Source organism: Petaurus breviceps, unplaced genomic scaffold, assembly GCF_028583685.1.
Source record: "Petaurus breviceps papuanus isolate PSGF00001 unplaced genomic scaffold, PetGlider_PUasm1.0 38, whole genome shotgun sequence".
Classification (NCBI taxonomy): Eukaryota; Metazoa; Chordata; class Mammalia; order Diprotodontia; family Petauridae; genus Petaurus; species Petaurus breviceps.
In genome coordinates, this window is record NW_027186304.1 from 51,076,567 (window position 1) to 51,148,655 (window position 72,089).

Here is a 72,089-nt window from a genome sequence, read left to right on the forward strand (position 1 = left end):
AACTTTACTTTTCTTAGGTTGAGAAGACTTGATTTGAATTCATTCGGCAGGACCTGGTATGTTGGTATTTTGGGGTCTTCAGAGCAAACCTAACCCTTTTTATGGGTAACCTCTTCATTTTCACAGAAGTATAGAAATAATTAATGATAATAATACAATGTAGAATACAAAATTTTTGAAAGGTACAAAGTACTACGGAATTCCAGAGGTCACTGAGATTAATTCTAATTGGGAAACATGTAAAGGTTTCATGGAAGAGAAGGAATTTCAATTGGGCCTTAAAGACCATGATAGGCAGAACCAGAACAAGGAAGCATCAATTAATGGAAGTGTTTTATTGGTAAAGGGAACAGTATGAATGAAAGACATTGAGGCAGAAGAATGAAGAAGTTATTGTAGCAATATCCAAGTTTACACTAAAAAGGGGTTTGCAATACATGGCAATTACTTCCTTGAATTAAAGCTGAACATGTCAGACAGTACTTAACTATTTCTGAGGCATGATTTTTAAAAATTTCTCCAAAAAAAAAAGATAATTGCTATGCATGTTAACATAGTAGAGAATTCTATTTATAATCTCTGGTCTACAGTGAGTAGAGAAAAAATGCATTACCAACTGGGATTCTAAAATAGGAAGCAAAACATAGGTTACTTAATGATTTAAGTTACTATATCTTTGTTCTTAACGTATCCTTGATCACCTACAGAAAATGTCAATCACACTAAACTGCACATAGCTATTTGGCAATAAAACTAATAGCTGCTGTAATCTATTCTATTACATTAGCCAAAAAGATTACTGGTACATCCTTTGAGTTTCATTATATTTTAAATAACAAGTTTCACTCTGTAGCTAAAAAACAAATCACAAATTCTAAAGTAATTAATTTGAAGCAAATACTAGATTTAGTTCATTTTTCCATTATCAACATAATAAACATTTAAACAAATGCTTTTATTTTTTTCTACTATTAGTTACTTCAAATTCACTTTTCCCTACTTGTTAGACTGCTTTAGGAAGGTTTTCTTCTACTTCTCAAACTTCTAAAAAAAAATTTTAAATCACTACTGTGCTATAAAATTTCCTTGAATGAAAGATTAAAATGGATAGTTTTTTTCAATGTTTCCATTTAATTCAATTTTTTTTTTTAAGCAATCGGGGTTAAGTAACTTGCTCAAGGTTACAAGGCCAGTTATTTCTGGGTGTGGTGCTGAGTGTCTGAGCCCAGGATTCGATCTTCAGGTCTTCTCAACACTGGAGCCGGTGCTCTTACTCGCTGTGCTACCTGGCCACGCCATTTAATTCAATTTTAAAAGTATTTGTTAAACCCCTGCTTCAGTCTAGGAACACCGAAGCAAAAACAAAATAACCCCTTCTTCCATGAAGTTTACAAATTGGGGGTGAGGAGGGAAAGGGGGGCAGGAATGGAGGCACAGAGGGGAAACATATCCAAATGACTACCTACAAAATATCTTCCAAGTAAAGGCAAAGAATTTCAGGTGGCAAGAGCTCTAGCAATTATAGGAAGGGCTCAAGAAAGGCCTTGTGTTGATGAGCCCTGAAGTGAGCCTGGGAATAGAGATGGCGGTAAAAGTGGAGCCAAGATAGACAAGCACTCCAGGTATGGCAGTGGGGATGGTGGAAAACTGTGCAAAGGCAAAAGGTGAAACTTTGCATACCGAGAACAGCAATTAGGGACAACTTGGCTGGAATACAGATTGTGTGAGGAAGAGTAACACAAAATCAGCCATTACCTTACAGGAAGGGAAACGCAGAGCTAAATGTTGAAGGACTATTCTAGGGGGCGATGTGGAGGCAATGACATGAGTATTCTCTCCAGGGCTGCAGATGGCAACCTACCCAGGCCTTCTTGTCCTTCATAAATCCTGCTGAAATATACCTATAAATCTTCACAGAGGTGTTTATTTCTCATACTAATTGTCTTCTAGGTGAATAAATGAATCAGCGAGTGATGGAAAGAAGGAAGAAATGAAGAATGAAGGAATACTATATTAGGCACTTACTTTGTACCAGGCTGTGATCAGCACAAGAGATACAAATATAAGCAATCAAAACAGTTTCTATCCTTAAGGAGTTTGCATTCTAACGTATGAAAGGGATGCCTGATCGCCATCAAGATAAAGTGAACATTGACCTTTCAGGGGCCAAGGTCTCTAGGATGGAGTCCAAGTTCACACAGGAAGGCATGATTTGGAAGAGCCAGAAAGTCTCAATATCACGTGCAGCATTCAGAGTATCCATTTCCTCTTCCTCTTCTTGTTGTTGTTTGTCCTTTGTTCTCAAAGAGGAGCAATGACATCACCAGTGTGATGTCTTGATTTGTGCATGGCTCAGATTTAGGTAGGACAGAGCTGCACAAAGACATCAGTCTCACTCTCTTCTCCACAGTCATCAAAGTCCAGTTGTGAGGCAAGAATGGTGATGGCTCAGAATTCAGTAGGTCACCTTGGCTGGTGAGGAGGTAAGTTGGCATCAGTCTTACAACACAACTACCAGTTCAACTCTTTTTTCCAGTCATATAAGCTATATAAGAAAATATTTTTGTACTATTGCATGTGAACAATTTAATTTTGATAAAATGTCCAATCTCTTTCCAGCCATGATACATATACCTCCACTGACTTTTCAATGGTCTTCAATTTTTTGTCCTTAGAAAAATTATTAGGGCATCTAGGTGGCACAGTGAATAATGCCTGGAGTCAAGAAGACTCATCTTTCTGAGTTCAAATCTGGCCCTCAGATATTTACTAGCTATGAGACCTTGGACAAGTCACTTAACCCCGTTTGCCTCAGTTCCTCAGCTGTAAAAATGAGCTAGAAAAGGAAATGGCAAACCACTGCAGTATCTTTGCCAAGAAAACCCCAAATAAGGTTACAAAGAGTCAGACAAGACTGCAAGATTACTCAACAACAAAAAATTGTTATTCTACCAATAGTAGTCATATAATATCACTGGAAGAATATTAGAGGTAAAAATGAATACAATAATGTAAAAGAAAACATGCAAAGACTTTATAACTTTGATCAATGCAACCATGACTTCAGAGAAGGAGTGATGGTGACTACAATCTACACAAAGGACAAGGGCATGTTTTTTGAAAATAAGAGAAGTCCAAAATAGATTATTGCAAATGATATTGAACAGCAGACCATTATAGTCACAAAATTGAATGATAAGTATAGATACCACCATACTTACTATGTGTTAACAATAGAATAATGTAAAATTTGGTTGAGCAGAAATCTAGTCTTTGAGGCTCTCCTCCAAAAAGGTGTCTTAATGCATTTGTTCAGTTAAGAAGAAATTCTTAATTTAGATGCAATAGAGATAACATTGTTCAATTAGCTCATCATCATCATCATCAAAGTAGATATAAGACAGGTATGTATTACATTGGGCAAGAATCTCACAGTTGGATGGCTAATGGCTAAAATAATGTTTGTAGAAAATCTAAATACCGTATAATTCTATGTTCTCTGTACCTGCTTTTCCACTATGGCTGCCATCACTACTGAAGATGGAATCACACATGACTAAGGGTCATTTAAAAAATTTTTCTTTTGTTTCATGGGTTGCCATAACAAATTAATTCATCAATTTCAGGTCAATCTTGTAATCATGATCCTCCCAGTTATGCCATAACTTAATCTGAAGCCTTTCCAGTATGGTGAGCTAGAGCTAGAGTCATGCTGGCATAGCTTTTAAGAACCTAAGAAAACCTCTGTGCCAGGATGAGAACACAAGTAGAACATTATGAAAAAAAATTAATACTATGATATCTTATACTAATCATCTTGTAAATTATAAATCAATAACGTTTTACTTTGATAATTCTGTGATTTTACTGACAAGGGTACCCCTTTCACTAACACTGATTATAATCCCTAGTTTCTTCAGTAGATAGTCCTCCCATGTGGCGTGATAAAAAAAAAAATGGCAGATGGCCAATCTCGCAACTTGTAGCAAGTAAGTTCTTAAAGGCAAAGACTTTTTATTTGTCTTTGTGGCCCTAGCAACTACAGAGTACCTTATACATAATAAACAATAAATGTTTGTTGAAAATATCTGAATCAAATTGAAATTTGGTGCTAGTGAGGAGCCTTTCTGAACTTAGCAAGGCTGGACCTAACATGACAAACAGTTGGTAACTAGACCCACCCTAAAAGCTTTCTTTTCAGAACCTTTCAGAAGTTCTGCCACACCACCTATGTCTTCAAGAAGCCATAGGCATCTCCATATCATATTTAGGCATTCAGGCAGGGTTTTAGTGTAATAGTTATCTCTGAAAATAACTGTGATGGTTTTAAGGTCAAGAAAGTAAAGCCTTAGAAAATACGTTCAAACATAGAAGAAGTTAATGATTTCAATTTTTATTTTAATGGCCAGAAAACTTGAAAACATAAGTTAAACATTAAAGATTAAACTTACTCTTTGGAGTCAGGCTACTAGACGTAGATGAGGTTTTGTCAGACATTATCACTTGCAGCTTTTTGAAACCTAATTAAAAAGAAAAAGGGGAAAGAAAGAATTGAATATCATGTTCCTAAGTACCTTACATTAATTTGAAGAGCGGTCAGTTTTAAAGTCAGTACTTTTATTGATATGGGTTTTTAAAACAACAGAAAATTTAAACTACAGAAGTATCAAATAGGAAAAAAATAGTTATTTTTTACTTTGTGGGTCCAGTGCCTTCCAATGATTGCTTCCTTTACTTCTAGAAATAGTTGATTAGTCAAAGGTAGAGGAAAAGAAGGATAATAACAGCAAACTTGTAAACCCTGATAACAGCTGCTCACATTAGGTGACTTACTTGGGGACCAGTAAACTAGAGGATACTACAAAATTAAAGCTTAGTCTTGAGCAAGAAGAAGGTCTTTGGAGTTCATATGGTATGAACATCACAGATATCAATTCAAGGCAAGGGTTTCAGAAGAAAAAATAAGACTTGGGAAACAACTGATTTCTGAGAATGAAATTCACATTTCTTTGCCACATGTGAAAATATCAGAAAGTCAGACTTGGCACCCGGCATGATGACAAAAACTAACAAGAGCTAATAACAATGTGTTTGCCTATAGAGCCGCAAATCTAATCAAAAGGAGAATACTTACTAATATTCATCAACCTAGATTCACAATGTGCGAAAATGTGCAGCACTGGAAATAACCAGACGTCCACTAAAAACAAAAATTCAAGAAAGGACAAGCAGTAACACCCACAGTCCCATTTGTCTATACAGAAAACCAGAAAGCATTAATAACAAACAAGGTAAAACAGAGATCCTATTAAAAAAAAAAAAAAGCAAATTTGGCATCAGGAATTACTAGCACTTGGTGGGATAGAACCTGGCACTGAAATATGGTTCTAGCAAATACACCTTATCATCTTTCAATGGGGATGAAACAAACAAAAGAAAATTCTATTCCAGATTTCTTCAAAAGGAAGAACTAACTGGTAGATGGATGGGGTTGCAAACTCAGTGAGCCAAATGTGGCCCATGGCAATCAAAAGAGTTCCAGTAGTTCCAGTGGGAGCTAAGGAAATGATAGTGCTGTAGCATTCCCCTCTTGTAACGCAAAATCTATAGAATTCTGATCGATTCTGTACAGAGAAGAGGGTGGCCAGGGTGGTAAAGGATGTGAAATAATGCAACATGAGAATTTTATTAAAGGCAATGGGAACATTTAGCTTGGAGAAGTCAAGTCAGGTCAGTACAGTAAACATTTATTAGGTACTGCAATTGCTCAGAACTGTGGATATAAAGAAAGTTTAAAAATAGTCTCTGGGGCGGCTGGGTGGCACAGTGAATAGAGCACTGGCCCTGGAGTCAAGACTATCTGAGTTCAGATCCTGCCTCAGACACTGAACACTTACTAACCATGTGACCTTGGGCAAGTCACTTAACCTCAATTGCCCTGCCTTCCCCCTCCAAAAAGCAAAAAACAAAACAAAACAAAAAAACAAATAAAAATAGTCTCTGCCCTCAAGGAGCTTATATTCTAATAGAGAGAAAAAGCATAAATAACTAGGTATACATATACCTCTTTTTATTGCCACATCCTTTATTCAATCTTTGTTGCGAATTTCTGACTATTTCCAGTGCTACTCATCTTCCTACATTGTGAATCTAGGTTGATAAATATTTGTAAATCTTTTCCTCTATCTTTATTTTCAGTTTGAAACCCTTTCATGTCTCTAGGAGGAAGGTAATCTCAGACATTCACCAAAAACATTACCTCAGCTCATCATTTCCCATCTAGCTGGATTTCATGATCTCCAGAACCTCATCATTTTGCAAGATAAAATCAGCTCTGAAATTCTCCCTCCTTTGATCATCTCCCTCCCTGAATGCAAGATTTCTTCCTATCCCCTTGCTAACTAACCTTCCCCTCCCCTTTCTTTTTAGCTGTAAATGTCGTCTTTGTATGTGTTGCTTTTTTTATTAGATTGTGACCTCCTTGAGGACAGGTGCTGTCTTGTATCTCAAATGCTCAGTACATTGCCTGACACACAGTAGGTACTTAATAAATGTTTATTGGCTCTCACTCTGAAGAAGGCAGTAGCAGCTTGTCAGATCGTTTTTTTTTTTCTTTCTTTTCTTTTTGTGGAGGGGGGAGGTCAGGGCAATTGGGGTTAAGTGTCTTGCCCAAGGTCACATGGCTAGAAAGTGTTAAGTGTTTGAGGCTGGATTTAAACTCAGATCCTCCTGATTCCAGGGCTGGTGCTCTATTCACTGTGCCACCAAGCCATCCCCAGCTTGGCAGATCTTGAAGGAGGTCTTTGAAGAAGGCCAGAGAAGCTAAGAGGTAGAGGTGAGGGGGCAGAGCATTTCAGGAATGGCAGCGCAGCCCACGCAAAGGTACAAAGATATGATGTGAAATGGCATGTTCCCAAAACTGTAGGTAGGCCAGGGTAGCTGGATCATAGTGTGTTTGTATAGAAATAAAGTATAATAAGAATGAAAAATTAGGAAAAGGACAGATTATAAAGATCTTTAAATGCCAAACAGGAATTTATATTTGAACCAGAAGGTAATAGGGAGCTATGGGATCTCACTGAGCAAAAAAGTAACATGGTCAGATCTATCCTAAAACAGCAACAATAAAAAAACTTTGTCCATTGGGTGGACAGTGGATTAGAACAGAAGAGGCTCTAGGCAAGGAGACTAGTTAGAGGGACCACATACGAGACAAATATTCAGACAAGAGGGGCAACCAGGTAGCACAGCAAGTAAGAGCACCGGCCCCAGTGTCTGGATGGCCTGGGGATCGAATCCCAGGCTCAGACACTTAGCACCCACCCAGAAACACCTGGCCATGTAACCCTGAGCAAGTTACTTAACCCCAATTGCTTTAAAAAAAAATATTCAGACAAGAAATAATGAGGGACTAAACCAGAGGTGGAGAACCTGCAGCCTTGAGGCCACACATGGCCCTCTAGGTCCTCAAGTGTGGTACTTTGACTGACTCCAAACTTCACAAAATAAATCTCTCCTTAATATAAGGACTTGTTCTGAAAAACTTGAATTCAGTCAAAAGGCTACATCAAAGGATCACATATCCACCCCTGGCCTAAACTAATGCGGTTACTGTGTCAGTAGAGAGAAGGGGACAAGAGAGATCCTATAAGCATAAAGAAGATTTGGCAACAGATTGTATATGAGGACTGAGAATGAGGAGTCAAGGATGGCACCAAGGTTGTGAGCCTCGGTCACTGGGATGATGATGGTACCCTCAATAGCAGTAGGAAAGTTCAGAAAAAGAGGGGAGGGGGAAATTTTACTTTTGGCATGTCAGAGTTGGAATTTTCTATAGGACATTCATTTCAAGATGTCCAAAAAGCAGCTGGAATTTCATGTCTGGAGTTCAGGAGCAAGATTATGGCTGATTCTATGTACAGAGCAGGAGTAAAGATTAGGAAATGATCTGCATAGAATTGATAATGGGACCCATGGGAGTTGATTAGATTGCTAAATGAGACAGTATATAACAAAAAGGAAGAGGGCACTCAGGATGGGGCCTTGAGGACACTCAAGTGGGCATGGCATGGATGAAGAGTCAGCAAAGGAGAGTGAGGAATGGTTAAACAGCTAGAAGAAGAATTGTCAGGGAAAGGAGTATTATGATTAGATTGCCTAGAAAGGAGATGATTAAAAAATAACTGTCAAGAACATAATAGCTATTTTAAGTATCTGAAGAATTGTTGTGTGGATGAAGAATTAATCATGTTCTTCGGGGCTCCAAAGGCTGAAAACAGACATAAGAATTGGAAGCTATAAAAAGGTGAACTTAAGGAAGACAAGCTATAGAAAATTAAAATTTTACCATACTGCAAGGTAGTGCATGCCCTCTCAGCAGACTCCAAAAATGATTACAATGCTTAAACTATAAAGAAATTAACCTACCAAGATGGTTTATCACACTTATACAAACATAACTACAAAATAACATTTATATAAATGATAAAATACTTAAATAACTGGAGAAAAAAGTCCATGTATCTTGCTGGAACACACCAATATAAGAAAAATGATGATGCATGATGCTGTAGCCAAAGTTTGGATGGCCCCTTTCCATGTATTTTTGTAAGGGATTCTTGGTGGTCTCTGAGATCCTTTTAACACCAAGATTCTATAAATATAATTCAGATTATTCTGGGACAGCTAGGTGGCAGAATGGAGAGAATACTAGCCCTGGTGTCAAAAAACTGGAGTTCAAATCGTCTCAGACACATATTAGCGGTATGACCCTGGGCAAGTTACTTAATTTCTGTTTGCCTGTTTCTTCATTTATAAAATGAGGATAATAATAATAATACCTACTTCCCATGGTTGTTGTGAAGACAGAATGAGATAATATTTGTAAAGTGCCCAGCGCGGTGCCTATATCGCTATATAAATGTCAATTATACTTTTTTTTGCTGAAGATGGGTCTATATATTGACCTTTATTTTTAAAAGAAGAGAGAGAAATTCTAGCAATATGGCTGAATAGAATGGTCCTGTCTATAGAAAAATAAAGATATGTGACAAATAAATTAAAACAATAACAAAAAATCCTTGTAAGAAAAATCACACACAAATCCCAGTAACAATAGAGAAGGGGAGAGATCCCTTAAAAAAAATGAATAGCATGGGATAAAAGACTCTAGAAAGAAATTTTCACAGAAAAAAAAAGAGTACTGTGAGAATTATTGCAACTAAATCCCCAGCAATGAGAGTGAAATAACTGTAAGAAATCTCATAGTGGTGGAAAAGCTTAATAAAAAAAATAAAACAAAAAGATACAGAGCAAAAAATAGAGCTCTTTCAAAAGATTTCAAAAAGAGAATCAGAAATTCCAAATGAAAAACAAAGAATTTTAATAAAGTGTCAGAATTTAATAAAATGCTAGGTTTTTTAAAGAGAATGCCAAAGACAGCATGTAAAAAAAAATGTAGCAATAAAACAAAGAATTACAAGAGCGAAATAAAAAAACAAACCCCAACAACATTACAACACCTGGGACCTATAAAGTAAACACAATTTTCCTTGAAGACAAAACACAAGACAATCTGAGAATTATTGGTCTCTCAGAAAAGCACAATGAAATAAAAAGCTTAAATATCATACTTCAGGAAACTTTACAAGAAAAATGCCAGGTAATATTGAAAACAAAGAGTAAACTCACCATCGATAGAATCCCAGGACACAGGCAGAAGAGAATTTAAGTTCAACTAAACCAGAAAGGAACAAGCCATAAAGGAACTCCTAAAGAAAACTACTTCTGGATCAGATTGACAAGTGATTTCTAAAAATCAATTTTTCCCAATGCTATGTAAATTATCATTATTATTAACAGCTTCCAGTTATATAATGAGGTTTGCAAAGTATTTCACAAATATTATCTCATCTTATTCTCACAACCTTGGAAGGTAGGTGCTATTATTATCTTCATTTTACAGATGAGGAAAGTGAGGCAAAAGGTGGTTAATTCATTGGTCCAGGGTCACACAGCCAGGGAATATCTAAGGCAGGATTTGAATTCAGGCCCTCCTGACTCCAAGTACCGCACTCTACCCATTTCCCATTATAGCTGCTTTAACCTCAAAAATGATTACAATCCTTAAACTATGAAGAAATTAACCTACCAAGATGGTTTATCACACTTATATAAACATAACTACAAAATAACATTTATATAAATGATAAAATACTTAAATAACTGGAGAAAAAAGTTCATGTATCTTGCTGGAACACACCAATATAAGAAAAATGATGATGCATGATGCCGTAGCCAACATATTTAGTATTAAAACAATCCAATTTCTAAATGAGGATACTTTTTAGAATTAGACAGCATAACAACATATGCACATATTGTTAATGTGCTATCTAATTCTATAGACAGTCATCTATGTTGTCTATCCTATCTATATACCGTGAGAGTAGAAGGTGAAGATTATCAAGGGAAATAATTTTCAAAGTAGGAATTAAAGGAGTCTAGCTAGTATCACCAGATGTCAAATTATATTATAAAAGCAATATCACCAGTTAAAAAAAAAAAGCAGTCTTTCAATGAAATGAACTACATAACCAAGACAAGAAGAAACAGCATCCTAATGTTTTTTTTTCTTTTTTCACAAACTAAAAATTTAAAACTACATGGGGAAATCTAACTTTACTTAATAGGAAATATAACTGGTACCTTTTAACATATATTATTTAATACATTTTAAATGGAAAAATGATCTAAACAGAAAAGTTCACAACTTAAAAAGGCAGAGAAACCAAATGCAGGAGAGAGGAGCTTATGAAATGCAAAATATACAATTTTGATTGTATATATTTTAAAATCTTATAGTTGCTAAAACTGTGATTTCATTGGCAAAACAAACACACACCTGTCTATGAGGTATGGCAGTGCCTAGAAAATTGAGACTTTCTATGACTTGCCTGGGTCACTGAGTCAGTAGATGGCAGAAGTAGGTCTTGCTGGCTTCTAAGCCAGCTATCTATCCACTAATAGACAATTTTGATTACATAAATTTTAAAAGCTTTATACCCAAATAAAATCAATCCAACTAGAATAAAAGGACAATATATTATCTATGTGTGTATATGCATATGTGTGTGCATACAGATATAATCATTGAATTCAGTATATATTCACATATATACTGAAAATCCCTGCATCAAACTCTATTAAAGTGTGATCAATATCTTCAATGACTACTGACATACAAGCATTGAAAAAAAATAGCAAAATTGAAAAAAAAAGAAAATTTACCCTGTATATATCCTTAAGAGAATTTGTTGAGGAAATTTCTGGGGTAGAATATCCCTAGAAGGGTTATTTTCCTCAAATTAAGAATTCCAGAAGTGGGTATGCTAGGTTATACAATTCACTACATTGTGAGAAGTGTTTCTCCTAAAGTAAGGTATAATCTGTGAACCTGGAAGTCCTTAGATGAAAACTGAAAAAGTATGAATGAGGAACACAGGAATGCCTAAGGAGAGAAGCAAAGATCGTTAGTTAAAGTTTCTGGGTTAGATACAATGGATTATTATTTATCATTTTATTAATATTATTTGAATCTAGCTTTATGTGATTAAAACATTGTCTAACCCAAAAGAGCTTACTGCAGAGGTCAGGCCAACATCAGAGACACTCCAGGGAAGATAGATAGTTTTAAAGAATGCTTAAACTTCACTCAGTACTTGTTTTGTGTTCACTTAAAGCTTTTGTTTTGGCTTCCCCAAAAGAGATTGACTTATCTGCTTGGAGAAAAAAAATTTTTTTTTAAATATATATGTATATACACACACATTATATATATACACATGTACACATACATATCACACACATGTATATACACTTACTTACATATGCTTTTGTGTGTATATCTCAAAGTACCCTTCTCTTAGAGACTACCTACTGCCCACATGAAGTCAATAAGGCAAATGTCCTTATGCCCTTGTCTAAATTCTATATAGCATAACCTCATAGAGACTTCTGAAGGGAGCCACTCCTTCTTTCTAGATCTCTTTACCCAATGTCCTAATAAATTTCTCTCTAAAATCATTTCACATTTTGGAGGTTTATTCTTGTGAAGAAAAATATAGTACAAAAAATGCCAGAATACTGGACCCAAAAGATCTCATCATCCCAACAACCTGAAGGTGGGGAAAATGTACAGTGACTTATTTGGTGGTTGGGGGACAGAAATGATACTAGTTGGAGATAGATAAGAGGAATACCACAACAGATAACCTATCATTGAAATGATCCATGTGTGATTGATTATTTATATATTTACTAAATCTGGTAACAAGTGATAAACAGATACTCCCATAAATGCTCACCTCAATAAGGGAAAGCAAAACTTTCAGGAATACTTGGCCTCATTAGATATATAACTCATACCCTCTATATTCTATTTCACATCTCATTAAATCTGTCAAAAACTACAGCACATGTGCCCAGCACTTTTAATTGCTTTCTCGGTTCCTTAACATACTCTAGACAGAAATAATGACGTTACTCTGGAAACTACTATAGATACCACAAATTTCTGTTAGGAAAATTTCAAAACAGAAAATCATAATCAAAAATAACAAAATTCCCAAACTGATCCTGTGGGGGGTGGGAAGTGGGGAGGAGACATGGATCTTATGTAAACCTCTCGTCAATGAAATTAATTTGGTTTCTCACTTCCCTAAATTTTAATATAAAAGATCTCAAAGCACTTTATGCATGTCATTTAATTAGTGCTTATAGGAATGAAGAATTGTCCTCATACTCAGTTCAATGTTGTACTCAATGTATTCTGATCCTTTTTATTAGTTCATTGACAGCATCTTTTGATACAACACATAAATTATATAATAAATGAACTATTACATTTTAACACACAAACACAAAACACAAACAAAGGGACAGAAAGAGACATTTGGTTTCCATGACACCAGAATCCCTCAAGTCATTTTGCCTAATAAGTAGATTCATATATACATATTTAACCCATGTTCATTGAGATCATTTAACTATATCCTAGGAAATCTTGACAACTGCCAAAAAAAAATCACAATGAAACGAGTAGATATCACTATGTAAATTCTAAAGTATGATATTCACTTAATGGATTCATTCTTGTCTTCTCCCCACTGTCCTGCCCACCCACTCCCTTTGGTCCTTAAGAGAAAAGGCTGGAGATATAAAGAAGTTCACATTAATAACTAGGTACATGTCACTCTGACTCTACATTGTTCCATTATTTGAATCAATGACCAATCTAATTATTACAGCACCCCTTATAGGAGAGCACATCTAATATAGTATAATCTAGTGCCTTCATCTCACTTCACATTAAACCAAAGGTTGGCATTTACTTGTCCTTTTTCAAAGTAATATTCCCATATATATACATGGAAGCTTGGGAATGGGAATGGGAATTTGAAGATCTTCCCTGCTCCTTAATAGATTGAATGTAGTCACATGAAGCTCATCATGGGAGAAGCTTGCTGAAGGGTAGAGCAGAACCATAGGAAACTGGGAGTCACAGCTAGAGAAAGTATTACCTATTTCCTGCCCCCGCCCAAAAAAAAAAGCTAATGAGGTTCCTTGTTCCCATCAGTTGAATGTACTATCACCTCTGGACCTGACGAGAGGATTCCGCCTAAATACTACTATGCCAACAACACCTGCAGTCCACCATGTTTAGGAGGTCATGTTTGGGAAGCTTACCCTCTCTAATAGTCACATTTCTAAAGAGAATAAAAATTATAATAAAGAAATTCTATAACATAAAATACTTAAAGGATAAAATTCCTTCAGAAATACAACACTTTTTTTATATTTTTTATGTCATAGACCCGTTTTGAAGTCTGGTGAGGCCTATGAATCCTTTCTCAGAATAATGTTTTTAAATGCATAAAATATAAGATTACAAAGGAAAGCGATTATATTGAAATACACTTACCGAATTTTTAAAAAAGAGACCCCAGATTAAGAACCCTTGATCTAAAGCATCAAATAAGTTTTTAAAGTTGAATTAGGATGAATGACAAAAACAAAACCAGAATGTAACTGAATTGAAAAAGCAACTAATAGAAGTGTGGGGAGGGGAGGGCAGAGAGGAGGGGATGGGTTTCAATACAAAGCAAGCAATATAAACACCACATTAATTAGCATCACAGAAGATTCAGGGGAAAAAGAGAGAGAGAGACATTGTTTCAGAGTAACTAATTAACAAAAATTTTCCAGAACATACAGAATCAGACAACAGTATTCCAATATAAAGAACACAAAGGCTATCAGCACAGAGAAACAAAACTATAATTCACCAAGGCAAAAATTCTCCAAACATCAAGAAAGAAAAAAGAAAATTTCATTTAAAAATATCAGAATAATATCACACTTCTCCAAAAACAATGAAGAGGAAATGTCAACACAGAATAAAAATATACAGATACAAAAACTTTATCATTTAATATTTTATTTTTCCCAATCACATGTAAAAACAATTTTAACATTCTTTTTTTTTGTATTTTGAGTTCCAAATTCTCTCTTGCCCTCCCCTCCCCCACAATGAGAAGACAAGCAATTTGACATAGGTTTTACATGTATATAATCATACAAAACACATTTCTATGTAAATCATTCTGTGAAAGAAAAAACAGTCAAAAATAAACCAACAAGAAAAATAAAGAAAATGAAGAAAAGGTATATTTGATCTGCTCACAGGCTCTACCAGCTCTCTCTCTGAGATGGACAGCACCTTTCATTATGTCTTACAGAATTGTCTTGGATCACTGTATTGCTGAGAACAGCTAAGTTACTCATAGTAGATCATCATATGACACTGCTGTTACTATGTCCAATGTTCTCCTGGTTCTGCTCAATTCACTCTGCATCAGTTCATATAAGTCTTTCTATGTTTTTCTGAGAGCATCCTACTCATCACATATTTAAGCATACTAGTAGCCGATCACAATAATATACAACAACTTATGTACAACGACTTGTTCAGCCATTTCCTGACTGATGGACATCACAATTTCCAATTCTTTTCCACCACTAAAATATATACAAATATTTTTGTATTCCTACGTCTTTTCTTTTTTGTTTTTATCTCTTTGGAATACACCTTATTGCTTGGTCAATGGGTATGCATGGTTTTATAGGTCTTTGGGCATAGTTCCAAACTGCTCTCCAAAATAGTTGAATCACTATACAAAACTTCACCAACAGGATGTGAGAGTTTACATTTTCCTACAAATGCTCCAACATTTGCCATTTTCCTTTTCTGTCATATTAGCCAGTCTGACAGTCCGGACAGTCTACAATCCAGTATAGTAAGTTCTAGGGAGAGATGTCTTTACTGCTACCCTTACCGTGCATGGGTTTGTGAGCAATCACAAGCCCTCTTTTCAACACTAGAACTGTGACCAGCATTCCTGTTCCCCTTTGGCCACAAGCTCTGCTGTGCTTCTTTTCACACTGGGACGAAGACCCAGGACTGCAACCTCAATCCATATGTAGGCAATACAACAGAGTCCTACCCCTGATGCCACCAAAGGGTCCCCTGTAAATTTCCTTCTGACCTGTTGTACAATCCCCTTACCATCTGTGGGCTGAGAGGTCTGGAAACCAACACTGCTGCCACTGATTCAGCAGCTCCCAAGGCCTGCACATGGTTTGCTAGGACCCAGTCTGCACTGGTATGGCCTGTGCTGGACTGTGCTTCTATTTCACTCTGGTGCAAAAGACCTTTCCTGCTGACTTCCTAAGATGTCTTGGGCTAGAAAACTGTTTCACTTCGTCTTTTTTGTGGATTCTGCTGCTCTAGAATTTGTTTAAGTCATTATTTGTTGGGGTTTAAGGGAGAACACAGGCAACTCCCTGCCTTTAATTCACCATCTTAGCTCCATCTCTCTAAAAAAACTTTTAAAGATAAAATTGTACCACTAGATCACATGACCTACAAAAATCACCATATTGATTGAAAGAAAAAAATAACATAGAAGATCTAGAAGGACATTGCAACAAAAATCTACAACTGAAGAGACAACTACAAGCAACAGAAAATTAACCTGAAATTGAAAAACAAAATTATTATTGTTTCCAATTATAGTTGATATTTAATATATGACCAAACAAGCATATAATCTATTCTAATTGTAAAAGAAAACTCAAAAGTTTGGGTGAAAATATATATAATAATGAAAAGAAAATAGTAAAGGTCACTAAAATAGATTGTTTACTAATGCAAACACATTTAATACAGATGAGAAAAAATAACAATGACAGAGAAAAGGGAAAAGTTGGCAGTTTGTCCTAAAGGTAAAACTCCTATCTATAATGGGGAGGGAGAAGTAAGGTTTAACTAAGGTAAAAATTAATAGTTTAAAAAATATATAATATGATGTTTCACTAACTTGGTTTTATAATTAAAATAAGTATGGATATTTGTTATATGTCACAGGCAGGATTTGTCTCAGGACAGACCTCTATTAAATATATCCCATTCCTTTTCCTGACAAATGCTATGCTTTTATAAATAGGAAATAGGGTGTGCACATATATATACACACATGTATATGTATGTGCATATATATATTCATATCTTAAAATCAGTCATTTTGGTATTCCTTTTAATTGCACTTACTCTACTAATACACAGAGGTACCCACTGTGCAAATGATAATATGAGAGATTTGCCTGGATCACTAGAAGGATAAGTGACTCACCCAGGGTCACAAAAGCCAATGCCAGAGGAAGGGCCTGAACCCTCGTCTTTCTGTCTTTGAGGTCAGCTCTCTATCCATCACACCACAGTGTTGCTCATCTCTGTAATTTTTTTAAAGGCACTATCATATCTACTAATGTTATAGTTTATCTTATTCTCATTGCTGAGACAGGGAGAATAGGTATTAACATCTTCACTGTAACGACATGAGAAACGGAGACAAAGGGAAATTAATTGGTTTGCTCAATGATACAGAGCCAGTTGAGTTAGATCTAGATCTCAGATGCCCCAGTTCCAAATTTAAAGCTCTTTGCACTCAAATATATCATGTGAATATTGCTATAATAGGTAATACAACTTAATGCTAATGGATTGCATTTTCTTGTTCCTATAATACTTTATATTTGTAATTGAATGACAGTGAGTACCAATTACCATAGTAACAGTAGAATGGAGGAAATGTAGTTTCTTCATAATTGTTCCATGTTGGTATAAATCACATTATATTTCTCATAATAAATATTTCAGCTACAGAATAATTCAGTTTTTTTTAATTTGTGAAAAACATGTAGAAATATGCAGAAAGGTACATATATGTGCAGCCTTAAAAATAAACAGAAGATAATTACTTCTTCACTGGCATCCATTCTGTTCTCTAAAATATGTCTGCTTTAATCCTGTGATATACAAGCTTCCTTCTTCTATTTTAAGCCTTTATTTTTTTTTAAAGTACTAGTTATAACTCAAAATACGACGAGAATCTTATTTACTTTTAAAAACTTATTTAAAAGCAATCAATAATTCATTTTATGGAGAAGGCTAAAAGAGAATTAATAAAATATTTACCATGAGTGGTTTGAGTAGCTGCAAGTTTAATGTTCAGAAGTTAAATTTTCTGTACTCAGGATATTAGTAAGCTTCAGTTTTAAGATTTTGGTTTGGTTTCTTTTTTGAGGAAAACATAAATGTTTTAATCGTACAGTTTTCACATTAAGAGAGGACCATATAATAATTTTGTTTAAAAAAAAGATATTTTTTAAACCATATTATGATCAGTTAAAGGGAAAAGAGGTAGACAGAATAAGCCAGTGAACCAGAAAGACATAGTGAGAAATAAAGGAAGAGAAGAGCACTAAAGAGAAGGGAAGAGAGCCAATAAGAGCTGGCACAGAAAAATACAAAATGATTCATGTCCACTCCCTCCCACCCCTGTTATCACCCCCACCATATTTCCAAACTAATACTCTTCTATTACAATAAGTAGCCAAAAATTGCTTCCTCCTATGCCCCAGTCCCCACCAATGAGTATATCCCACCTAGTCCCTGCTCCCTAAAATATCTATTTTTTCAGTTTAGCAATTCATTGTTCAGCTCCATGCCTCCACCTCAATTCAGCAAAATTCTTTACTGACCCATCACCAAATAAGCATAGAAGTACCACCAGGTCCCCAGCCCAGCCCTGCCCTGAAAATTCTAGGCACCCCCCCTTCCCCCTCCCACCCGCCCCCATCACAGCCAACGGTACCTTTTCCTTAAATTCACCTGCTGGAAACTTCTCTCTGACAATTTCTACTATTTGCTTCTTTATCCCTAAAAGTATTTATCTCAAAGTAAAGCACAGAATCAAGACGTACTGGCTAAGATATCAAGAGATGTATCGTCTTATTATTGTTTGTCGATCAATTGTTTCAGTCGTGACTGACACTTCATGACCCCATAGGGGGTTTTCTTGGCAATGATACTGGAGTGGTTTGTCATTTCCTTCTTTAACTCATTTTATAGATGAGGAAACTGAGGCAAACAAGGTTAAGTGACTTGTCCAGGGTCACACAGCTAGTAAGTGAGGAGGGATTTGAACTCTTGAAGAGTCGTCCTCATTCCAAGCCAAGTGCTCTATCTACTTTGCCACCTAGATGCCCAAGTGTTACTATTAGGAATCTTTTTATTTGCAAATACAAGCTGCCAAAAATTTAATTTTGGAAAGAGACCCATGAGTCCTTTAAATAGAAGGATCAGATCCAAGCATAGGAGCTCCTCATCCTGACTGCATTCCATTCAACAAGCACCTACTATAAGCCAGCCTTTGTGCTGAGCCCTACAGATACCAAGACAGAAATAAAACACTCCTGGTCCTCCTAGAACTACATTCTACCAGAGGAAGCCAGCGGCAGACGTATACAAACTAGACTGGTTTTTGTTTTTATTTTGTTTCTGTTGTTGGCAGACCTGAGTTTTCCTCAGGGAACTCCTAGTACGAAGATTTATTTTACAAAAGGAAAATTATAGTCTTAGAGAGTGGCCTGAACATGGAGAGATCAAGTGACTTGCCTTGGGTCACACAACTGGGATATACCAAAGGCAGGACTCGAAGCAAGGAATGAGGGAGGGAGGAGAGAGAATGCTGTGTAATAAATCAGGTGGGAATACAGTAGACATGAGGGGGAGCAACATGAGATCAATCTGGAAAGGTCAGTATGTGCTGATTTGGGCTATTTTATAATGTATTATTACTGAATTTTGATATTTTTATGTTCTTTGACCTAGTTTCTTAACTCATATATAGCTGTTTTCCCCCAAACTAACCATAGCATAACCCAGGATGCCATGGCACTGTGGATAGAGCACTGGGCCTGAAGTCAGGAGGGCTTATCTACCAGAGTTCAAATCTGGCCTCAGACATTACCTAGCTGTGTGTCCCTGGGCAAGTCACTTACCCCCATTTGCCTCAGTTTCCTCATCTGTAAAATGAGCTGGTGAAGGAATTGGCAAACCACTCCAGTACCTTTGCCAAGAAAACTCCAAATGGGGTCACAAATAGTCAAATGTGACTGACTAAACAACAGGATGACATGACACTTTCTCATTATCCCTTCAATTATTCCAGTACCATTTTTTTTTTTTTTGCTATATATGGATAGTTTTTAAACGTTCTTCCTGGGGGCAGCTAGATGGTGCAGTGAATCAAGCACCAGCCCTGGAGTCAGGAAGACCTGAGTTCAAATATGACCTCAGACACTTGACACTTAACTAGCTATGTGACCTTGGGCAAGTCACTTAACCCCAATTTCCTTGCCTTCCCTCCTCCAAATAAAAAAAAGCATTCTTCCTAAACCTCCTTGCCTATATTTCTGTCCCTTTCACTCACACTTTGTGAATTCTATTAAAGCTACTTTGAACAGTTATTGGGTTTTTTCATCCCTTGATTTGATTATTTTCACAATGACTCACAGTGATAGGATAATAGATGTGAAATCACTGCGAAAAGCTAAAAGCATTACACAAATATGATTTATTACAATGATAACTATATAATTACGCCTCAATCCATTCCTTTCTATCATAAATAAATCTCTCCTGTTTACAATTGTCTGATTATTTTGTGCACAGCAGGGACAGAAGTCAGATTAAAACGTGAGGCGGTGCAGCCTAATGCAGCATTTCTCAAACTGTGTTTGGGGAAAGCCAGTCTGAAGCCCTGGTGGTCCAAGTAGAACACGAATGATGCGGAAAAAACCTTCAGCACTAAGCATATTTTTCAATCTAAGAAAAGCATGAGAGACTTTGTCAAATGCTTAATGAAATCTAGGCCAACTTTATTTACAGCAATCTCCTGACCTACCAGGCTAATGTTGTTATTCAGTAGTTTCATTCGTGTTTGACTCCTCATGATGTCATTTGGGGTTTTCTTGGCAAAGATACTGGAGTGGTTTGCCATTTCCTTTTCCAGTTCACTTTGCAGATGAGGAAACTGAGGCAAAAAGGGTTAAGTGACTTGCCCAGGGTCACACAGCTAGTAAGAGTTTGGGGTCACATTTGAATCCAGATCTTCCTGACTCTATGCCCAACACTGTACAATGTACCACCTAGCTGCCCCAGGCTAATATAGAACAGAGATAATAATGAGATGATGATGATGATGGTAACAATAGCAACAATGATAATAATAACTTTATACAGGGCTATTTAATAGCTATGTGACCCTGGGCAAGTCACTTATACCTCTTTGCCTCAGTTTCCTCATCTGTAAAATGAACTGGAAAAGGAAACTGCTCCAGGATCTTTGCCAAAAAAAATCCCAAATGGGGTCACAAAGAGTCAAACTCAACTGAATAACTAAACAACAATAAAACAGGGTTTTAAGTTTTACAAAGCACTTTACATGTATGATCTCATTTGACCCTCACAACAACCCTGGGAGCTAGGTGTTAGTATTATCTCTGAAAACTTAACAGATGAGGAAACTGAGGCAGACAGAGGATAAGTGATTTGCCCAGTGTCCCAATGTAAATGTCAGAGGCAAGATTTGAACTCGGGTCTTCCCAACTCCAGGCATGATGCTCTATCCACTGTACCATCTAGAAAACTCAACAAATTTATAATTTAATGAAAAAATTATAATACTCAAAATGAGTGCTTCTAGAAGTCAAAATAGATGGGGTAAAAGAATACAGAACAGTAAAAATGGTGCTAGCTTTGGAATCCAAGGACACAAGCTCAAATTCTAATTCTGCCACTTACCATGTTTGACTTTTGTCAAGTCATTTTACCTCTCTCCTTATACATAACATCACTTTGCTGGACTAGATGACATTAGGGTCCTCTCTAGTTCTAAATCTATGATCCTATGTTCTAAAGTGTCAAAGGTTAACTAAATTCAAATATATGTCTATGGGGTTAATTTTGATCCCAGAAAACACAGAAAGTTTAAAAAGTTGGGCACTTAATTTGAGGGTTGAGTGTGCAAAAAATGTAGTGTGTAAAAATCAGGTGACTAGAGAGGTCCTTTCTTGAGCTGAACTGCCAAGCATTCAAATTCTACCTCAGAGAGCACAACTCTAATGGGCTGGCCATGTTGCTTGAATGACAAACGTTCTTTTGCCTAACAGACTATTTTATGGAGAACTCCTGCAGGGAAGGTGCTCACTTGGTGGTCAGAAGAAACAATAGGAGAACACTCTCAAGGTCTCTCTGGAGAACTTGGGAATTGACTGCATGACATGGGAGACACTAGTACAGGACTACTCAGCATGGCATGCCTACATCAAGGACCAATTTCCAGTCCCTGATCTTGCCAGGTGATCTTCAGAATCTTCCTAAGGCAATTCAAAGGGAAGCAATTCAGTTTCCTGGAATGGTGCTGGTAGACAGCCCAGGTTTCACAGGTATATTACAATGAGGTCAGCACAATGGCTCTGTAGACTTTCAGTTTGGGATTCAATCTAATACCTCTTCTCTCCTACCCTTTCCTTTAGAGTCTCCCAAACATTAAGCTAGCTCTGGCAATGTGTGCATCAACCTCATCTATGTATACTTCCCTAGAAAGTACACTGCCAAGGTAAGTGAACTTATGTACAACTTTCAAAATTTCTCTGCTGTAACCAATGGTTCCACATATGGATGGCACAGCGATGGCAAGTGAAGAGCCTATGTTTTCTTAATGTTAATTGTTAACTCAAAAATTAGCACAAGAAGCAGAGAACTGATCCATATTTTGCTTTGTCTCAGCCTCAGAAGTTGCACTGAGTGCACGATCATCTGTGAACAAAAAGTCACAAACCAACTCTCCCTCCATTTTAGTCTTTGGTTGTAGCTTTTTCAAGTTAAATAATTTCCTGTCAGTGTGGTAGCTAACCTTAATATTTTCATCCACATTGAAGGCATCCAACAACATCACTGAAAACATCATGCTACAAAGCATGGAAGCAAGCACCCATCCATGTTTCACTCTACTAGTGACCGGGAAAGAGCAAGAGCATAGACCATCATCCAAAACCCATGCAAGCACGCCATCATGAAACTAATCTTTCTTAAGTATGAAATGAAATGAAAACTCTCCTTTGGGATAAAAATGTATTATGATCAACAACAAAATAGCCCACATTTACTAGCAAAGAGGTATTTAACAAAAATCAGAAATAAAACAGCAAATGAAAGGGATAGAAGGAAAGGAGTTGATAATCACAAAGATAAAACTGCCTTATCCATAATAATAATGGAGTTAACCACAAGTGAGCATAAGATTTAATAGTCTCAAAATATAAATGCCGTGTGTTTTATTTCTTAGTTATAATCATTGGGATAACTAGGGAAGATTAGCATGGATTTCACTCTCCCTGGTATCAACAAAAGCAATAAAAAGAAAAAGCAAATTAGAGAAAACATCAAGTGAATTGTTTATAACAGTAAATATGAAAGGTCTGAATTAAAAGAACAAGAGTTATACAATAGATCATCAAAGAGAAACCTATCAATATGCTGTTTACAGGAAATGCACTTAAAGTAGAAATTAATAAATTAAAAGTACCATCTAAAATATGTGATGAAACTTCAAATTAAAAGGAATGGTACATAATAAAGTGGAATTAAATTTAGAAAAATGAAGACAGTTGCATTACATAATGGTCAAATGAATAATGAATAAAAGAAATGCTATAATTTTTAATTTATATGCATAAAATAGTTTGACAGTTCAATTAACAAAAAAAATGACAGAAATGTAAGCAGAAATAGACAAAAATATAACAAAAATGGAGAACAGAATATCAACACTGATGTTAGAATGTGAAGTCAAATAAAAGACCTGGGCTATTTTCTTCATAAATTCACATTTACAATAGATGAAGAAAACTATATAAGAGTAGAGAAGCTACATTCTTTTTGAATGCACACAGAACACTCACCCAAACTAATAAAGAATTGATAATAATCAAAAATTATACATGTTATACTTCCAGGCCACCTGCAAGAATAAAGGAAGTAAATAACAACAACATGAAAAATGATGTAAGGCTATAGGGGAAATGAAAAACAAATAATATTTGGGTTAAAGGAGACAACAGGAAAATAATCATAGAATATTTAAAAGATGATCAATCATACCATATGTCAAAAGTAAAATCAGTAGGCTAACAAATTTATATAACAAAGGCATTGATTTATACAATATTAATAAAGAGAAAAAAGAACAAATTAACTTAAGCAATCAAAACAGAAAAAATAACAAAAAGAAAATGAGAGAATAAAGTTAAAAGCAAAAAAAATAGAAAATTAAAGAATAATTGAATTGACAATCTAAAAATTGTCATATAGGTCAATAAAACAGATAACTCATTAGCAAAATTAATTTTTAAAAAGGAGAATGCAAATGGAAAAAATCAGAACAAAGAAAAGAAATTAAGAAAATGCTTAGGTATTTAGATATATGATTTTTTTTTAAATTAGAGATCTTAAAGAAAATAGAAAAAAATTTAAATATATAAATTGTCCAATATAACATAAAAGAAAATATTTAAATAAAGAAATCTAAAAGAAACAAATAAGACAACTCTTTAAGGAATTTAAATATTCTTAAATTTTAAAAACTGCCTGGCCCATATAGATTTAAAATAGATTTCAAACATTACAAGAATAAATCAACTTTATCTTGTACAGATTCTTCATAATTAGAGAGAAAAATGGTATACTATATATTACCTTTTATGAAGCAAATATATTGTTCATCTTAACCTAGGAAAGACAACATTAAAAATAAAATTACAGCCTATTTCCCTAATGTGTGAAAAATACTAAATAAAATATTAGCTAATAAAATTCAATTATACATTATATATTGCCAACAAATACTACTGATGTAATACAATGTATAAACAAAAATCTCTCACAAATTATTATTATATCAATAAAGAGGGAAAAATCTTTAAATAAAATCCAATACATGTTAATGTTAAAGACTAAAAGGGATGAGAATAGAAGATTTTTCCTCAGAGCTATACAAATAGCTACTTTATGTTGAGAACTAACATATTAAGTGAGTGGAACGAACAAGAAGCCCCTTCAGGGAGTAGCTTGGCTGTTTGCCTGCATGCTTACATAACCTGTGATTGTTAAAAGCCATTCCTGGTCCCCCTCAGCACATCCTGTTCAAACCGGTTCAAACTGTATATGTGGGTCTTTTTTTGAGACACAGAATTTTCTATAAACACCAGGGGGCCCCCGAGTCCCCTACCCCTTTATTTCTTTGCTGCTGGGGAAAAGTTTCCGTGAATAGATTGTACCTCCAACATGCACAGCCAATGGGCTGGAGTAAGGGGGTAATGTAAGAGAGGGGTTGCTGTTAGGGCCTATAAATTCTGCTTTGCTGAAAACACCCAGACACTTTTCTGAGATCGCCATCTTAGATGGGTGGAGAGTGTCCTTTCTGGAGAAAGAATAAAAGATTTCCTTTTTACTGCTAGAAGCGAGACTCTATTATTTCTTTGAGTAAAAATTCTTGCTGTCCTACACATAAGAAATATAGAAATATGAGAAGCAATGTCTCTAAATGCATGTACAACTTTTTAAAATGACTTCTTTCAACACTTTGATTTAGTAATGGAAATCCCAGCAATAAAAAAAAAGAAAAAGTTATTAAACAATATTGGAAATGAGGTCAAATATTACTTTTTGTAGATGACAGTGTGTGTGTGTGTGTATGTGTAATTTTAGTTTCAATCAAAATTTATATGGAGACAACAAGTGAGTTCAGCAAATTTACAGGATAAAAAATAGCCCACAAAAATCATTTGCATTCTATTGACCAGCGACAATGATAAATAAAATAAGACAAGGAAATTCCACTTTTGATAATAAAAAACATTAAATATTTGGGAATTAATGTATCTAAAAAACATATAATGTATATAAGGACAGTTATGAAGCCATGATAGCTGAAAGGACCAAAAATGAATGTAAAATTATTCAATGTTCATGGATGAGTAGAATTACTCTACTAAAAAGTTACTATACTTACAAAATTAATCAATACATTTAATGTAGCACCATTCAAAATATTGTGGCTGGGGGTAGAGTCAAGATGGTGAAGTAAAAGCAGGAACTTGGCTGAGCTCCCCCACCAACCATGACTCTAAACAAATTTTAGAGCCATAGAACCCACAAAGTGACAAAGAGGAACAAATTTCCAGCTCAAGGCCAATGGGAAGGGTCTATCACACAGGGATGGGAGCCAAGCACAGTCCCAGGGTGGCCTTGACCATCGGCACAGACAAGCCAGAACAGACTTCAGGAGAGTGAATCACCATCAGCTGTGGCGGTTTCCAGACTTCTCAACCCATAAACACCAAAGAGAAAGTAAAAGGTCAGTAAGGAACTCTGTTGGAACTGGGTGACAGAAGAGTGCGGTCCGGCCCCTGCCCCTGGGGGAAGAGGTGGCAGAGGCAGGGCAGCTGCAGCTGCTGCCACGTGGCTGCCTCCAGGGCTACTGGCCTGAAGACTGTAGGGGGACCAAGGGATCATTCAGAGGGCAATCACTCTTGCTTTGACCTGCTTGGGTCTGGGTCACAGTCTTAGGTGGTGGTCCTGGAGTGTGTGGTGCCAGAGCTTCTGATGGCTGGAGAGAGGGCACCCTCCTCAGACCTCTGACAACATTTTCTGAAAACCTCAGTAATTTGGGACACAGTTCTCTCCACTCAGGAAGCAGAGTTCTACTGGGGCAAAGAGCTCAAAGGTCAAGTAATTGACTGGCAAGATGAGCAAACAGAGGAAGCACAATCAGACCATAGAATACGTTTTTGGGGACAAAAAAGATCAAAACATGGAACCAGAAGAAGTCAAAAGTCCTGCATCGAAAGCTTCCAAGAAAAATATAAATTGGTTACAGGCCATGGAGAAGCTCAAGAAGGATTTTTAAAATCAAGTAAGAGAAGCAGAGGAAAAATTGGGAAGAGAAAGGAGAGTGATGCAAGAAAATCATGAAAAGCAAGTCAACTGCCTGACTGAAGAAAATAATACCTTAAAAAATGGACTACCTCAAATGGCAAAAGGGGTCCAAAAAGCCAATGAGGAGAAGAATGCATTAAAAAGCCGAATTGAACAGATGGAAAAGGAATTTCAAAAACCCAATGAAAAGAATAATTCCTTCAAAATTAGAATGGAGCAAATGGAAGCTAATGACTTTATGAGACATCAAGATACTATTAAACAGATCCAAATAAATGAAAAAATAAAAGGCAATGTGAAATATCTCATTGGAAAAAACACTGACCTGGAAAACAGATCCAGGAGAGATAATTTTAAAATTATCGGACTACCTAAAAGCCAGGATCAAGAAAAAAGCCTAGGAATCATCCTTCAAGAAATTCTCAAGGAAAATTGCCCTGATATTCTAGAACCAGAGGGCAAAATAGAAATTGAAAGAATTCATTGATAGCTTCTTGAAAAAGATCCCAAAAAGAAAACTCCTAGGAATATTATAGCCAAATTCCAGAGTTCCCAGATCAAGGAGAAAATATTACAAGCTGTCAGGAAGAAACAACTTGAGTATTGTGGAAACACAATCAGGATAACACAAGATCTAGCAGCTTCTTCATTAAGGGATCAAAGGGCTTGGAATATGATATTCTGGAGGTCAAAGGAGTTAGGATTAAAACCAAGAATCACCTACCCAGCATAACTAAGTATAATGCTTCAGGGGAAAATATGGTCATTCAATGAAATAGAGGACTTTCAAGTATTCTTGTTGAAAAAAAAAACAGAACTAAACAGAAAATTTGACTTTTAAATACAAGAATAAAGAGAAGCATGAGAAGGTAAACAGGAAAAAGAAATCATAAGGAACTTATTAAAGTTGAACTATTTACATTCCTACATGGAAAACAGATAATTGTAACTCATGAGACTTTTCTCAGTATGAGGATAATTTAAGGGGATTTATACATATATATGTGTATACATACATATGTATGTATGTATAGGACGGTATATGTATGTATAAATACATATGTGAGTGTGTGTATATGTGTGTCCATGTATACATAGACAGAAGGCTCAGGATCAGTTGAATACGAAGGGATGATATCTAAAAATCAAAATTAAGAGGCAAAATATTGTGGTTATTCATTAACTGAATAAAATCATAATAAAATCAATATGGAAAAACAAGCAGGCAATAAGACCAAATACTTAAGAGAGTACGGAAGAGATATTCATAAATTCAAAGGGAGAGTGGCTTGATATCAAAAGCTGATAGAAACAGAAAATATCAGGTTTAAGATCTTTCCATTGTCCAAAGATTAGAGCTATAGAACAATTTCCACTGCACATTAGTGCCTCTATAGAAAATTTACATTCCTAAAAATAAATTCTAGAGAATGCATGAAAAAGTTAGAATAAAAGGAGTAGAAGGAAAACAAAAGTTTTAGAAGGGACACAACTAATTTCTATCAATCTAACTCAAGAATTGTCAAGGTAGTAGGGGACAGAGAAACTTAGGTATCTCTTCTGAGTTGAGAAAAAGAAGAGTTCAACAAAAGAGAGAAAATAACAACAAACATAAACTCAAGGATTCTGGGATAGGGTATAGAATGGGAAGAAGGGATAGGTGGAGAGTAGAGACTGGGTTAGGAACAGTGTAAGCAAAAAAAAAACCCACAGAGATGAAGTACTGACATAAAAGGGGGAAGAAAACAAGATAAGGCAGATACACAGAAAAGATAGATAGATGATATATATACATGCATATATTCTCTATATTTAAATGAACAGATAATGGAAAAAAGCATGAAGTTGATAATTATAAGTAAAAATGTAAACAGACTAAATTCTCCAAGAAAAATAAAAGAAACTAATGAGGCGAAGTCAACAATTTGTTGTGTGTTGCATACAAAAAAAATTATTTAAAACAAAAAGGTGGCAGAATAAAATCCATATTGCTTGATGTGGTTCTAAAGAAGCAGGAGTTACATCATCATCTCAGATACAGCAACAACAAAAGTGATAAAGTTAAAAGATTGTAAAGTCACAGAAAATGAAAAAAATATATCAAAAGTATACTTATTAAATAGTGCAAATTTGCATAGATATGTCTTCTCAAGTTACATAGGTATACATAAATATGTCTTCTCAAGTTACAATGTATGCTATTTGAGGGCAGGAACTGTCTTTCTTTTTCATATTTGTATTCCCAGTACCACATATTTGTATACCCAATACCACATACCAGGTATGTGCCTGGCATGGAGGTGTGTAATAAATTATCTTGACAAATCAGTGACAGTGATTTTCCTAAAGCCCAAGTCTCACCAAATCATTTCACTACTGTATTGGTTCTCTATTACCTCTAGCATCAAATATGAAATGCTCTCTTTAGCGTTTAAAACCCTTCATAACCTGGTCCCTTCCTGCTTCTTTGCATGATTCTTATCTTTTAGTCACTACAATGTACTTTATGATCCAGTGATACTAGTCTTCTTATTGCTCACATACTACACTCCATCTCCTGATCCTAGATACATTCACTAGATATTTTCACTGGATATTTTAAAGACATTCTCCATACCTAGAATTCTATCCCTTCTGTCTCCCAATTTCCCTGGCTCCTTTCTAGATTCTGCTCATGTTACCTCTGCAAGAGAATTTTCCCACTCACTCTTTCCTATCCTACCCACTGCTGATGTCTTCCCTTTGAGTTACCTCCAAATTACCCTATGCGTATCTTAAATGTAGCTGTTTGCATGTTATCTCCATTAGAACGTGAACTCCTTAAACCAAGGGATGGTTTTAGCCTCTCTTTGTATCCTCAGCAACAGAAATGTATATTAGAGATGATAAAAACAATGAAACAACAAACTAAAACTTTGGGGATGCAGATAGAGGAATTCCCAGAAGAAAATGAATTTCTCTAAAAAAATTATATAAACAAAACAGAAAAAGAAATTTTTTTAAGCAATTGGGGTTAAGTAACTTGCTCAAGGTTATTTCTCAGCCAGTTATTTCTGGGTGTGGTGCTAAGTATCTGAGCCCGGATTCGATCCCCGGTCATCCCGACTCTGGGGCTGGTGTTCTTACTTGCTGTGCTACCTGGCTGCCCAAGAAATTTTAAAAAGACTAGAAAATAAACCATTGGTAACCTTAGAAGAGAAACTCAAAAATAAAAATCACTATGTCTTTTCTTGGTTTTTTTTTTTTTTTTGGTGTCCACCTTTTTAGTTTGTTTGGAAAAAGACTAACAAAAAAAAATAATAAAACTTACCAATGAAAAAAATTTAAAGATAAAATTAACAAAATTAAAGGAAAAGGTGATAACGTGCCAGAGAAGAAAGTTAACAGATTTTTAAATAAACTAATATGCATAAATCACAGAAAATCTGAGAATTCAATATAAAATGGCGAATCTTTTGAAAATAGTATCATTCTAGACAAGCAAGCAATAGCAAGAAGACAAGAAATTAAAATCAAAGATATAAATATAAATGAGAAGATAGAACTATCCATATTTGCAGATGAACAGAAGGGGTTCTTAACAAAACCCCAGAGCAGTATGTAGGAAACAAATTAAGATGATTAATAGTTTAGTCAAGATAGTAGAATACAAAATAAATCCCTCAAAATCATCAGAAACTTTATACAATACGAACTAAAATAAAGAAGAAATGGAATACCGTGGAAAATAATGACAAAAGGCATAAACTATCTGGGAACTAACCTCTCTTTACACATAACTAATTTATATGAATAAAACTACAGAATTTTTACAAAAATAAAGGCAGACAAATAACTAGAAAGATAATAATATTCACCATTTGACTGCCATTTTACTAAAGCAGCAATAATAACTAAATTGATTTGCAGATTTAATGCAATATCAATGAAATTACCCACAGGATATTTTTTTAGAAGTAGAAGGTGAAAAAACCACTTAGAAGAACAAAAGGATCAGAATTTCAAGGGAAATAATGAAAAAGAAAAGGTCAAATTTCATTTCATTACTGAATCTCTATATTACAATGTAGTAGTCATCAAAATTATTCAATGCTAGTTTAAAAAAACAGTCATTAGAATAGAAAAGCAAAAAATGGAAGCATTTGAGTACAGTAACTCAATGCTTGATGGATAAAAACAACAAAAAAACTAGCAATTGAATTTATTTTTTTCTTCTTTAACAATAACTGCTGAGAAAACTGGAAAGAAGTTTGGTAGAAATTAAATTTAGACCAATTTCTTGCACATAATCCACAATAAGTTCAAATGAATATATATAAAAGGTCTCCTCATTAAAAAAAATAGAAGAAAATAAAGTATCTTTCTTTACCTCTTAGAATAATGTCCATTGACTCCCTATTACCTCCTCAATCAAATTTAAAATCCTCTTATTGGCTTTTAAAGTCCTTCATAACTTAGCCTTTTTCTAGTTTTCTATTCTTTTTACACTTCACTCTTCTTCATTCAATCTACTATCCAGTGACAATGGCCTTCTTTTCTGTTCCTTGCACAAAACATTCCATCCCCCCAATTCTGACCTTTTTTTTTAAACTAGCACTTCTATGCCTTCTGGCTTCCCTAACTTCAGCTATCAGATCAAATTCCATCTTCTGTGGTAAATAAAGAAGCCTTTCTCAGTTCCCACCCACCCACCCAATGCAGTCTTTACTCTGAGATTGCAAACAGTTCTCACTTTACATTAGGGGACCATTCCACACAGCTCAACATGAAATGTGTTTTTTTTTTTTAATTTAAATTTATTTATTTACTTTTAGTTTACAACACTGCAGTTCCACAACCCTTTGAGTTTCAAATTTTCTCCCCCTCCCTTTCCTTCCCCCTTTGCCACCCCATGGCGACATGCAATCAAATATAGGTTCTACTAATACCTTCACACTGAACATTAGTCAAGTTGTAAAGAAGGATTATAACCAATGGAGTGAACAATGAGAAAGAAGGGACAAAATAAAACAAAAGAGAGAGAGCAAATAGTTTGCTTCAATCTGCATTCAGACTCTGTATTTCATGAAACAATTTTTTTGTAGTGGGAATTTGCCCCTACACACCCGCTTTAGCTTATATGACAATGGCATAGACAAAATAACTTTACACAGGTCATAAAATGTACTAAAATGCAGTCATGTTAAACACCATACCATGGCAATAAACAAAATTGTGAAATGAAAGATAAAGTTAATAATGAAACATGTACCGTACTATACAGTAGTTATTATTGATGTGCAGTATGTTGCCCCTCCCCCACCCACTCCTCTTACTTAGCCTTTGTCACTGGAGGTTGACTGTGTAACTTTTTTATGAAGCTATCAAGAGATATTTGGACAGTGGGTCTCTTTTTTTCCCTCATATATCTGACAATAGCAAGCAATATCATCCCAAGTAATCTTTGAACTTAAAAATTCCCTGAAGTATTTGGATCCATCTTTTCTTTTAGAATTCTTTAGGTAAAGTCAAATTTGCACAATGCTTATTGACAACATCTCAAAAGGGACAAGTCTGTACTTCTAGTTTACTCATTAGAATGTGTGCTCCTCCATGTCAGGGACTGGTGTTGCCCCATCCCATTTGAGATTAGCCCAGGGCCTAGCAAATACAATAGTAAGCATGCTATAAATACTTGTTGTCTGAGTTTCTGACTTATCCTTGTAATCCAGCTTTTATCCCCATCATTCTGGTGAAACTATTCTGTATGTAGAAGAGAAGGATAAAAAGTTCAGGCAAATTCAGTGAATGAAGCTAGGCACAGTAGTGAAAAGGGCACTCTGTGAATAAGTGACAAATGAAATAATAATTTTATAAGAGTCTTGCAATAAAACTCAGCCCTATCATTATAGCAAAAGGGGGAAATGAACCCCATTTTGACACTTGAAAGAATTTCACAGGAAATATTTTGGCAGTTTCTTTCAATTAAAGAAACATTCAGAAAAAATGGCCAATCTCCTTTTAAAAAGCTCTTTTCTAAAAAAAAAAAAAAACCTAGCAATGGTGTGAAATAGTGAAGATGAAAAGAAGAAAGGACAAATCATTTTTTAATATCACTAAGCTACTTCACAAATCTACAATAATTTCAGTGAGATCCCTTTCAACTATCCCCGCTTTGAATCATAATCTCTCTCTCTTTTTTTGTCCCTCTGATGGAGTTCTGTTGACTTTAGTTCATTTCTATATTTCACCCAATAGGCTAAAATTAAGATGCATTAAATGTTACATTTCATGGTTTCACTAAAATGGCAAGGCCATCTTCAGGAAAATTAACTTACAGCTTCCTCATACAAATCAAATTAAAACTATAAGGGGAGTTTTCTGTACTCCCATATATTCATAAAGATTCTTCTCTCATAAATCATTCAGCATTCATATGAGTAATAAGGTTATCCTTTCCAACTCTAGTAATTACCTGAGGCAAAAAAAAGAATTAAGAGTAATTCAAACCAACTTTCATAATGTGAATTATTTCAAAGGTCCCTTGATACATTTTTACTTAATACAGAAATCAATAATATTACTTTTTGTTATTGGTCATCAGAAAGGTTAAGATATTTTTAAATATATAATTTTAAATTTTGATATTTAATAGGGCTTTTGGTCCTCAAATTTATTACAATAAATCCCATTTGTACAAACCTAGGTTTCCAAATTTACAGGAAGGAAGGAAGGAAGGAAGGAAGGAAGGAAGGAAGGAAGGAAGGAAGGAAGGAAGGAAGGAAGGTGTAAGGGTTATGGGATTTAAAGATCTTCCATGCCCCATTGGACTTGCTGACATAGCAGGAAGGGGCGGAGCAAGAGGAAGCGGAAGCCAAGCTGGAGTTCCTGCGGTGGCTGGCGGTGGTGGCGACGGCGGCAGCAGCAGAGGCAGCGGCAGCGCGAAGCCCTTTTTGAGTTAACCAGAATTTCTGCTAAGGACTCCTGCTGAGGACTTCCAGGGGCCGGAGCTGCTGGGAGCGCGCTTCCCGGACGCTGGGTGGTTGCTGTGAGTGGGGAGAGGAGGACCTTTGCCTGAGGTAGCCTGTTCTGTTTTAAAGGCTTGAAAATGTGGGTGCTTTCTACTTTATATACCTGTGCCAATGTCATAACTACTCTGATGGCTTTCACTTTCTGGTTTTGGGACTCAGTCTTTTGGTATCTTAATAAATTTTCTAGTTTATTCCCCCATATGGCAAGCATGATGTATTTTGTGACGGATAATTATATCAGCATATTTGTAATCTCCATAGGCATTGTGAATATGGCATTGCTGATACATTTGGCGACCAGGATGGGATCACAAAATGTCAGGCCTCTATTTGGAAGCAGTGGGGCTTTAGAGGGAGAAATGGCTATTCCAGGATGGGAGGATTTGCCTTATTCCTCTCTAGCCAGAGAATGGGCTAAAAGCACAGGGCCCTGTGAAAACTGGGAACCAAGGCTAAAAGAGGGAGAACTTGGAGATTTGGAAAGATGTTTGAAAGCAATACCCATAGAACCAGGCAAAGAACTGGCAGGAGTGTGCAGGAGAGGCTGGGTGCTGCTAACAAGTTATTGCCTTATGTGTAAAAGTAGGGATAAGCTGCTGAAGGAAAGAGCTCGGATGGCTAGGGAGTCAGCTGGTTTGCCTGAGGATTCTTCTGTGTCCCAGCACTCAGAAGAGCAAACTGGAGGGACTCATGTGGTCCAGGAGCAAGCTACTGTCCATGTAGCTAAAAGGAAGCAAAAAACTAGCAGAAGGAATGTGCATGCAGCTTTGGTAGAGGCTGGGCAGAGTTGCCCTGACAGCTTCCAGAAGAATGTGTGTGAGGAGAATGGAGCAAGTTTAGATGAGGAGTCTTCTAATGTAGAAGCTCTCCCCATACGAAGAAGAAGACAGGAGAACCACCGAGGCAAAACAGAGTCCAGGGAGATACTTGAGGATTTCACTCAACAGGAGATCACTGATATATTGAGTAGATTTACCCAAAGAATGGGGGAGTCTTTAGTGTCTTGGATAGTAAGAATCACTGATGAAGGCTGCAGAGATTATAGAATATGGGAGGGATAACACTGTAACTATTGTTTATTCTGGAGAAGATGATTACAAAATTGTACCCTTAACTCATTTATTCTACCGTGAGTGAGGCTACAATAGTCTGGTTATTGTCTCTTTGCTTCTTCTTGATTTTTTGTTTGTTCACCTTGTTTGTTAGATTTGTTTCCACAGGCTTGGTACCCTCCATCTGTAGATAACTTCTAGCTTAAGCTGGATGTCACCCCCTGTCTGCAACTGTGATGTGTCACCCTTGGACCTGGCATCAAGCATATTAAGAACTGACCTCTCAAATGGGACCCCTTAGGACAGGGACAGCTCTACATCCGATTTCAGCAGCAAGTAGCCATAGAAGAAGAGATCTTCACCCCTTACCACAAGATTTTGGGGCCCCATTTGTTCGGGGTGGGGGGAATGATGGGGAGCTTGTGCTCAAGCCCCACCCTAAAATATGGTTTTCTGTGTTTATTGTGTGCTATTCTTGTTATATTGTTGTGAAATTTCATTGACACCATTTATTCCTACTGTATTTTTGCCTAGTAAGGGACATGAAAGATCTTGGGGCCGAATGTAAGGGTTATGGGATTTAAAGATCTTCCATGCCCCATTGGACTTGCTGACGTAGCAGGAAGGGGCGGAGTAAGAGGAAGCGGAAGCCAAGCTGGAGTTCCTGCGGTGGCTGGCGGTGGCGGCGACGGCGGCAGCAGCAGAGGCAGCGGCAGCGCAAAGCCCTTTTTGAGTTAACCAGAATTTCTGCTAAGGACTCCTGCTGAGGACTGCCAGGGGCTGGAGCTGCTGGGAGCACGCTTCCCGGACACTGGGTGGTTGCTGTGAGTGGGGAGAGGAGGACCTTTGCCTGAGGTAGCCTGTTCTGTTTTAAAGGCTTGAAAATGTGGGTGCTTTCTACTTTATATACCTGTGCCAATGTCATAACTACTCTGATGGCTTTCACTTTCTGGTTTTGGGACTCAGTCTTTTGGTATCTTAATAAATTTTCTAGCTTATTCCCCCATATGGCAAGCATGATGTATTTTGTGACGGATAATTATATCAGCATATTTGTAATCTCCATAGGCATTGTGAATATGGCATTGCTGATACAGAAGGAAGGAAGGAAGGAAGGAAGGAAGGAAGGAAGGAAGGAAGGAAGGAAGGAAGGAAGGAAGGAAGGAAGGACATATGTACATAAGCGTATAAGTGTGTGTACATATATAAGACATGCATTTTTTGTTGTAGAAAAGAATTGGTGACAGAGTTTTGTCATTCAATTATTTCAGTCATGTGTCATTCTTCAGGACCCCTTTTGAAATTTTCTTGGCAAAGATTCTGTAGGGATTTGCAGTTTCCTTCTCCACTTTACAAATGAGGAAGCAAAGGCAAACAGGGTTAAGTGACTTGTCCAAGATCATGCAGCTTGTGTCTGAGGTCACATTTGAATTCATTTTCCTGAGTCCAGGCTTCCCACTTGTTACACTGTGCCCCCAGCTGCCTATTGTAACAATGTTATTTCTCATCAATTGAAAACTAGATAGACAAATTATGGTATGTAATAGAATGTAATAAAATACTATGCACTGTAAGAAATTAAAAAAAACAGATTTAGAGAAACCTGAAAGACATCAAATCAACTGATGAAGTGTAAAGAGAGCAGAAACAGTAGAACAACTTAAACAATAACTACAACAAACTAAGAGAAAATTGTGAAAGACTTAGAGCAATGATCAATGACCACTTATGACTCTGGAAGACTGATATTGAATCCTGTTTCCCAGCTCTTGCCAAAGAAGTGGCAGACTAGAGGTACAGAATAAGACATTTTCATAAATGGACAATATGTCTTGAATGACCACACTTAGTTTTTACAAGGAAGAGCTTTGCTTTTGGGGAGGGCAGCATTAGAGTTAGTAGTTGGTTGTAATGATAATGGTATTGTAAAAAAAAAAAGGAAGAAAATTGTATCAATAAATAATTTAAAATATTAATTTAAAAGAGTTAAAAGGAAGTTAAGAAGGGCAGACAAGCAAGGCAGCCTTAGGACTCCAAAACAAGTTGTATATAGTAGAACTTCATAGTTTTGTGCACAGTTCTCTTTTTTCTATTCTGCTTTTGTTAACGTTTGTCAAGTTTATGCTAATGAGGAAAAATATTTTAAGAACATTTATGATAGGAAAAGGGGGTGGGCTAGTCACATAATGAAAACAAGTGTGACAAAAGACAGCCCATATAGTACACTGATATCCTCTTCTGATCAAATCACTGGAACTTGGTCCAGTGTGTCAGATAAGATTTATAAGATCATAGACTGTAATGGGAATGCAAATTTGGAAGATCTTCCCTGCCCCTAGGCTAAAGTGCACCAGAGGCCTGGGGAGGGAGGCTTGTTTTTCAGTAGATACTTCTTGATTGGCCAGTGAGTCAATAAGGTTGTTACATTCTCTGAGCCAGGAGAAGGCTATATAAGCCCTGATGTGTAGCTTTGTTTTGAGACTCACTTTGAGAAGTGTTCTGTGATTTGATCTGAATTCTGGGAAGCCGTTGTTGAGAGTCCCCCGGCTTTGAAAAACCCAGAATGTGGAAACCCAGATGTTGACTGGGTATGGATGTAATGGTTGGACAGTTTGGAAATCTGTCTACTTGATATTTCTGTCTTGATAATTATGCCTGTATACTTTGAGGTTCAGGGTGCTGACCTTTTCTCCTGAACAAGGTAAACGATATATGTCTGGCTGATTAAAGTAAGCTTGTTAACCCATTTTGAGTGGCTTTCCTTTAACAAAGCAGATCCAAGAACCTGTATGGGCGGCAAACCCTGAGGACGCTTGGGGTGCTTGCTGCTACATAGACATGAGTGAGAAACCTACAAGACAGTGAAGCATGAATGGCTTATAACTTTCACCAGTAGAATGTGCATTCACAGTGATAAGGTCACAGATCCTATTAAATTTTTCAATCATGTGATAACCCTGTGAAGTAGTTTGTACAAATATTATCCTACCCATTTTGCAGAGGAGTAAACTATGGTAATACATTTATAATTTGTCAATAACAAGTTCTTAGATTATCAAGCTGCAGGGGTTTTTTGTTTGGTTTGGTTTTTCAACATCAGTCAGGTTGAAAGGAGTAGGCAGAAATAAGCTATTTTAAAGAAATCTAATTATACATACCTCCTAAGGACTTTGGTTATTTTTCTGTTTTCTGTTCTTAAAAATGCATTATGATACACTTTTTATCTTTCTAATTTTCTTCCAAAATATCAAATTAACCAAAATTCTCAAAAACTTCAAAATTCCAGCTCTATTTTATTTCAACTTCCTTGTATTGTCAGGTTGGTCTAATTTAAACAACCTACTACTATATTATAATCTACATTTTTAGGACTTTACAAAAAAAGTTCTTTCTTTTTTTAATCAGCTCAAATCAACTAGAAAACTTCATGCTTAGTAATGATATTTCCAGTTTTCTTTTGGATATTTGTATTATAAGCAATCATTAACTATGAATGGATTTCAAACCAAATATTTATAAGTTATTTGGAACACAAAACATTTTCCCAAGAACATTATAAATGGCATATCAACTTGCAGAATGATTTAAAAAAAACCTTAAATGTTTACGTCTGCAACTGTATAACAATAGCTCTGATGTCAGAGGGTTTGTACAAGTCAAAACTTAGTCACAAATGGAACTCAGAGAGCAAACATGCCAACTACGCAAATGTCTTGATGCATACTCCTGGTCAACCAGTGTAAAACCATGCACAAGCAGCTTTCCAGAAGAATGCTACTATGAACAGCTTTTCAAGGTTCTGATTATACAGTATAGTGAACATTCTATTTATTCAATAATAAATCAGAGCAAAACATTCCCAGAAAATAAAGGTACAGCTCACAATGTTACAACTTATCACAGAAAATCAAAATACAGCATTTATCATGTCACAATTCAACAATTTATTACTAAAATGGCCACATTGTTCAAAACTCTGTGACCATTGTAGTGAAAACTAAGTACAATCATTTAGTCAATCACTTAGTAACTCAATCATAAAGTACAAAAGGTCAAAGTCCTCCACCTATGTGGCATACTAAGTTACAAATCAGTCACTACTCAGTCATCAGTCACTATTCAACCATCAATCACTCTTCAGTCATCAGTCACTACTTAGTACCCTCTTAAGGGGTAGTGGGAAATACACAGGCCATCCACCCCTCAGGCACAAGTAAATCATAATCTTCTCAGTTAGTACACAGTATCAAAAGCAAGGTCTTCTTTCAGCTTGACTCGAGGCTGGCTCTCAGCTTCCATGGTTTCTCTTCCGTGGTCCCAGATCCAATTGTCATCTGGATTCAAAGGCAGGCAGCTTCCAGTTCCTTGTCTAGTTCTTCATCCAATTCCTGTTCTATATTAAAGTTCAGTGTCCAGTCCACCTCAAGTCCTTCACAGTTCCTGTTTCTGGGAAGACAAAGCTTGATGGAGCCACAATAATATTCATGCACATTGCTGGCACCATCATCAATTCAATATCTGCCTGTGAAATCAACTCAGACTCACCAACAAGGTCCAAGAGGTCAGCACAAATCATCAGTAAAGTCGCAGGACTCCCAAAACCATGCTCCAAGACTTCTGTAAACATACAACCAAAAAATCCTCTTTCAAGGCTTACAGGTCCCAGGGCTTCTGTACAAAGCATCACAAACAAACATCAACACAGACAGCAGACAAACAGAGTGCTGTGATACCACAAGTTTTCTCCTTCTTGACTCTGCTACCACAAGAGCGCTCTTCTCAGTTTTTCTGTTTCTAGACATGGGGTTCTCCTTATATACTCATTAGCTCCTCCCCAGGAGTTCACAAGTTCTAGGGTTCACAAATTGTGGGGTTCACCTGTTCTGTTTCTTAACAGACTTGATACAAGGCTCAAAAGAAACTTGAACTGAAATAAGATGTAAAATCAATAGCTGAAACAACGTGTGAACTACTTCTATGCTGGCCATTTGTAATGGGAATGTAAATTTTTAAGATCTCCCCTGCTCCTAGGCTAAAGTGCACCTGGAGCCTGGGGTGGGAGGCTTGTTTTTCAGTAGATACTTCTTGATTGGCCAGTGAGTCAATAAGGTTGTTACATTCTCTGAGCCAGGAGAAGGCTACATAAGCCCTGAAGTGTAGCTTTGTTTTGGGGCTCACCTTGAGAAGTGTTCTGTGATTTGATATGGATTCTGGGAAGCCGTTGTCCAGAGCCCCCCCGGCTTTGAAAAACCCAGATGTTGAAACCCAGATGTTGATTTGGTATGGATGTAATGGCTGGACAGTTTGGAAAGCCGTCTACTTGATCTGTTTCTGTCTTGATAATTCTACCTGTATACTTTGAAGTTCGGGGTGCTGACCTCATTCCCCTGAACTAGGTAAATGATACATATCTGACTGATTAAAGTAAGATTGTTAACCCATTTTGAGTTGCTTTCCTTTATCAAAGCAGACTCAAGAACCTGTGTTGGCAGACACCCTGGGGATGCTGGGGTGCTTGCTGCTACACCATTAGAACCAGGTTCTGAATTCCCTAATTTCCTAGCTCCAGCTTTGCTAATATATCCATTGATATGAACCACTGTATAAGTGTACTGACTTCAAATGTGCATTTATACTTCATAATTTATAGTTAAATGAACCCTGGATCACACATCATCTGATGTTTAGCCTTGCCTTTATCTGGCTGATGTCTCCATATGAGAAACAGCTTTCCTTGTAACCCAGACTTGAAACAAAATCTATGCAACTGGTAATGAAGCCAGACCACAGGGTTCTGAAGTTCACATACTTAATATAGCTTAACTACATTTTACCTCTTCTGTTAAAGTCCTGCTCCAAAGATAATGTAGATGGGCGTGACCCGGTTCTTAAAGACTTTCAGGGGAGTATAAGCTTTGAAATGCTCTACCAAGATATAAAGGCTTTGAGTACATATTGGCATAGCTAAAGTCAAAAGCAACTCATTAGAAAGCTGACCACCAATCCATAAATTGCTTAATTCACAATAAGCAATGAAGATTACCAAACAGAAGGCATAAGTTATCTCTGTTGGCAGAGAAAGTACTCAAACTTTAATGAAATCAAAGAACTTTTGAACTAGTGAAATATTCTAAATCACCCCCAACCACCCTTACTAACATGATTTCTAATGGATTTCAACTGAGGCTACCAGGAATAATGATAGTAAATATTATATAGTATTTTAAGGTTTGCAAAGTGCTTTACATATTGTATCTTATTTGATTCTCACATGCTTTGTTAAATATTATTATTATTCCCACTTTACAGATGAGAAAACTGAGGTAGAGAAAGGTCGACTTTTTTGTCCTGATTCAATGTTACAGGAATGTAAATTTTTAAGATCTTCCCTGCCCCTAGATTAAGTGCATCTAGAGCCTGTGGTGGGAGGCTTGTTTTTCAGGAATACCCACACCTTGGTGTTTTGTGATTGGGCAGTGGGTCAAGAAGGTTGTTACATTCTCTGACCCAGGAGAAGGCTATATAATTCCTGATGTGAGGCTTTGCTTTGGGGCTCACTTTGAGAAGTATTGTGTGATTTGACCAGATGAGACTCTGGGCAGCTGTTGAGAGCCCCCTGGCTTTGAAAAACCAGATGTTGATGCTTCCCTCTCTGGTAGCTATGATTAGGTATGGATATATGTAATGGTCACACAGTTTGGAAGCCTGTCTGTTTGATCTGTTTCTCTGTCTTATAACTTCTATCTGTATACTCTGAAGTTTGGGGTGCTGACTTTCCCCTGAACAAGGTGAATGATGTGTTTGGTTGATTAAAGCAAGACTGTTAACCCATTTTGAGTTGCTTTCCTTTAGAAAAGCAGATCTAAGAACCTGTGTTGGCAGCCACCCTGGGGATGTAGCTTGCTGCTACATTCAAATAGCTAGTAAATGTCTGAGTCAGATCCTCCTGACTCCAAGTCGACCATTCCTCCATCAGGGCAACTAGCTGCTCTTACCCTTTCCCTCCCTCCATATACCTCTACAAAGATAGTAACTCTAACCAAACCTGTCAATGGTATTCTCCCTCTCACCATTCCATAACAAGGAGTTCCTATTCGGCAGAGTTCTCTCATGAAAAGTATTGGGGGGGGGGGAGGGGAAGGCGGTTAGTTGGTGCAGTGAGTAGAGCACTAGCCCTGGAATCAGGAGGACCTGAGTTCAAATCTGGCCTCAGACACTTAACACACACAAAAAAACTAGCCGTGTGACCTTGGAAAAGTCATTTAACCCCAAATTGCCTCCAAAAAGCAAAACAAAACAAAACAAAAAGTGTTGGAAAAAGAACTTCAGGAACATTTAGGGGGAAATGCTGCTCTAGAGGACAGTAGAAAAACTAGGGGATTAAGCAGGTAGGAGCTATTTAACCTTTCCCAGTGAGTCTGATTGTGAGTAAAGTAGGAAAGGCTGGGGACGCCACAGTAGTTTCATCCCCATAATATACCACACCAACCAAATTTTCTTTAGCACCTGCGAACATCAAAGGAGAATGCAAAAGCAAGGGACGGGGCTCATAACAGGCATGACTGAAAGTATTTTTATGTTTGATACAGGTTTTGCTCATAAATCAAACTTCTGTAGTAGAGAATAACATATATAAGTGTATATGCATGTATTAGCAAGCACCCTAGCACACAAGGTGGGCTGCTAGCACAGGTTTTTTGATCTGCTTTTCTAAAGGAAAGGGGTTAACAATATTACTTAATTAACAGATAAGTACAGATAAGTAGAAAGAAGAATATGTCCAAGAAAGAACCCAACAGACAGGGCTCCAGCTGTCTAAACAGAGTAATAGATACCTAATCACCAGACCAGAGAGCACCAACATCTGGGTTCAGGCTCAGTCAGGGGGCTCCTTAACAACAACTACCCAGAGGCTCATCTGGCCAAATCACAAAGAAACATTCTTCCCATGAGTGAGCCCCAAAGTGAAAAAACCAACCTCCCATTATATATAGAGTTTTCAACTAATAGGCTCCAGGTCAGAAGGTATTACAACCCTCATGACTCAGTGCCTAATTGACTCAGTGCCAAAAGGTGTGAAACCTTCCTGCAAGCAAGCCTTCCTATAAGCAAGCTTCTCCTTAGATGAGTTCCTTCCCCAAGGAAATATAAATCTCCCTGAATCACCTGATGGGCTCTTCATGACTCAGGATGTGTCACAGCTGTGAACTGAGCTGAAGTTCAAAGCAGGGAGACATCCATGATTAAAACACCTGTGTACCTTTAGACCTGGGAACACAGCCCCTGTTCCAAGGAAAAAAAGGAAATACATATGGTCACATAGGCCTAGTAATGGACAGAGAAGATCTTATATTTCATTAACCGTACAATGCAATGTTACTAACTATGGAAAAAAGTTTTACCTCTATGACTCATAATGGGCATAGAGTTAACCCTGTGCTAGAAGGATATGTCAAGGAGAAGCAAGCACTGTTAGAGTCTACCAAGTGAGAAAAACTTTAAGTAGGATTCCAGTGAGAGACTGAATCTGCATTCCAAGGATCAGACTATACTAACTAACGTGTAATATTTTTATCAGTGGCTTGCATAAATGCATGTTCAATTCTGCAGATGACATAAGGCTGGAAGGGAAAGCTAATAACACATGGATGACAGGATCCAAAAAGATCCTGACGGCTAGAATATTGGCTGGAATTGAAATTCAATAGGAATAAATGTAAAATCTTGAATTTTTTTAAAAATCAGATTGACAAATAAAAGACTGGCTAGAGACTAATTTGTCTGAACAAAAAGATCTGGGGGTTTTGACTGTAAGAGCAATATGAATTACAAGTGTTATCTGAAATACAAAACAACTCATGCAATCTTAGGTAGAATTGAGACATATAACTTCCAGCAATATGGAAATTGTTGTTCCTTTGTCTTGTACCCTCTTTAGATCACATCCGTAGAAGGACAGTGTTGTATACACCAAAGAAGTCAAAGAAAGAGGGAAAGTGTCCTAGATACACAAAAGCTTTTACAGCAACTTTGTTGTTGTTGTGGCAAAAAAAACCTCCCTGAAAACTAAAGGTATGTACATCAATGGAGAATGTGAAACCAATTGTGATATATCAATGTGATAGAATATTATGGAGTTGTAAAAAATAAGGGCAAGGATGGTTTCAGAGAGACATGGAAAGGCTCATAGGAACTGTGAAGAGTAAAATGAATAGAACCAGATGACCAGTTTCTAATTGAACATCACTATTGGGGCAGGTGGGAGAGAGAAAAAATATGAGTATGATAAATTCATTTTCCTGAGTTTTTTCCTCTAATTGTTTTTTTTTTTTTACAAAAGAAGGATTGTAGGGGAGAGAAGAGGAATGCGTTAAAAAATGAATATATGTAAAAACAAAAGGTATTAATAAAAAAAAGTTAGAATTGCAAAAAAAGAGACTGATAAACTGAAGATCATTCAGAACAGGGCCACCAAAATGGCAAGGGGTCTAAAAACCATGTTTTATGAAGATTAATTGAAGAAATTGAAGATATTCATTCATTCGTTATCAGGGGGAGATAGGAGGCCTGTTGTCAAGTATCTGAAAAGTTATCATGGTGAAGAAGAATTAAGACTTGTTCTGTGTGAACCAGAGGGTAGTACCAGGTGCAATGGGACAAAGGGGCAAATTTAGACTTGATATAAGGGAAAATGCCCTAACAATTAAAGCTGTCCAAAAGTGGAAGGGGCTTCCTTGAGAAGTAATAAACTGTCCCTTGTTGGAGACCTTTAAGCAGAGGATGGATACCCACTTGTCAGGTTTGCTATAGTGAGTACTCCTTTTCAGTGTGGATTGGACAGGAGGGCCACTGACCCCAAGTCTCAAATTCAGAGATTCTGTAGGAATCAGAGAGAATCATCACCAACAGACTTAACAAAAGATGGTGAATTCTTTGACCCAGGTAGACCACAAAAGAAAGGAAGGAACAAAATGGCCCTCGGTCTTATCTGGTCTCTTTCCATTTCTGTAAGAAAGATAGAAGAGGGGCAGCCAGGTAGCACAGCAAGTAAGAGTACCAGCCCCAGAGTTGGGATGACCTGGGATCGAATCCGGGCTCAGATACTTAGCACCACACCCAAAAATAACTGGCCGTGTAACCTTGAACAAGTTGCTTAACCCCAATTGCTTAAAAAAAAAAAAAAAGATAGAAGAATGGTGGGAAAGGAGGCAAATGGGGCTCAGAATCACACAGTTTTGAGAATATCTATAAATAGTGATAAATTGTTGGTGCACTAAATATGAGATCTTGATATACTATTTGAGAAAATGATCTATATTAATACTGATATTAATATTCCATATTAATACATTCCCATTAAAAATACTTGAAAGTATAGGTATAAATGGATTTTCCTTAAATTGATAAAAAGCATTTTTCTAAAACCATCAGTAAGCATTATTTGTAATGAGGATAAACTAGAAAACCTTCCCAGTAATATCAGGTGTGAAACAAAGATGTCCACTGTCACAGATATTATTCAATATTGTATTGGATATCCTAGCAATAGCAATAAAAAAAGAATTTTTTTTAAAAAGGAATCAGAATAGGGAATGAGGCAATGAGACATCTTTGCTGTAAATAGAACCAAACATGTGTGTGTATATGTGTGTACATATATATGTGTATATATGTATATTTACATATATACATACATATTATGGTTAGGGTTGCGTATTGCACACAGGCACACACATTTAAACATATATCTCCAATAGAATGTAAGCTACTTAGAGCAGGAGCTAGGTTTTTTTTTATCTTTATATCTCCAGTGTTTAACAGAATGTCTTATATACAGTAGTCATTTAATTAATGTAGTAAATACATTGAATTGAACTAAATTCAATTAATAAATATCAATTAAATAAATAAAATTGAACTAAAAAATTAAATTGCAAATAAATAAAAAGATTACTTAAATTTATTTTCAAAGAGAGAAGAAATTGGTATAGCTAGTTTCATTGTAGCCAAAGGCAAAAAGAAATATCACTACATTAGAAACTTGAGCATCTCACTTTGCAGTGTTCATGACCATTGGCAAAAACAACCACCACGAAGAAAGTTAAAATATGTGCTAGTATCTGTTGCAGAGAAGGATGAGAAGGAGGGAAGGAAGCAGGGAGAAAAAGGCAGAGGGAAGGAGATTGGGGGAAGAAGGGAGAGAGAGAAAGAGGCAGGGGGAGGGAGGGAGGGAGAACGTGATATGTTCAACCCTAAGATATCTTAGAACTTGGAGACTTAAAGACAGTAACTATTTTGGAAAATATGGTTCAGAATGAAATAAAAAGTGACCAAAGTCTTGTATATTATTGAGAATTCTTAAACCTACATATCATGAACACTTCTGTCAAGAAAATTAAAAGACCCTGCACATGGTGTGCACCAAAAAAAAAAATAATGAAAAATGAAACTGACTTTTTCTTAATAGACAGGAAATGGTTGGTTATCAATAGGAGTTATTTATTTATTTGCTTTTTTGGAGGGGGGAAAGGCAGGGCAGTTGCGGTTAAGTGATTTGCCCAAGGTCACATGGCTAAGTAAGTGTTAAGTGTCTGAGTCTGGATCTGAACTCAGGTCCTCCTGACTCCAGGGTCAGTGCTATATTCACTTTGCCACCTAGCTGCACCCAAGGATTCATTTCTGAATCAACTGTCTATGGCACTCAGATGACCAACTTATCAGAACAAAGATTTTTTTTAAAAAGACAAAAACAGAAGGAAAAAGTGAGAATACAGGGCATACAATAAAACTAGTCCACTCTCTTTTGAGATAAATCTAATTGTCAGGATTTTTTTAGAGTAAGCTCTTAAATAACAACATGGATCTGCATTTTTATTCATTTGGATGTTTCACTCACTGAGGCAGATTACAACTCATCCATGCCTCCCCATCTAATTTAGTTCTTGTCCCCTTCCATCTTCATCACACCTTCCAAAACTGCTGTCTCCAAAGCTCCGAAGGATCTCTGAATTGCCAAATCCAATGACCTTTTCTCAATCTTCATTCTTCTTGACCTCTCAGAAGACTTTAACACTTGTTCACCCTCTTCTTGATACTCTCTTCTCTCTAGTTTTTAAGATACCATTCTCTCCTGGTTCTCCTCCCATCACACCTCTTTTTCTCAGTATCCTTTACTGGATCCTCACTGAAATCATGCCCTGTATATGTCCCAGAAGGTTATGACCCAGTCCCTCTTCTCTTCTCCCTGTGTACTAGTTTACTTAGTGATATAAAAATATAATAATCATAATAACTAACATTTCTATAGAGTCTATTTTGTGCCAGGCACTGGGCTAAAGGCTTTACAAATATTATTTCATTTAACCTTCACAAAAATTCTAGGAGGTAGGTACTCTTATTATCTCCACTTTGCAGATGATGAAAACTGAATCAAGAGATTTACCCAGGGTTACACAGCTAGTAGGTACCTAGGTGAAATTTGAACTCAGGTCTTCCTAACTTCAGACCCAGTACTATCCATTGCTGTCTCATCAGTTCTCATGGATTTATTTACTATTTCTATGCTGATGATTCTCAGATTTACCTTTCCTGTTCCAATCTCTCTGTTGACCTCCAATCTCACATCTTTAATGCCTTTCAGATATGAATTGGATGTCCAAAACTGAACCATTCTTCCACTCTTAATTTCCTAATTATCATAGAGAACAACACTATCTTCTCAGTCCCTCAGGTCCACAATCCAGCTGTCACCCTTGACTCCTCACTATCTCTTACCCACCATGTCCAATCTGTGGCCAAGGTCTTTCAATTTCACCTTTGCAACATCTCTCAAATACACTTCCTTCTCTCCTTTGATAATGCCACCACCTTGATGGCAGGCTCTCATGACCTCGCACTGGAATTATTATAATAGCCTGCTAGTGGATCTGCCAGCCTCAAATTTCTCCCCACTTCAATCCATCCTCCATTTAACCAGCAAATTGATTTTCCTAAAGCACAGGTCTGGCTATGTAAACTATCCATCCCTCACTCAAAAAACTCCAGTGGCTCTCCAAAGCCTCAAAGATCAAATACAAAATCCTCTGTTTGGCATTCAAAGCCCTTTATAACCTAGTTCCTCCTACCTTTGCATTCTTCTAACACCTAATTGCCCATCAAATAGTCTTCAATCCGTGACATTGGTCTTCTTGCTGTTTCATGAATAAGACAATCCATCTCTTGATTCTGCATTTTTATTAATTTGCTGTGAATTTCCTCTGGCTGTCCTCCATGCCTGGAATGCTCTCCCTCCTCTTCTCTACCTACTGTCTTCCCTGGCTTCCAGCTAAAATCTCCTCTTCTGTAGGAGCCTTTTCCTACCACTTCTTAATTCTAGTTTCTTCCCTCTTTTAATTATTTCCTATTTATCCTGTATATAGGCTGTTTATACAGATTTCTTTGCTGGTTTTCCCCATTGTATTCTAAGTTCCTTGAGAGCATGGACTGTTTTTTTTGGTTTCTGTTTCTTGAGGGGTTTTTTGGCCTTTTTTTGTACCCCAGTGCTTAGTACAGTGATTGACTAATATATAAATCAAAAATTGTGTATGAACTCTATACCATACCCTAGCTTTTCTTCAGTCTTGGGTCTTCCAATTACTTTGTCCAAGACTACAACACCATCCTTGCTTCCTCCTGTTTGCTTCCACTGGAACTGCAAGTCGTTAATGAAGTACATCTGGTTAGCCAACCTCTTATCTACCTGCTTTGAGTCTCTCAGGTATCTTCCCCAAAAGTCTTCTTAACCAACAAGTCAAAAAAGTAACTCTGACACTGTTAATAAACTTTATTTAGATTTTCATTATTTACAAGGTAAAAATAAGTGATCTATTTTGTTATGTGTTAGAACACTCAAACTCCATTCTGCCATTCTTCTTTCCAGGCTAATAATTAATCTTAATCTCTGAGTAGCATATAATAAACTTCTTTCACACAGTTAATCATTTTCATCTCTCATCTAACTTTTAAATGCTATATTCTCTGAGAGGAATCCTGGGTTTTCCCACAATGGCTATTTCTGAAATTCCTTTACTCAGATTTTTCCTAGGGCAGGATAACAGCTGTCCTGATTTTTCTGCCCATTACCAGGGAAGGAATCCTTAACCATTAGCATGAAGTCTCCAGAGTATATCAGGTTTTGATTCATCAAAGTCTTCAAATGGTCTCTCCGAGAATGGTATCTTCTCAATTAATACAAAACATATGTTGTTAAACAAGAGAAGTTTCTGCTTCATGTGAGTAACCAAGGTACAATTTAATAAAACCTGAAAGACTAACTCTCTCTATAATGTGACCTAGACTCAAGGTTATTTCTCCTCCCCAGAGGTCTTCAAATTCTAAAAGGAAGGCAGAGAATCCTGGGCTTGCACTAATCAAGTAACTGAATGGTCATTCAGTATTACTTCTTTCAAGTTTCTTTAATGGAAGCTTTTCAAATTTCTAAAGGAATGAAAAATGAGACAGAGAACACCAAAATAAAATAAAAAGTCATAAGACTAACATTCTATAATGTTTCTTTGCCCTCTAACTAGCACTGCAAGTTGGAAATTGAGAGGACTTAATTTAAGACATTAGCTTCATGTTACTGTATTTCACTTTAAAGAGTTGTGCCTAGGGCAGCTTCCCATTCCACTACTGGCTTACAATCTAATAAAAATGCTTTGTAAAGGGGGAAGGGAAGTGTACTTTTTTACATATGTTCTCTCTTACTTTAAATAAAAATCAAAATTGAATACTAGCATTGTCCTTATTATTATAGATTGAAAAATATTTTGTGGATATTTCTACCTTCAAAAAATATTTTAAGTGCCACAACCTTTTCCATTTATTTTTATTGTCTTATGGACAGACATCACATAAATTAATACCATGACAATCAATTAACTTCCTATGTTTAAAAAGTGAGCAATTCTGCCCACTAAATGGATAGGAAAATTTAAATTTAATATTAATTTCTCCAAATCAAATTTCATTTATCAGCATGACACATGGAAATAGTTAAATTACCCTAGAAAAAGCAAATGTTCCACTCCTCCTTAGCTATTCTTATGATTATTCTTTGATTCTTAGAAAACTACCAAAAGTCAAGAATAATGTTTAACGTCTTCAATGAGACAAATCAGTGCTTAAGAAAATAATGGGATAGTGTAAAAAATGTGTAACCATCTGGAGAATGAGAAAATCAAGAAAAATAAGCATTAGGAATTTATTATTTTAAAAAATCATGCCAAGAACTGTTGATACTATGGAAATGATCAAATTAGGGGATGAAAGCACCACATTATAAGCTATGTACTTGGCCTCTTCTGGTATCATTTTGTACATGATCTCATGACAGACTACTTGAAAAACTCATTTAAATTAGCTTGCCTATGAAGAGTGTCATACTGATAAAAGCTGGCTGAAATACCGAAAGCAGCAAGTTGTACAAATTGACATTGTACACAGTTTGATGGAAGTGTCGAGATCATGCCAGAGGGATATTAGATCAGGTCATCTTCAACATCGTTATTACATTCTAAAAGAAATGAAGAAATTTGAAAATGATACTAAATTAGGATGACATACAGAACAGCTGCCACAGAAAATACAAAAATAAATTAAGTGAATCTGAATAGGTTATGGAAATAGGAAGAAGTGCAAGATGACATTAAATTTAGAAAAGTGCAAACGAATAGAGATTTACAAACTGAAATCCCAGCCAAGCACTGCCATCAGTAGGTAACATGATCCTAGCACCGTCTTTTCAAAGAAAATCAGGAGGTAACTGAGAACAGTTTTAATATGTTTGCATAAACTGGGGTCAATAAAATTGTCGTTTTGTATATCACTTTAAAAATAATTGCATCACAGATGCAATTCCCTCTTCAAATTTAATTCCATTCCACAAATATTTATTAAGCACCTATTACATTCAAGGCAGCATGCCAATGGATAGAGAGCTGACCTTAGACTGAGAAAGACCTGGGTTCAAGTTCTGACTGACACAAGGCAAATCACTCAACCTCTCAATGCCATAGGTGACTCTTATCACCAGCTGTGAGATCTGCATGGCCAGATTCCTCACTATGAGTTTCCCACACAAATGAAATCCTAGGTCCAGACCAAAAAAAAAAAAAGTGCTCCTAGTAGTAGACAGTACTGGGGATACAAATAAAATAATTCTTGATCTCAAGAAACTTCTATTCTACTCTTTACGTGATTATCAAGACCCTGCCAGGATGACAAGGGCTAAATTACAAATATACATAAATGCTGACAGAGAAAAGGGAGAGAGACAGATAGACAGAGAAAGAGAGAGAGAGAGAGACAGAGAGAGAGAGAGACAGAGAGACAGAGAGAGAGACAGAGAGAGAGAATGAGACTATGAAAGGCCAGTTCAGAGGTAAGGAACAAAAATATAAATGTGTGCATGTATATATGTATCTATGTAGATATATACATGCATACTCTGGTACTTAGCCCTGGTCATCATGGCAAGGTTTTAATCATATATACATAACTGCTTACTCATTTTTCAGTTGTTTCAGACTCTTCATGACCCCATTTAAGGTTTTCTTGGAGTGATTTGCCATTTCTTTCTCCAGTTCTTTTTTTAGATGAGGAGACTGAGGCAAATAGGGTTAAGTGACTTGCCCAGGGTCACACGGCTAGTAAGTGTTTGAGGTTAGATTTGAACTCAGGAAGAGGAGTCTCCCTGACTCCAGACTTGTCACTCTATCCACCAGGTCAGCTAGCCACCCATATACATAATACATATAGGTAAAATACATGTGTATGCATATGTATATGTGTGTATAAATACATATATACATACATGTGTTTTTGTACTTACCCCTGGTCATTATGGCAGCTTTTAATTATATGCACGTATGTTCATGATATTGATATATATATATATATATATATATATAAATATGTATGTTTATATATACATATGGAGCAGCTAGGTGGTGCATAGAGCTGGTGGATAGAGCACCAGACCTAGAGTCAGGAAGATGTGAGTTCAAAGCTGAACTCAGACACTTACTTGGGTGTATGACCCTGGGCAAGTCACTTAACCCTGTTTACCTCAGTTTCTTCAACTGTAAAATCAGCTGGAGTAGGAAAAGGTAAACTACTCAACTATCTTTGCCAAAAAAACCCCAAATGGGGTCATGAAGAGTCAGACATAACTAAAACAATTGAACAAATACAGATATACATGTATATATATGCATATATGTTTGTACATTCTCTCTCTTGCTCTGTCACTCTCAACTTCTACTACCCCCAACCCATATCAGTCTTGCAATCTGAATTTCAGAAAGAAGAAAATCAGAGAAGAAATGAAAGAAAGAGCAAGAGGGAAGCAAAGTGGAGTGATTTGCAGCTACTTCTTAGTAGAAGTCTTAGATGGATTAGAATTAAGCTTTGAAAAAGAGAGCTGAGCATTGCTAGCCTTGGATCTATCACTAAAGACATAATAAGAAACAATAATGAGTTCCCATGATAGTATTTTGATACCAAAATTGGGTAGATAGACTTGAAGAAATACAAATTGGATTAATAAAAAATATAAATAAGGATGGACTGCAGCTGGGGGGAATTTACCAAAATTAAACAAAAACATTTCCTGATAGGAAAAATAAATTAGGAACCTTATCAGAGAGAAATGGCTAAAGTCCTGAAATTAATTTCAATTAAAAGTAAAGGGAAAACAATACAATATAATACAAGGCTTATTTCTTAAAATTGATTTCTGATATTCTAGGCCATTCTAGGATATGCATAGAAATGAGATATCATTTCCCCAAGATGTTCTGGTTTTAAGTTTACTATTTAGATAATAGTAAAGTCAACAAACATTTATTAAGCACATACTCTGTACCAGTTTGCCAAAGCCAGAAGGTTTAGGGAGTTAATTAATTTATTTTGGTGATGAGAAAAGTGAGTCCCAGGGAAGGGAAGAAATTTTCCCAATTAAACCTCACAAATCAAATCAGTGTTGTCAAAGCTGTCCAGCTTGTGGGTGAAACAAACCTCTTTATATGCCAAAGTAATCGGTAGTACTTATGTTCCACAATATCTGTCACAAAATTTTATTAGAGGTCTCAGCTATTACTGCACTTTTATTCAAACACACAACGAATTGGTCTAGATTAGGGACCATTGCTTTCATTCTCCACTGCTCTTTTAAATCTAGGTAATCAACAAACAATAAATCAAGCCTTGATTTGTAACATTTTCTAATTTCTGGAGTATAAATGCTCACATTAAAATCTGACAAGACTTTTGAGAGCCAGTACAAGCTAGCTCTGGCACAGCCCTGACCATCAGTGTTCCATTCCCTTGGTAATGAATTCTGAAATTCTTTCATCTCACCATAATCTTTGCTCATTCCATCTTTCCCTATACTTCGTGGCTCCTAACTCTATTCTTCATCTTCATCATTAACCACAATCCTTCTACTCCTCAGTTCTTTCCCAGGCCAGAACCCCCTACACTTGTCCTCTTTTCTTATCTCAACCCCTTGGTGAACCAGTTCAATATTGCACTATGCTCTACACTCAAATTCCACTTATATGCTCTTGAATGAGGATAAAGAAGATCATCAAACCATGATGACTGGGTCCACTATGAATTGGTTATATCACAAATGAGATATATCCTTTACTCCAAAGGCTAAAGATGGTAACCAAAGCAGTTTGTTTTTGTAAACTATGTACATAAACAATCATTTCATAATAGAATGAATCTACTTAATGGAACAAAACTTTTTGGAAGGTCCATCAAAACCCAGTTCAGATCAGAAAGTAATCCTGCTTCTTAAAAGGTTAGTTCATCATATTCCCAAAATAATCTTAGGAATAACAAGTCTATTTAGCATACCACAGTCCACTAAAGTTTCCACCAAGACAATCCTTTTCATACCTTCCTAATTCATGAACTATCCCACTGACCACATCAGCTATTCCAAATCTTTTCATACCCCCCTAAAGCCTTCAACAGCACCTCCTCCTCCACTCACTCAGCTGAGGAATTTGCCTCATAGAGCACCTTAAAAAAATGTGGCCATTTGCTTGGAAGTCCCTCTTCCCTCCTTCTCCTCATCTCACATCACTCACATATCTTCATCCCGTTACCCTGCTATCTCAGAAGAAGTTCTTTTTTGTTCCTTACCTCTGAACTGGCCTTTCATAGTCTCATTCTCTCTCTCTGTCTCTCTCTCTTTCTCTGTCTCTCTCTGTCTCTCTCTCTCCCTTGTCTCTGTCAGCATAAATTCCTCTGCATGTACCCTTGATCTTATCCTATCTTCTCTTCAGCAGATTTCCCCTTCTATTATTCCTATTCTCCCACCAATTTTCCATCTCTCCCCACAAACTGGCTCCTTCTCTCTACAAACACAACCAGGTCTCCAGTATTCTTTATTTTTTTTGCTCTTTGGAGGGCATTTGGGGTTAAATGACTTGCCCAAAGGTCACAAGGTTAGTTTTTGTGTTGTGTCTGAGGTCAGATTTTGAACTCAAGTCCTCCTGACTCCAGGGCCGGCGCTCTATTCACTGCACCACCTAGCCACCCCATCCAGTATTCTTAAAAAAAAAAAATCCACTTTATCTGATCATCACCATTAACTACTACCCTGTATCTTTCCTCAGCTTCTCAACAAAATTCCTTGAGAAAGTCACTGACACTGGATGCCTCCATTTAGTCTCTTCTCAATCCAAAAACTTCTGCCATCTTGTTTCCAAAATCATCATTCAACTAAAACCACTCTGGCCAAAGTTACCATTGGTTCCCTCACTGGCAAATGTAATGACCTTTGCCCAATCTTCGTCCTTCTGGACTTCTCTGCACCCTTTGACGCTGTCAATAACCCACTCTTCCAACTCCCTCAGCCTCCTCTCCCCTCTGATTGGAGGGCTGGAGAGTCAAGCATTTAACTCCACCCAAAGAGGGTAGAACCTGGTCTCTGCAACTCACTCCACTTTCCATCTGCAGCTCTGCTTAGTGTGAACTCCAAGGAAAAAGACTCTGTGTCTCCCCTCCCTTTATTGCTTCCTTTTGTGTGTTGTCCTCTTACATTAGATTATAAGCTATCTTTCTTTTTATCTTATTTTATTTATTCATTCATTTATCTACTTATTTATTTATTTTATCTTTTATCTTATTTGTATCCCCAGGGCTTAACATGTGCCTGATTAAATGCTCATTTACTGAATATTGCTCTTCAGAAAGTATCACTCACTACTGTGCTCCCCACTCCCCATTTTTCCTCAGGAAAAAATGGCCATCCACAAATAAATAAGATGATCTTTCAAATCCAGCCTCAGATACTTACTAGCTGTGTTACCTTGGGCAAGTCGCTTAACCCTGTTTGCCTCAGTTTTCTCATTTGTAAAATGAGCTGGATAAGGAAATGGCAAACAATTCCAGCATCTTTGCCCAGAAAACCCCAAATGGGGTCACAGAGAGTCAGAAGCAACTGAAAAATTTTAATTCGCTTCCACAAGAATCTATTAGGGATCTGCTTATGTGCTAGATGCTGGGGATACAAAAACAAATGAAAACAGTCCATGCCCTCAAAGGGCTTATATTTTACCCAGGGGGGAAACATGTAAAAGGGACATCAACAGAGACTTTATGAGACAAATAGGATAAAATTTTCCATTCAAGTAATCAACCTATGCTATTGATGGAGCTGGTCACACTATTTTACGCTGTCAGATGCCAAGTGTTTCCGAATACTCATATGCTCTATTATCTACTATCCCACCCAGCACATAGTAGGCACTTAATAGATTCTAGTTGATCGAGGGACTGACTGTTATAATTGTCCTAGATACTGAAATAGCCACCCCATACTATTTATTTGTAGGGGACAATTGTCAGAGGAGAGAGAGAAGAAGGTACCATTCCTACAGAAGAGACTCAAAGAATTCCTACTTTCTCACTATCCGACAGGCAACTGTAACCAGCTTGCAGGTGCTTAGGGATACTAAGGCAGATGGCAGAGAATATTTGGACATAAGTGGGATGGAAAAACACGACAGTACCACATAACAGAAAGCTATACTGACATCAGGGGTCCCGAGAAAAGATTAGCAATGCTTTTTAGCATCATACATTTGGGCCATTAAGACTTAGATACCCATGCAACCATCTGTTTGTGCACAGATCTGTTATTTTTACCAGCAGGTACCTACTTTGTATACGAGAATGATGGTACTAAGGTGGTCTGTAGACCTCTGAGTTATTATTCTTCTCATGGCAACAAATTCATGTAAACTCACTCAACATTCTCTTGTCCACCTTCCTTCACAATTACTAGCACACATTTTTACATGGCTAACCAGGAAACTGGGGGGGGGGGAGAGAAGTCTAGGGAAACACTGACAAAGGTTAGTGTTTTTTTTTTTTAACTGCTGACATGTGGAGAGAGTTTCAGTAGAGTTTAAATGCAGGAAATAAATTATAAAATGAAGACCAAGGTGCCAATTTGTGAAATTTGTTTAAAATAAAATGGTAAATTATTAGATAAAACTAACATAACTGAATATAGTACAAAAAGGTTGTCCAAAATGTCTAAAATACATCAATTATTAACTTACATTCTCTACACAATGCATCTACAATGACTGCCAAAGGCAGAAAAAAACTTAATGAAAAGTAAATTTAGTGACAGGAATGTCTCTCAAACATTGATTAACTATTTCTGCTGTCAAATTAAATATATTCAAGGTTTAATTTTATGCAACTTTGAAAGGATCCTATTTTTCAAAAACTAAATTACATGTAGAAGGTTACAAAGATGAAAGCTTTTCTAAATGTTTTATATCTGAATAAAATTGCTTTGATGTGTCTAACATTTATTGTTTCTTTTTTTTTTATTATTGGTTTAACATAGTTAGGAGCAGATTATTCTATATGGTTCCAGAAGGCAGAAAAGAACCAATCAGTGAAAAGGAGAAACATGTATCAACTCAACTTTTTGAAAGAACTTCCTAGTGATTCCCAATGGTGTAAAATGGGACACCACACAAAGTAGTGAGCCTCCTGTCACTGGAAGCAATCAAGTAAAGGCTAAATTATCATTATTCATAAATGTTATAGAAGGGATATCTTCCTGTATTGGAAGAGTTTGGATTGTATGACTTTCCTCCCAATTCTAATTTCCTATGATAATTTAATTTAATAATTATATATAATAAAAAATGTAATAATTGTTTTCATCTCTATAAAGACTTTACAGTTTTAAAAGTGTTCTCACATGGTTTTTCTTATTTGAATGTATATTTGAGAGGAAAACAAAACTATGAAGTTAAACAAAACTAACAAAGGTTGGTAAAAAAAAATTATTTACCTGAAGTCTTACAAATCTAATAAAAAGCATTTCAAATAGATAAAGATGGAAGAGGTAGAAAATTAGCTAAAAATTAGCTAAGTACCAAGGGAGATACCTTTGAGATATACTCTGTCCTCTATTAAATAATCTGGTTGCTCTTATCTGTCAGGTCACTCTGTTTTCTGTCTTAAGATATTTAGCACCAGACCCACAGACTTCCTCTCTTACCCAAATGCTGCCTATACACATGACTTTGCCTCTTAGGTCTTATATAGATCAAATCTTTGATCTTATTATCCTGAGCTCAAGGATATCAATTATACATACCACTACCACCACCCCCATAACCTTAGCTTCCCAATTCATCTACCTCCTCAACTCCCATCATCTCCCTCAACTCCCATTCACCTCAGTCACTCATAGGAATGTCCACACCCTTGATCTCACTGTCAACCACAACTGTTCAACCTCCATGATCAAGAAGGCTGAAATGAAGACCTGCCTCTGACACTGGGTATCTGACCACAGTCAAGTCACTTAACATTTCAGTGACCCAGGCAACTTTATTAGATTATAAATCAGACCAAGTGCCAATGGAGGGAACCCTTCTCCACCCCAGCCAACAAAAGCAGAAGAGTAATTTAAATGGTTATAAAACCATACACACTGCAAGTCAAGATATCAATACTGTAATTATTTATTTTGCAACTCAACCCCACATACACATCCTGCTGAATGAAAGGCTAACCAATAAATGAAAACATAAGGCACTTCTGAAGGAGAACATCAGGGAATACTGCAAAAATCAGTCCAGTAATCCAGAAAAAGGAGAACTACGGATTATATACAAACTCTCCATTTACAAATTTAATATCACAAACTGAGCAAACCAAATCCTCCTGACAGAAGACAGCTACAATTTATCCTACACCCACCACCTTCTACCTTCAGCATGATGTATCTACCTACTAATGATATTATCAATTATGCTGCTGGAAGCTTCAGAATCTAAGTAGCAGTGATGACTTCAAATCTACCCCTCAAACAAAGTTGTCTCCCCTATGCCCTATCGGTACCAATGAGAAAATGAAATTCTCCAAGTAAGACCATCATGTGATTTCTGCAACCCAGGACACACTGCACCTGGGTGGTGTAGTGTGGTTAAAATGCTGGACTTGGGAGTTTTAATGATAAGGGAATTTGAAGATCTTCTCTGACCCTTAATGAACCTCACTTGGAGCCCAACAAGAGAAGCTTGCTTAGGGGAGGCTTATTTTCAGGAAGGCTCACACTTTTTGTTACTTTGTAATTAAGCAGTGAGTCACAAAGGTTGTGATGTCCTCTGACCCTGAAGAAGGGTGTGTGTATGTGTTTGTGTGTATGTGTGTATATATATATGTGTGTGTGTGTGTGTGTATATGTATATATATATATATATATATATTCTGGTAACGAACTACATATGTATGTAATGGTCAGACAACTAGAAGTTGTCTGTTGGTCTGTTGAATTGTGTTATTTTCTCTGTCTTTATTTTTTGCCTGCTTATAATTTCTGTTTGTATTTTCTCTGAAATTCAGGGTGCTGACTTTTTCCCTGAAATAAGTGAATGATATATATGTTTAATTAAAGTAAGACTGTTAACCCATTTTGAGTTGCTTTCCTTTAGAAAAGCAGATCAAAGACCCTGTGCTAGCAGCCATCCTGGGTATGCTATGGTGCTAGCTGTTACAGGAGTCAAGAGGACCTGAGTTCAAATTCTGCAAGACATACATACTCCCTTAGCCCTCTGTCTTTAAACAAGTCAATTAACTTGCCTCAGTTTCCTTATCTGTAAAATAAGGATAATAATAGCACCTGTCTCACAAGGCTGTTGTGATGGCCAAATGAGGGAATTATACGTAAGGCAAAGAGCTATTATTATTTTATCACTGCTAGCTATTTTATTATTTTCAATGATGCATATGTACCTGTTCTGCCAACAGAACAGCAGACTGCAAATGATAAGTGGGTAGTTGACTACAAAAATCTATCAGCATCTGTTAGATGAGAAGGTTGAACTGATGATCACTAATATCCCTTTCCATCTCTAAATCCTATAATGCCACACCTAGAACACCATGTTAGGCAGCACTCTTTGCTGATGGGGCTTATAAAAAGCATTAGACAGAATTTTTGCCCTCTGGATGACAATTTACTAGAAGACAAAGATACTCAAAAAGTTAAACAAGGGAGATAAATAATAATTCTACATGATATCAGGAATTTTCACAATGCAGCTGGAAATTGCCCTAAAAAAATGGCATAGACATAAAAAGCGGTAGGGTTGCCTAAGAGTTAGTTCAAAGAGAGGGAGAGATTCAACAATAGATGGAGGCATAGTCTTGCTTTGTCCACAGTTCATTCTGAACTCTGGAAGACCCTAGATGTCCTCCTCAGGCAGGGAATTTGGAAGGAGAGAAATTGTACCCACTTGGCACCCTGTGGCATGAAGAAAGGGAGCTGGAGATGGCTGAAGGTGGGGAGGAGCAGATAAGAGGGAAAACAATTGCAAGAATCCGCTGCTGTAGACTGCATGGGAACAGAGAGAAAAAAAGCTCCACACTGGGAAGGGAAGGGGGTAGAGAGTGATTTGTAGGCATGGGGAGTACTTTCCTTCTGGCTGTACCAAGGCATCAGCAGTGGCCCCGCCTCAGCTACAGACTCCTAGCAAGAGACCGTTTGGTACCTTGACTATGCGCTCCCGCCCACCGGGCGCTGTACTACTACTCACCCACAGGCTCCGCTCAGTCTCCAACTCTCCTCCCCAGAAGTGCTGCCCAACCCAGCACTCCTGCCCGGCTCTGGCAGTTCTGGGGAGGCGGCCGTGGCTCCTGCCTGCCGCCTCCCCCAACCCGGCCGACGCTCGTTATTCCCGTATCCTGGCAACAGCAGCGCTGCTAGGACCGGCCTCCAGCCTGGTTCGACCTGGTCTGTGAGCTGGCTCATCCTAGGTGCTGGGTCCTGGGAGCACCTTGGAGCTCAGCAGCTGCAGCCTCTGACTCCACCCGTGCACTGGCTGCACTTCCCTGACCATCCCAGCTCAGCAGAGTGCCAAGCAATATGAAACAGAGAACCTTCGGGCCATGGCCCCAAAACACCAGCCCTTCTGCACTGCCCCTACTCTTTCCTGACCCAAATTCTCTGATCCCAGATGTGGAATTGTCCCAAAACCCATTTTGCTGAAAGAGGAAAAGTGAAAGAAGACACATCGTTTCCCAACCCTCCAAAGTTAGGCCAAGAAAGGGAAATGATGGAAAAATGAAGGCCATTTCAGCCTAGCTAGCTAGTAGACTGAAATCATCTCACGATTGAATCTTCTTGCGACAGTCCTGTGGACAAATAGAGCTACCTATGCCAAGAAGAATGAAAAAACTTATAGATTTTTAATATGGTTTGGTTTCCCTGATGTGCACCAATGATCATAGGAGAGAGAATAATAATAATAATAGTACTAATATAGCATCTGTATAAAAATTTGGAACTCAAAATGTTATGGAAGTGAATGTTGAAAACTAAAAAGAAATTAAATTTTTTTTTGCTTTTTTTTGGAGGGCAATTGGGGTTGTGACTTGACCAAGGTCACAGGACTAGTTTTTGTATTAAATGTCTAAGGCCAGATTTGAATTCAGGTCCTCTTGACTCCAGGGCCGGTGCTCTATTGACCTAGCTGCCCCCAAAAATTAATTTAAAAAAAAAAAGATTAGGGGCGGCCAGGTGGCTCAGTGAGTAAGAGCACTGGCTCCAGTGTTGGGATGACCAGGGGATCAAATCCAGGCTCAGATACTCAGCACCACACCCAGAAATGGCTGGCCCTGTAACCTTGAGCAAGTTACTTAACCCCGATTGCTTTGAAAAAGAAAAAAAAAGATTAGTGGTGTTGTGAACCCTATCTTATATTGAGGATATGACAAAAGATTGAAGAATTCAACTAGATATACTTTCACTGCCTAGTGGAGAAACTGATGACCCTAGTGTCAGTGATACAGAATTTGGAACTAAGAATAATAGGAAGTTGGAAAGAAAGAAGAAAGCAAACCAGCCTGCTCTTTTGTTGGGTTTGGAACAGAAAAGCAAAGAAAATTTTAGGATGGAGGTGGATTTAGCCTTTTCCCAGAGGAGCTCAAATGTTAGCGAGTGAAGATTTATATACGTCTTTGAAATTAGGGGGTGTTCATTCCAGGATTCTCCCTTTCATACACACATATACTTTAAGTAAAACTTTCTTCAGTGTTGTTATGAACTGTATGCTTAAAAGTAGGAAAGTGGTATAACTATGCTGGGAATACTATGCATGAATTTTCTTGGTTCGTTATATGAAGAATCTGTAAGTTAAGAGAGTAATTAAATCCCTAAGTGCAAATTCATAAGTCTTTTATGTAAGAATTACATTTACATAAATAAAAAATAACATCTATGTGACAGATGTTTTACAAATATCTCATTAGATTCTCAACCCTATGAGGTAGATTCTGCTATTACCCCCATTTTACAGTGAGAAAACTGAGTCAAATAGAGATTAAATAATTTGCCCATTGTCACAGTTAGTGTCTTAGGCTACATTTCAATTCGTGTCTTCCTGACTCCAGCCCTAATGCTCCAGTCCCAGTCTCATCCCCACCCCCAGCCCAATACCTCCAGGTGAAGGAATAGCCCCCAGCACAACTGTACCACCTAGCTGCTCAAATGTTACCTCCTTTGAATGAAAGGAATTTCTTTTAGTTTGTTTGTTTGAGACCTAGATGAGGAATCAGGCCAAAGTGCTTAATAATTGATATAACTGCCCATAAAAGTGGACAAAAAGAACTTGATCAGCACTAATCCACTTAGATTAGAAAACAGAAAACTAGCTAACTCTGGTAGTCAGAGAATGTTCAATAAATGATCAAGTTCATAATTTTGCTGCAGAGAAAAACACCTGGACCCTGCTACCTCCAAAGCAGCCTAGTCTGACTTCTAAATCAATGGCAAAAGGGTAAATAAACTACATGTGATGAAAATAGAACCCATATAAGAGTAAACTACGTGTGTGTATGTGTTCAGTCATATCCAACTCTTCCTGATCCCATATAGGATTTTCTTGGCATAGATACTGGAGTAGTTTGCCATTTCCCTCTCCAGCTCATTTTATAGATGAGGAACTGAGGCAAAGGGTTGGAGAGTTAAATAAGTTGCTAGGGGTCACCTAGCTAGTTAGTAACTGAGGCCAGATTTGAACTCAAGAAGATGTCTTCTTGACTGCAGGCCCACTGTTCTATCCTCTGCACCACCTAACAACTAATGTGTCGACATCTTCTGTTTCATTAGTTTCTTTACTGATTATCTAGGGAGTTGCTAAGGAAACCATAATGTCTACTGTAAAGAAAGATAGTTGTGTCTCCTCTTTACCAGTTTGCACCTTAAATTTCTCTTGCCTTACTACATTTACTAGGCCTTCTGGAATTACATCAAATAGGGAGAGCAGAAATCTTTGCTTTATCCTTGTATTTCCTAAGAAACGGTCTCCTATTTTGCTATTCTGAATGATAGCAATAATTTTTTTTAGTCTTTTTCCTTTCTTTCCTCTTTCCCTTTCTTGGCCTCTCCTTCCTCCTTATCCCTTCCTCCCAAATACCTGAATTTTTAATATGGTTGTTGATAACTTGCATTTTTTCATTTGAGAACTACCTGACCACATACTTTGACCACTTATCCACTGGGGAATGACTCTTGTTTTTTCATATATTTGCAGCAATTCTTTATATAGCTTGGATATTAGATCCTCATCCGAAAAATTTTCTGTGAAGATTTTTTTCCCAAATCAATTGCTTTCCTTCTGATTTAAGTTGCATTTATTTTGCTAGAACAGAAGCTTTTTGATATAATCAAAATTGTTCATTTTATCTTTTATGTTATTATCTTCAATTCCTTTTTAGGTGAGAATTCTCAAACATTTTTGTTTTATCCACATATATTTATCATGTTTAAAAGGGAGACTTCTATGTATGTTTTTATTATTTTAATAAATGAGTGTTGTATTTTATTAAAATGATTTTTCTATATCTCTTGATACAATCATGAGGTTTTGCTTTAAATGATGAACAATGCTAATTGTTTTTTCCTAATCATAAGCCATTCTTGTATCCCTAGTATAAATCCAACTTTGTCATAGTGAATACAGGTTCTGAATATGTTGCTGTGGTCTTTTATTTTCCTTTAAATTTTTTTAAATCTATGCTCATTAATGATATTGATGAATAGGTCTCTCTACTTTGTTCCTTCTTGGTTTGGATATTGGGACCATATTTGGGATAGTACATTGTATCAGCAAGCACCCTAAGCATACCCAGAATGGCTGCTAACACAGGTTCTTAGATCTGCTTTTCTAAAGGAAAGCAACTCAAAAATGGGTTAACAATCTTGCTTTAATCAAACATATGTCATTTACGTAGTTCAGGGGGGAAAGGTCAGCACCCTGAACTTCAGAGAATAAAGACAGAGGTTACAAGCAGACAAAAAATACAGACAGAGAAACAGATCAGCATATAGAACTTCCAGTTGTCTGACCACTACATCCATACATAGTCAGTTACCGGAGATGGAAGCAACAACATCTGGGTTTTCAGAGCCCAGGCTTAATGACTGCCCAGTCTCATCTGACCAAATCACACAACTCTTCCCAAAGTAAGCCCCAAAGCAAAACCCCACATCAGGGTAAATATAGCCTTCTCCTGGGTCAGAGAATGTCACAAACCTCTTGACCCACTGCCCAATCACAAAGTAACAAAGTGTGGGCATTCCTGGAAAACAAGCCTCCTGCCACAGGCTCCATGTGACCACATTCAGCCTATTGAGGGCAGAGCATATTTTCAAATCAGTGAAGGTTCTTAGAGTCACTTAAGCCTTATCAAAGGGTCAGGGGGCAGGGAAGATCTTCAGATTCCCATTCCCATAACATACATACCAAAGAGCATGATAATGTGCCTCCTTTTTTTAGTTATTGAAAATAATTTTAAGAACATATGGATTACTGTTCTTTAAACATTGATAAGAATCCACTTTAAAAATCATCTAGGATAGGACTCCTCTTTTTTTTCTTTTGTGATTCATTTGTAACTTGTTCAGTATCTCAAGGATAGGGGTTGACTTTTTGTTGTTAAATTTGTTATTTTATAGTTGTAGGTAATTATGCATTTCCTTTAAATTCTTGTTTTTGCTGATATGCCTTTCAAAAGTTTCATTTATATTCTCTTGGGGAGATTAGGTGGTGCAGTGAGTAGAGCACTGGCCCTGAAGTCAGGAGGACCTAGGTTCAGATCTGGCCTCAGACACTTGACACAAAAAAAACTAGCAGTGTGACCTTGGTCAAGTCACTTAACCCCGATTGCCCAACCCTCCCCCCTCCAAAAAAAAAGCAAAAAAAAGTTTCATTTATTATTAAACTTGTCTTTGGTTTTTCTTTTCGTCTATTCCATATTTTATAATTTTTTTTCATTCTTATTTTGGTTTTCTTTAATTTGCTGATTTAGGGTTTTTTTTTTTTCAAATACATGCTCAGTTCATTAAGTATCTCTCTACTTCATTAATCTATGTTTTCAGAGATATAATTTTTCTCTAAGGATTGCTTTAGCTGCATTCCAAATAATTTTTGGTATATTGTCTTATTAACAAATCTCATTATCAGTTCTAGTTATTCATTCTTTTGATGATTTGTTCTTTGACCAATTCAAATCAAATTAACAAACATTGATTAGGCACTTTATATGTATTATACACTGTGCTAGATGCTTGAAATATCCCTCCTTCCTACAAAAAAAAATAATAAAAAGTCCCTGACTCTGACTTTAAGGAGATTATATGTTACACAGGGAAAACAATATGTGCTGGATACATAAATATAAAATTTATGCAAAATAAATACCAATTAGTTTCAAGAGCAAGTCCTAAAAATTGATGGGGGGGAGGTAGGGTATGCAGCGAAATGTTAGCTGAATGCATGTCAGTTGATAGAATCACTAAGAAACTTAGAAGAAACGAGAAGATGCAAGACAGAGCCCTGAGGTTTCATCTACCCATATGTTATAAGACATGAATGATTATTCAACAAAGGAAACTGAGAAAGGATTAGTTGTGTAGGTTAGAGGAAAACCAAGGGAAGTTTTCACAAAAACAAGAAAGGAGAGTATTCACAAGGAGAAAGTGATCAACAACCTGCAAAGCGATCAAGAATGTTGAGATCTCAGCGAGTAAGAGCACCGGCTCCAGTGTTGGGACGACCTGGAAATAGAATCCTGGGCTCAGACACTCAGCACCACACCCAGAAATAACTGGCCGTGTAACCTTGAGCAAGTTACTTAACCCTGATTGCTTTAAAAAAAAAAAATGTTGAGATCTAAGAAAAGGCCATGGAATTTGGGGGGATACCCAGAATGAAGAAAGCAAAGGCCACCTAAACCCAGAAGGTATTGGGCCAAACCCAGAACCAGGCTCAGTTACCAATAGGATAGGCAGGATGCTCTGTCCATCACCCACCAACCTTGACATCCTCCACTAGTCTTCCAGGTGAATGAATAACCCCAGCCCCAATTAAGTCTCCCTACAACACCCCTTGGAAACTGTGAGCTTGTCTCATCTACTACCCACTATTTGTCCCATGGTTTATCATAGGGGCAGGGATCCCTATAAATATAAGAGATGCCTTGTGTCCCTTCCTCATGTGTTCTCATCCCCACCCCCAACCCGACTCCTCCATCCGTGTCCTAATTGAACCCTATCATTACACTGTGCCCTCTGAAATTCCTGTTACATAGTAAACAAACTCCCCTTCATCCTAGGCATTCTTTCTCACACTCTTTCCATCTATCTCCCTTTCTCCACGGGTGATAACACATCCCCAGCTATCCTCTCTGATACTGGCTGCACCTTCTCCCACACACTCCACACTTCTCCCTGCCCCACTCAGAGAACAACTGGATGAGCCTCATTCTGCATTATTACTTTCATACTTTCTCTGGTATTCAGTAACCTTGTCTATTTCAATCCACAAAATCACAATTTTTCTTCCAATCAATGGGTAGAATATGGTAGCTAGAATATAGCTACCTAAATCCTATGTAATACTCTCTTGTTTTCAAGTAGTTCAGCATGTGACTTGCAATCTTCCTTACCACTTTAATTCCTGCCTTTATACTAGGGGACTTTAATATCCATATAAATACTCCTTCAAACCCCCTCATCAACTCATATCTTTAACCCCCTTAAGGCCAGTGACCCACTTCTTTACTCTGCCTATGGCCTGGTCAGACCACATCTGTAGTATAGTATTCATTTTTTTTTCTTTTTGGAGGGTAGTTGGGGTTAAGTGACTTGCCCAAAGTCCACTTACTTGGCTAGTAAGTGTGCCAAGTGTCTGAGGCGGAATTTGAACTTAGGTCCTCCTGACTCCAGGGCTGGTGATCTATTCACTGTGCCACCTAGCTGCCCCTTATAGTATTCATTTCTGTGTATCACATTTCAACAAATTGTAGCATATCTAGAGAGAGGCAACCAGGGCATCTCTGGACCTTGAGAATATGACCTACAGGGATCAATAGAAACAAAAAAAAATAGCTACAATTTATAGCTAGCAATTATTTAGCACTTTAAAGTTTAAAGAACATTTAAATTTTTTTATTTGTTTGTTTTTTTTGGAGGGGAAAAGGCAAGGCAATTGAGGTTAAGTGACTTACCCAAGGTCACACAGCTAGTAAGTGTGTCAAGAGTCTGAGGCCATATTTGAACTCAGATCCTCCTCACTCCAGGGCCAGTGCTTTATTCACTGTGCCACCAAACTGCTCCAACAAAGCATTTTAAATATATTATCTCATTGGTCAAATAGAGATTTCTACCTTTTAGCAAAAAGAACAAAAAAGAAAAAGAATTTATATTTAGCCTTGAGAAACTGAAACAAAAGGAGATATTTAAGCTTGAGGGAAAAAATAAACAAAGGGGAAGGTGGAGTAAATATGGCAGAGTAAAAGCAAAAACTTGTCTGAGCTCCCTCCCCAAGCACCTCTAATACCTGTAAAACATGACTCTAAACAAATTTTAGAGCTACAGAACCCACAAAAATGACAGAGAGAAACAAATCTCCCACTGAAGGCAGCCTGGCAGGTTGACAGAAGGATCTATCACACAGGGCTGGGAGCCAAGAACAGTCCCACATGAGCCACCTGGCCCCAAACCTGGAGTGGTGTAATGTAATGTCAAGCAAAGGCAACTTCCCAAGGTTCAAAATACCAGCATAGGTGCTCTCCATTTTATTCAGTGACAAATTAAGAACAGAGAAGGTCAAAACATGACATCATTCAAAATACAGCATTTACTAAGTGTGATTAAATAATCTCCAAGTACTACCTCACCCCAGGACCTTCCATTCATTCAATCAATTACAAAGTCCCTGTTCTAAATACTACTCCACCCCTAGGCTGTACCTTCATTTAGTCCACCACAAAGCCCATCTTCTCAAATGGAGATTAGTTTCCAAACATAAGTAAAGTACATTCATTTGTTCAACCATAGAACACAAAAAGGTCAAAAGTTCCCCATCCCTGGATAACAATTGAATCTACCCCAGAGTTACATCAAGTTTAAGCACAGCACTTAATACCCAAATGGAGGTCTTTTCTTCATCTTGACACAAGGCAAGTTCTCAGCAATCTTAGTTCCTGGGGAGACAAAGCTTAGCAAGGCCACAAGATACATTGCCAGTCCCTTCATTAATTCATCCTCTGTCTGTAGAACAGTCCTAGAACCCCTGAAAACATTAGCAAAACCCTCTCCCAGGATTTCTGTAAACATACAACAAGAAAATCCTTCTTCAGGGCTTCTGAACCAACAGAAAGGTTCCCAGACCCCTGCAACAACAGCACTGCCCTTCACCAGTGGACAGTATTCACTCTCTGTCTGCAGGACAGTCTCAGTAGCTCTGAACCAACAGAAAGGTTCCCAGACCCCTGCAACAACAGCACTGCCCTTCACTAGTGGACAGTATTCACTCTCTGTCTGCAGGACAGTCTCAGGAGCTCTTAGCCAACATCCAGGTTCCAGGACTTCTTCAACAAAAGGACTGTCTTTCACCAGTGGACAAATCTGGCAAAACAACATCAAAACAGACAGACAAAGTACAAGCAAAACAGCCATGTCTCCTCAGTCCTTGGCAGCTCCGGGGGCAGGTCTCAAAAGTCCAGGGCAATTCAAAGTGGCCCTCAACAATCCTCTCAGTCTCTCCCTGCCTCCACCAGGGTGCTGCTTCCAAAAAAAGTTCTTCTGCCTCTCTCTTGTCTCTCCAAATCTACGTCACCAGCTCCTCCCAGTTCAGGACTCTCTTTTCACATCAACAAGTCCATCCCACAGGTGGGATTAACAAGCTCTGGGTTTTAACACAATCAATTTGAAAACCAAGCCAATACAGGGGAATCTTTATATTCCATTACTATCACAAGTGGCCCTGACCAATGGCACAGACCAGCCAGAGCAGACTTCAGGAGAGTGAATCACCAGCAGCTGTGGCGGTTTCCAGACTTCTCAACCCATAAATCCCAAAGAGAAAGTAAAAGGTCAGTGGGGAACTCTGTTGAAACTGGTGACAGAAGAATGTGGTCCAGCCCCTGCCCCTGGGGGAAGAGGTGGTGGAGGCAGGGCAGCTGCTGCTGCTGCCATGGGGCTGCCTACAGGGGTCCTGGCCTGCAGATTGTAGGGGGACCAAGGGATCATTCAGAGGGTAATTACTCTTATTTTGACCTTCTTGGATCTGGGTCACAATCTTAGGTGGTGGACCTGGGGTGTGTGGCCAGTGTGCCAGAGCTTCTGGTGGCTGGAGAGAGGGCACCTTCCTTAGACCTCTGAGAACATTTTCTGACAACCCCAGCAATTTGGGACACAGTTCTCTCCACTCTGGAAGCAAAGTTCTACTGTGGCAAAGAGCTCAAAAGTCAAGTAATTGACTGGCAAGATGAGCAAAAAAAGGAAGTGCAATCAGACCATAGAATCCTTTCTTGGGGACAAAAAAGATCAAAACATGGAACCAGAAAAAGTAAAAACTCTTGCATCAAAAGCTTCCAAGAAAAATATGAATTGCTTACAGACCATGGAGGAGCTCAAGAAGGATTTTGAAAATCAAGCAAGAGAAGTGGAGGAAAAATTAGAAAGGCAAATGAGAATAATGCAAGAAAATAATGAAAAGCAAGTCAATGACCTGCTAAAGGAGACCCAAAAAATACTGAAGAAAATAACACCTTAAAAAATAAACTAACACAAATGGCAAAGGAGATCCAAAAAGTCAATGAGAAGAAGAATGCCTTAAAAGATAAATTTGCCAAATGGAAAAGGGATTTCAAAAGCTCACTGAAGAGAATAATTCCTTCAAAATTAGATTGGAGGAATTGGAAGCTAATGACTTTATGAGACATGAAGATACTACAAAACAGATCCCAAAAAATGGAAAAATAGAAGGCAATGTGAAATATCTCATTGGAAAAAACACTGACCTGGAAAATAGATCCAGGAGAGATAATTTAAAAATTATTGGACTTCCTGAAAGCCATGATCAAAAAAAGAGCCTAGAAGTCATCCTTCAAGAAATTCTCAAGCAAAATTACCCTTATATTCTAGAACCAGAGGGCAAAACAGAAGTTGAAAGAATTCACTGATCGCCTCTTGAAAAAGATCCCAAAAAGAAAACTCCTAGGAATATTATAGCCAAATTCCAGAGTTCCCAGATCAAGGAGAAAATACTGCAAACAGTCAGGAAGAAACAATTTGAGTGTTGTGGAAACATAATCAGGATAACACAAGATCTAGCAGCTTCTACATTAAGGGATTGAAGGGCTTAGAATATGATATTCTGGAGGTCAAATGAGTTAGGATTAAAACCACGAATCACCTACCCAGCAAAACTGAGTATAATGCTTCAGGTGAAAATATGGTCATTCAATGAAATAGAGGACTTTCAAGTATTCTTGTTGAAAAAAAAAACAGAACTGAACAGAAAATTTGACTTTTAAATACAAGAATAAAGAGAGGCATGAGAAGGTAAATAGGAAAAAGAAATCATAAGGAACTTATTAAAGTTGAATTATTTACACTCCTACAAGGAAAAAGGATAATGGTAATGCTTGAGACTTTCTCAGTATGAGGATAGTTGAAAGGAATATTAATATATGTATACATACATATATGTATGTATAAGTGGGTGTGTGTATAAATACATGTGTGAGTGTGTGTGTATATGTGTGTACATATATACATAGACAAGAACAGTTGAATAGGAAGGGATGATATCTATCTAAAACATAAAATTTAGAGGTGAGAGAGGAATAAAATGAGAGGAGATAGGGAGAGAGAGAATAGGGTAAATTATCTCATATAAATGAGGCAAGAGAAAACTGCTACAATGGAGGGGAAGAGCAGGAAAGTGAAAGGGAATGGGTCAACCTTACTCTTATTGAATTTGGCTTAAGGAGGGAATAACATACACACTGATTTGGGTATCTTACCCTACAGGAAAGAAGGGTGGGAAGGGGATAAGAGAGGGGATGATAGAAGGGAGGGCAGATTGGGGGAGAGGGTAGTTAGAAGCACATAATTTTTAAAAGGGACAGGGTCAAAGCAGAAAATAGAATAATTGGGGGGGGCAGGATAGGATGGAGGGAAACTACACATGTACAACCTATGTTGAATTACTTGCCTTCCCAATGGGGATAGGTGAGGTGGAAAGAAGGGAAAGAATCTGAAAGTCAACGTTTTAAAAACAAATGTTTAAAAATGTTTTTAAGGGGCGCCTAGGTGGCACAGTGACTAAAGCACCAGCCTGGAGTCAGGAGGATCCGAGTTCGGTTCCAGCCTCAGACACTTAACACCCATACAAAAAAGCTAGCTGTGTAACTCCAGTTGCCCTCCAAATGGCAAAAAAAAAAAAAGTTTTTTATGTGCAACTGGGAAATAAGATATATAGGCACTGGGGTATAGAACTCCATCTTGCCCTACTAGGAAGTTAGGGAAGGGTGGGGGAGGATATAAGAGAGAATAGACTGTGGGAAGGGGTATTCAGTAGGCTCACTATCTTGGGCTTGGGGGTGGGGGTAGGGGAAAGACAGGGATAAAATTTGTAACTCAAAATCTTGTGGAAATGTATGTTGAAAACTAAAAATAAATTAAAAAAAAAAAAGGGGGAATATGATTGTTCTTGTCTAACACATGATAGCTCTTAACTAAAGAGCTGTCCCTTTGTATCAGCAAGCACCCCGGCGTCCCTAGCGTGGCTGCTCACACAGGTTCTTGGATCTGCTTTGATAAAGGAAAGCAACTCAAAATGGGTTAACAAGCTTACTTTAATCAGTCAAACATGTATCATTTACCTAGTTCAGGGGAAAGAGGTCAGCACCCCGAACTTCAGAATATACAGACAGAATTATCAAGACAGAAACAGATCAAGTAGACAGATTTCCAAACTGTCCAACCATTACATCCATACCCAATCAATATCTGGGTTTCAACATCTGGGTTTTTCAAAGCTGGGGGGCTCTGAACAACAGCTTCCCAGAATCCAGATCAAATCACAGAACACTTCTCAAAGTGAGCCCCAAAACAAAGCTACACATCAGGGCTTATATAGCCTTCTCCTGGCTCAGAGAATGTAACAACCTTATTGACTCACTGGCCAATCAAGAAGTATCTACTGAAAAACAAGCCTCCCCCACCCCAGGCTTCAGGTGCACATTAGCCTAGGGGCAGGGAAGATCTTACATTTACATTCCCATTACACCCTTGAAAGGGGATTTGGTTCTTCTTGGATCCAGAGGTTAGAACTGATATCAACAAGGAGGAGTTTCCAAGGGATATATTGAGACTTTGTGAAGGGAATAACCTAAATTATTACAGCAGTCCAAATGTACTGCTGAATGGGCTGCCATGAAGTGTCCACCCACATCTCACTGGAGATTTTTCAAGTGATAACTGTATGATCAGCTTCCAGGATTGTTATAGAGAAGATCTTTATGTAAACTATAAGATCCCTTTCAAAATATGAGATTCTGTGATCATGATCCACTTCCCTGTACTGTAAATAGATCATGTTTACCTATTTAATATCTTTAAATTTGGCATCTCTACACCCTGAGCCTAACAATTTGACCACATTTTTAGCT